At 42.5% G+C, this 72,089-nt stretch overlaps 1 long non-coding RNA gene across 2 annotated transcripts; it reads left to right on the plus strand.

Annotated features, from left to right (window-relative positions):
* The first annotated feature begins 17,854 nt into the window (after positions 1-17,854).
* LOC140471913 (uncharacterized) lies at positions 17,855-47,420 on the plus strand. Of its 2 annotated transcripts, XR_011957266.1 has the most exons (7): positions 17,855-17,941; positions 19,875-19,981; positions 24,656-24,763; positions 28,497-28,539; positions 28,634-28,714; positions 36,350-36,456; positions 46,424-47,420. It is a non-coding gene; the product is annotated as an uncharacterized lncRNA (long non-coding RNA). The 2 variants fall into 2 exon arrangements; XR_011957265.1 differs by lacking the exon at positions 28,497-28,539.
* The last annotated feature ends 24,669 nt before the right edge of the window (positions 47,421-72,089 follow it).

Genomic DNA, 72,089 nt, shown 5'->3' on the forward strand with positions numbered 1-72,089 from the left:
CTGTGAAACTTTGCAGAGGAACATAGAGACAGAGAGTGAGTGGGCAATGGGCTGGCATTTGGAATAGAATGTTCATAAATGTAAAGTCCTACTGTTTGGTTGAAGTAACATTAAAAAAGAGATTATGAATTGAATTTTTAAAAGTTGCATCATTTGCTCTGCAGAGGTACCTGAGGAGCTTTCTGCATGAGGGTTGGTCACCAGGTACAACAATCAATTCAGAAAGCAAATGTAATTTTGTCCTTCGTTGCTGACGGGATTGTGTTTAAAAGCAAAGGTTATGTTCGAGCAGTATTGGGTGCTGGTGAGGCCACACCTGGAGTACTACATGCAGATTCTGCTGTCTTACTTGAGAAAGGATGTACAGGCACTAGAGGGGGTGCAGAGGAGGTGAACTAGGTTGATTCTGGAGTTGAGGGGGTTGGCTTAACAGAGACTGAGTAGATTGGGATTATATCCATTGGAATTCAGAAGAATGGAAACCTATAAAATAATGAGTGGAATGGATAAAATAGAAGTAAAGAGGATGTTTCCACTAGGGAAAAACAATGACTGCAGATGCTGGAAACCAGACTCTGGATTAGTGGTGCTGGAAGAGCACAGCAGTTCAGGCAGCATCTGAGGAGCAGTAAAATCGACATTTCGGGCAAAAGCCCTTCATCAGGAATACAGGCAGAGAGCCTGAAGCATGGATAGCTAAGTGAGAGGAGGATGGGGGTGGGGAGAAAGTAGCATAGAGTACAATAGGTGTGTGGGGAGGGGATGACGGTGATAGGTCGGGGGGAAGGGTGGAGTGGATAGGTGGAAAAGAAGATAGGCAGGTAGGACAGGTCATGGGGACAGTGCTGAGCTGGAAGATTGGAACTGGGGTGAGGTGGAGGAAGGGGAAATGAGGAAACTGTTGAAGTCCACATTGATGCCCTGGGGTTGAGGTGTTCTGAGGCAGAAGATGAGGTATTCTTCCTCCAGGCTTCAGGTGGTGAGGGGGCGGCGGTGAAGGAGACCCAGGACCTCCATGTCCTTGGCAGAGTGGGAGAAATAGTTGAAATGTTGGGCCACAGGGCGGTGTGATGGATTGGTGCGGGTGTCTAGACACCCACAATGTTGGCAGGGCCCATAGCCTTTACACTACTTGTCCATTTCTTGATCTGATTTGAAATGAGTTTTCAACCAATTCGATTCACATTTGTGATGTCAGGGACCAATGGAGAAGGCTCATCCACTTGGTACTGCTGGCTGAAGATTGCTGTAAATGCTGTTGTTTTGTCTGTTGCATGAATGTGTGAGGCCCCTCCATCAGTAAGGGTGGGGATATCTGTGATGCTGCCTCCAGTGAGTTGTTTAATTGTCCATCAATATTCATGACGAGGTGTGGCAGAGCTCAGATCTGATCTATTGATTGTTGGATCACGTAGTTCTATTTGGTGTTGCTTGCGCTGTGTGGCATGCACATTGGTTAGCTTCACCAGGTTGGCACCTCATTTTTAGGTATGCCTGGTACTGCTCCTGGCATGCCCTCCTGTATTCTCCATTAAGCCAGGGTTGATCCCCAGCTTGATGTTAATGGTGGAGTGGGGGATATTCCAGGCTATGAGATTTCAGATTGGGCTGGAGTACAGTTCTGCTGCTGTTGTTGGCCCACAGTGAGGCGGAAGTTGCAGGGTCAAGAGGGCTGATTGTGTGGTTGTATTTTCCAGTGCATTGGTAGATGTAATGTGGTCCATCCAGTTTCATTCCTTTGTTGAGACTGTGCAGTGATTAATACAATGAGTGATTTGATGGGCCAGTGTCAGGAATGCAACTTTTAAAAACGGGTTGGTGATTGACACATGAAAGAAGTGAAACGATCATGGGATTCGAACAGATGAAAGACTCAACAGACAATCAAGGTATTTTTCAATGGATAACTTCAGCTACATCACACTGTAAATTTTTTGCTACAAATTCTGTGCCTTTGAATTGTGCACTGCACAATCACCTGATGAAGGAGCGGCCCTTGGAAAGCTAGTGTGCTTCCAATTAAACCTATTGGACTATAACCTAGTGTTGTGTGACTCTTAACTTAGAATATTACAGCACTACTAACAGGACTGCATGTAAACAAGCTCAGTACAGTTGATCAATACATTCGGAAGGATTTTCTCCAAGTTTGATGATACCATATTAGTCAAAATCGTCAACTTCAACCTGCAATGTTGCTCTTAACAAAAACTTCAGGCTGACACAAATCTCCCCACCCCACTGCAATGTGGTAACTGGGCCCGGCCCAGGAATTGGAACTGGGACATTTGTGGACTGTGATCTCAAAGGAAGGGAGCAAACACAATTCTGACAGATTCGTCCTCAAAGATGAGTAGCACGTTTGAGACACAGCAGGTGGTATTCCTTCTTGCATTTCACTTAATTGCATTTCTTAATTACAGTCATGTTTTGCAAAGTATAAAGAACTATGTGTTGTTTTTTCGTGGTTGGAGGTTTATCCTCGTTGATCACAGTTGCTGCCTCTCACTCCCCAAGTCAAATCATAGGATCAATAACAAAACAATAAACTGCAGGTGCTGGAGATCTGAACCCCAGACATAAAGTGCTGGAGAAACTCAGCAGTTCTGAGGGTATCTGTGAAGAGAAAAAAATGTTACATTTGAAGTTAACTGACTCTTTGTCTGAACGGAACTTACAAGGTTTTTCCCCTCAGAGATGCTGTTGGACCTGCAGTTCTCCAGCACTGTGCTTTCTATATTGAACTTTATTTACAAAACAGATCGGAAAATACTAATCTGCAAAAGTGAAAGGTTCATTGTAAGCATGAGCGTAGTTTCCACACTTGCATTACACAAACACGCCTCAGTTTAAAAACAAGATTTAACTCAAAGGAACATTCCATCTCAGAATTAGCCAAGTTACACCAGTAATAAAGCACATCCACCCAATGAGGCACTTCAGTACAACATCCTGCAGTGTGACACACAGCCACCTTTACCAAAGTATGATCACATGTCACAAAATTGAAGGCCAAGAGCATGTCTCTTTAAAGGGGCTGAAATCAAACTCTCAATTTTTGGAAGGCTTTTTGATCAAACCTGATTGAACACTTAAATCTCAGAGCATAATCTTTGCTTTGTTAAACAAAGTGTGTGGGAAACATCCCACATCTTGCTAAAGGTTCTGTTCAGTCTGGGACATAGAGCCAAAGGTCAAACAAACATCACACTTTCCATTCACTTCTACAAAGGTCTGACATCACATTTCTTCAGGATTTAAAGTATTTTATAAATTGTTTGTAAAATCAATTGTCACATTATAGAACTGGACAATAAATACCATTGTATGCAATAAGAGTGAAGCCTGTGACAGCAGCTTTAGCCTTGGAGGGCAGTGTATTCACTTTCTAAGTTCTGGGAGCACTTTGGGAGACTGCTCCCAGATGGTGATAGTGAGCATATCTGGAATGCACTGTTTAGATTTGGGAATCCTTGGGAGACAATCTGTGGTTTAAATAATACTTGGCTTGCGTTGGTGTACAGTAAGCAATTCATAAAGTTATTTATGTATTATTTTTGACTACCTGAATGGTAATCAAATCTACCAGGTTGCCTTCAATAGTGAAAATGCATCTATTGTAAATATTTGGAACATTCCAGAACTGCCCAGTGCTTCGCAAATTCAGGGAGGACAAAAAAATCACGTTGAGTAATTTGAAATTAAGAATCCAAGAGGACGTGAATACTTCAGTGATTAATTCAAATAGTTAAATGGAGTGCTCACATTTAAAATACCTCTTATCCATTGGAATGGATGGACCGACAAAACTGGGACCAAATTTCTAGCTGGGGACTATGAAAGGTGCTTTGATAATGTCACCTACATTTACCAACAATAATTTGGCAAGCTCGGAAATTTAAAAAAAAAACAATACTAGCTTCATTGCTGCTCCGATCAGGTCCCAAGCTCTGTGAAAAAATAACAATGTTCAGGTTTATTGCATACGCTCAGAAACATATGTTTCTTCTACAGATCCTGCAAGTTTCCCCAACGAGTACAGTCCATCCAAATGATGTTGCTAACTTTGGCCAACTCATTTATTTCCTCGCCTCTAGAGCCTGAAGAGTGACCAGAAGCAATTACTCCACATATGTGGGAACATTACCGATGAGGATTTTTTCCTTCAGAATTGACTTTCATATATTCAGTGCCCAGAACAGATAAAAAGCTTGTTATCTTTTATAGATCAATGAATCAGTGGGAGTAAAATGCTAACCTTTTCTTGCTTAACAATCAAGCTGCCTAAATTTTAAAAATGAACACTTCTTAACAGTTCTCTAGATCCTAACGAAATATTTTGTGCAAAACAAATCACATGATACATAGTTATTCAGATAACAAAACAAGTTTGTTCATTGCAGAACCCAGAGGAAAAGGTCATGAAACAATGTGAGTTTGATGTACCTCAATCATCATTTCACGCGCATTCTCTGCATGAATACTCCTTTTCCTCCTCGAAGTATTCAACTTCTTGAATAATTGAGAGAATGAAGTCACAGTTGTACAACGCTCAATCAAACCCTTCAGTCCAACTTGCCCATGCTGACCAGATATCCTAAATTAATCTAATCCCATTTTCCAGCATTTGTTCCATATCCTTCTAAACCCTTTCTACTAATTATCAGTTTATTTTACTTTATCAGTACTTGAAACACTGACATTTTTTCTCCCAACATTGGTAAAGGGAATCCTAAATTCATCCATCCAAGTTAATTTTGTGAACTTTCACAAAGAAACAAGTGAGAACAATAAATGGCTGAGTGCAAAACAAAATACTGCAGCTCCGCGATATCTGGAAACACTGTAAAGCTCAGGCAGTATTAATCTTTCTGGTCAATGACCTTGTTCTCTCTAAATATAACATACAGGCAAAGCAGAAGGAAAGTAGAATTTGGAATGATTTGGAGATGTCAGTGTTGGATTGGGGTGTACAAAGTTACAAATCTCACAACACCAGGTTATAGTCTAACAAGTTTAATTGGAAGCACACTAGCTATCAGAGCGTCACTCCTTCATCAGGTGGTAGTGGAGGGCTCAATCCTAACACACAGAATTTATAGTAAAAATTTACAGTGTGACGTAACTGAAATTATACATTGAAAAATTGATTGTCTGTTAAGCCTTTCATCTGTTAGAATATCACGATAGTTTCACTTCTTTCATGTGGAAATCACAAAACCATTTTTAAAAAAGTTGCATTCTCAGGTTAGCTGTTAACAATGGTGAGAGGTAGACAATATGTTGAAGGTGTTACACTCCTGTGTTCTCTGTCTATGCCATGATGTTTAGATTGATTCTAATCTAAAAAGTGAGATAACAGAGTGTTACATGAATTCTTGCAGTTTTTGAGTAAAGTACAATGTAACCCTGCAAGGACAAATACATCCCACAAAATATGTGTGCATGTGGGTCTATGTCTGTCTCTCTGTGTGTGTCTGTCTGGGTTGGGGGTTTTGTGTGTGTGTAGTGAGTGTAGAGTGTCTTAAGTCTGTGAGGGGGTGCATGTGTGAGTATGGGAGTGTGTGTGTGTGTCTGTGGATATGTGTGTCCGTATGCATGTGTCGATAGGAGTGCTGTGTGAGGGCGTGAGGGCGTGAAGGCGTATCTGTGTGTGTATAGTACAATGGTGATCACCTACAATGTGACATGAACCCAAGGTCCTGGTTGAGGCCCTCCCTACGGGTACCGAACTTAGCTTTCAGCCTCTGCTCGGCCATTTTTCCTCTGCTGACTGTCCTGAAGTCCGCCTTGGAGGATGGTCACCCGAAGGTCCGAGGTCGAATGTCCTGGACCACTGAAGTGTTCCCCAACTGGGAGGGAACACTCTTGTCTGTTGATTGTTGTGCGGTGCCCATTCATCCGTTGTCGTAGCCTTTGCTCAGTTTCCCCAATGTACCATGCCTCCGGGCATCCTTTCCTGCACCGTATCAGATAGACAACGTTGGCTGAGTCACATGAGTACCTGCCATGTAGAGCAAAACATCACCTGTTCACAACGCAATGCCATCCAGGCTCTCAAAACCAATCACAACATTGTCCATCAAACCAGCAGATAAAGGAGGAGCCATTGTCATTCAGAATAGAACAGATTACTGCAAAGAAGTGTACCGACAACTGCACAACCAGGAACACGACAGGCAACTACCAGGTGATCCGACCAAAGAACAGGTTTGAGATTGGGGTTAGTGTATTTCAATGGACAGGGAGCTAGTTGACAGACAGGAAACAAACGGGTAATTTTCTGAGTGGCAGCCAGTAATCAGTGAGGTACTACAGAGATCAATGGTTCAAACCCAGTTATTTACAATATATATCGATGATTTAGATGGGGGATCTATTACTATTTCTATTTGTGGATGACACAAAGCTGGGTGGAAGAGTGACCTGTGAGGAGGATGGACTGTGAGGACGATACAAAGATGCTTCATTGTGATTTGGATAAGTTGAGTGTTTTTTTTTTGTTGCATAAACAGAAAGGGAAATTAACTGAATATAATGGGAAAAGGGGAGGTGCAACTAAAGGTGTCTTTGTCCACCAGTCACTGAGAGTGAGCATGCAGGTGCAGCAGGCAGTGAAGGCAAATGGTATGTTGGCCTTCATGGTGGGGTAGGCCAGAACCAGTGGGCATGGTCTAAAGGATATAAGATTAGGCTATTCAGAAGGGAGAGAAGGAGACATTTCTTCATCCAGATAGTGGGGAACTCACAAAATAGTCTGCCACAGAATGTATTTCAGTACAAAACATTGAAGATTTTTAATGGTTAGATATAGTTCTTAGGGCTAAAGAGATCAAATGGTATGCGGTGAAAGTGGGAACAAGGTCTGCATTTGGATGATCAGCCATGATCATATTGAGTGACAGAGCAGGCTCAAGCGGCTTACTACAACACTTGTTTTTTATGTTTCAAACAGGAAAAAAGTCAAATATTTCTAAAACATGTCAATTTCTTATCTGGATCACAAAAGAAAATCTTCATTTTTTTTAACAGCCTCTTAAAAGATTTATATAAACACAATCATCACAAAGTTCCACTGGTATTTAATTCACCCTGGGAGAGGGTGCTAGTTTCTATTAGTTTTCCAATATTACAACATTCACACAACAAACATAATTCATACTTTAAATTCTGCATGATTTTTCAATACTTCCAGTAATTCTGGGTGAATTTTATTCAGAAATGTAGTACAGCCTACCATATAATCAAGGCTATTATATCGAAACTTTCACATCACACTGTATAAGACAAAGAGGTCTTCAATTCAACTGGATTATCATGAAATACCATGACATTGCTTCAAAATGACAAAGCTGTTTCCCCTCTCATGATTGATTAATGAGTAAATTTTCAGTTAAATGTAGCATTCTCGCAAGAATACTATTAAAACAGGTTAGGTTCATAGCACAGTGTCTGCGGATTGTATACACAGTTGCACTGTAACCACAGGATATATTTACATTAATTGCTTTTATTGAAGATGGTTTCATGGAATAAGAGGGTTGCCAATGAAATCAGCATTTGTTGCTCATTCCCAATTGCCCTTAAATGGTGGTATGCTGCCCTCTTGAAGGTACACCCACAGTGTAGTCAGGATGTGGTACAGGTTTGATGATATGATTCCAATTCAAAACATTAAACAGCTTGCAGGGAAACTGGGTGGTGGTAGTATTAGTAAGGGAGCAGTAGCTACCATTGTCTTAAGATGGCACAGATCATGGGTTTAAAAGGTGCTGTCAAAACAGCCTTGGTTAGTTGCTGTAGTGCATCTTATGTATTGTACACACTGCTGCAAATGTGTGCCATTGAGAAAGAAGTCAATGGGTGGGGTGTCAACCAAGTGGGCTGCTTTGCTCAGGACAATGTCAAGCTTTTTCCTTGCTGTTGGAGCAGTATTCATCCAAGCACATAGAGACTGTTCCATCACACTCCCAAAAAGTGCCTCTCAGGCTTTGGACAGTTATTCATTGCAGAATGTCCAGCCGCTGAGCTGCTCATACAGGCAGAGTATTTGTGTCGCTCATCCAGTTGCAATCCCAGTTAAGTTATCCTTCCATCAATGCCATGTCTTTTTCTCTGCACAGGAAGAAAATGGTAGATTAACAACCCAGTTACAGATAGAAATACCAACATTCAACTTGCAAAAATACTACTCCCAAAGCAAAAAAGAGGGAGATGGAATTGTCTTTTCTGTGGGAATCTACGAAGGAGCTGCAGAAAAGCATTAAAGGAAAAAACCTCATTTTGAATGCAGTTTAAAAGAAAAGATAAAAATGGGGAAATTAAATAGCTCTGAAGCAAGATGAAATTCAAATTAGAAATCAACACAGATTTCCTGCCATTGCTAAAATCATCCAAAATGCTTGTGAACTTGTACAGTATGCCACTAAATGCAGCACTAAGCCCTGAATTATATTTGATATCGGTAATTTCAATTCTAAATAAAAATCTAAAATCTGAAAGGACTATTAAACTGACACATTTTAAACAAAAATTCCAAGTATTCCATACAACAATTTATATCCAACCTCCCGACACCTTCTGGCTCAACACAACTCCTTCTGCTAAGATTCGTTAACTTCAAATAGCAACAGAGCTCAGTAACGCCAACACCAGCTCCATTTCTCTTTCTGACTTGGATAGGAGGAGAATCTCAAGCACTACCTTCCGAATGGTCCAACCACATCTTACACATCCCTCTGAAACAGGGTGAGCATGTCAGCAGCATTGGGATACAGAATAAAGAAATATTCCTCGATGATACACTCACAAGCAAAGTTAAATTCTGTTTGTCTGTTGACAAATCTTTTGGAATGAGGCAAAGAAAATAAAAGAGGGTGAATTAAATCAATATTCCAAATTCACCCCACTGTGATTTACTATCCTACTTCACACCCAACCTCACAAACACACTAATCAGTCATGTGAATAAGGACAGAGTACTTCATCTCCAACCAGCATGTTTGGCAAAGAGGGAAACGTTTAGTCTTTCATCTGTATTACTGAACTTTCCTTAAATGCCCCAGGGATTCTGATCTTTGCTGATCTGACTGCAGAGACTTGACAAGGCAGATGGAAGACTGCAGCTCACTGAGCAACCAGAGAATTGCCATCTTTCACTCTTTCAATGTTGGAACTGTGACATTCAGTTCACATAGTAAGGTTTGCATAAACATGACTCTCATTTTACAAAACTAAAACAGGGCCTGAAAGGAGTGGGAGGTCATGGAATTAAAGGATACCACAATACTTCCAAGTCTAAAAGGATTGAAAACAATGAAGAATTTGATATAAACTCCAACACAACTCAATGTCAATTATTTAAAAGATGTAGCAGGTCAGAGTTTTTCAAACCTGTTCCCACCGTGACACCATTTTATGGCTTGTAAATTGTTAAAACTCAGAGTGTCTGGGTGGTGAAGGGTTTGACCATTGCTACCTTGGAGCTCATGACACCAAAACTTCATGTTGTGACCTCAAGTAGGGACTCACCCCACATTTTGTAAAGACCTGTGGAAAATCATAACTGAAACCTTCTGATCCACTTGACACAATGTATTTCCCCACCCCTTCATGTCATAAATTAATCTCTAATTTAAGGGAAGGTTTTATAGCAATACACCTATTGTGTTTTCAGTTTATGTTAACCAATTTGATTTAGGGCTTCGGATTTTTATCTTTCCACGTTAAGTACAGATCTTCAAATATCACTTGACTATCATAAATTCCCAGTTATCAGGTGAGGAATTATAGGTCTGGTCTCAACCCTCCATTACACTCTTTCGCAGTGGGGTGTGAAACAATCAATTCAAAATCCATCACGGAATATTTTGGAAATTGATATTTAGGATTTCTAGTCTAGATTTTATAGTATCATCTGTTAACATTTATTGTGCCAGATACAAGTTGAAAACAGATGTTTTAGGGTTAAATAAGGCAGGTTCCAGACATATGCATGTTATTTCAGCAAGGGGGCAAGACTGCAGAAATATCACAATGGTCCACTCGTTATCTGAAGGTACTTTATTTGAATTAGTAACACTGAATTTTGCAAATTATTAGTTAATTATATACTGTCTTAAATGCAACTAATTCCAGTTATGGGATTACCAGATGAGAAAAACTGCTATGGATCTGCTGGCCTTGTCCTTTGAGATCTAAGTGGTTGTAGGTTTATAAGTTGCTGCCTCAGGATTTTTGGTGAATCTCTGCAATGCATCTTTAGATCGTACATACTGCTGTTACTGAGCATTAGCGGTGGAGGGAGTGAGTGCATGTGGATGTCGTGCCAATCAAACAGCTAGCATGCTCTGAATGGTGTCAAGCTTCTTGTGTTGTTGGAACCCCACCATTCCTGCCAAGCGGCGAGCATGCATTCGCCATTTTGGCGTGTGTCTTGGAGATGGTGAACAGACTTTGGAGGTGAGTTGCTCACCACAGTATTCCCAGTCTCTGACCTGCTCTTGTAGCCACTCTGTGTTGGTGTGGTATGTCCTGTTGAGTTTCTGGTCAATGGTAACCCTCAGGGTTTTAATAAAGGGAAATTCAGTGATGGAAATTTATGTCAAGGGATGGTTATTAGGTTGTCTCTTATCGCAGATGGTCTTTAACTGGGGTTATACAAATATTTCTTGCCACAACCCTGTATATTAATCAGCCCTTGCTGCATTTAAACATAGTTTGCTTCAGTATCTGAAGAGTTACAAACAGTGCTGAACATTGGGGATGTTCAGCAGTGAGTGCACATTCTGACTTTATAATGGAGGGAAGGTCATTGATGAAATGGCTGAAGATTAGTGGAACCAGGACAGTACCCTGAGGAACTCCTGCAGCTGAAATGACTGACCTACTACAACCCCACCCAGCTTCCTACTTCCCAGGTATGACACCAGAGGAGAATTTGCCCCCAATAACCAATGATTCCAATTTTGCTCAGCCTCCTTGGTGCCACAAATGCGGCTCTGAAGACAAGACCTGTCACCTCACCTCCCCTCTGGAATTCAGCTCTTTTGTCCACGTTTGAACCAAGGCTGTAATGAGCTCAAGAGCTGAGTGGCCCTGGCAGAGCCCAAACTCTGCATCACTGAGCAGGTTATTGCTGAGCAGATGCTGCTTGTTAGCATTGTTGATGACCCCCTTCCATCACTTTACTGGTGAGAGATGGTAATAGGGCAGGAAATAGCCAGGTTGGATTGGTTCTGCTTTGTGTACACGACATATCTGAGCAATTTTCTATATTGTCGGGTTGATGCAAGAATATTGTCAGGCCCATAATCTTTGCAGAATCCAGTGCTTCTAACCGTTCCTTGGTATTGTGTGGAATGAATCAAATTAATTAAAGACTGGTATTTACAATGTTGGGGACCACTGGAGAATGCCAAAATGGATCATCCACGCCTGACTGAAGATTTCTGCAATTGGTTCAGCCTGAATTGTTACACTAATGTGTTGGGCTCTTCCATTACTGATGATAGGGATACACGAGAGTGTTCTCCTGCAGCAAGCTTTTTTTAAAATAAAAGATTTTCCACTATCATTTACGACTGGATGTGACAGGACTACAGAATGTAGATCTAATTTACTGGTTGTGGGATCGCTTAGCTCTGCCTATCACTTGCTGTTTATGTTGTTTGGTCCGCAAGTAGTCCCGTTTGATAGCTTCACCAGGTTGGCACTTCACTTTTAGGTCCGCCTGATGCTGCTTCAGGGATGCCCTCCTGCACTCTCCATTGAACCCGGGCTGGTCTCCTGGTTTGATGCTAATGGTTGAGTGTGTGATATGACAAACCATGAGACTACAGATTGAGGAGTACAATTCTGCTGATGATGATGGCCCACAGTGCCTCATTGATGCCTGGTCTCAAGTTCTTAAATTGGCTCAAACATTTGTCCCATTTAGCACTGTGACCTTTAAGTGCTATTTTTCCTGTAAGAACTGTTCACCTTAAGGGCTGTTATCATTGGTGGAGTAGCCCAAATTTCTCAATTAACAAAATCAATTCCACAATTATTTTTGAAACTGACAGTTAACTCGTAGCATTTTGCTGTGAATGCAAGTGTCGAGAGTATAATGCTGGAGAAGCACAGTAGGTCAGGCAGCATCTGAGAAGCAGGAGAATTGATGTTTTGTGCCTAAGCCCTTCATCAGCAATGAGGCTTGCGGTTCGAGGGGCTGAGCGATAAATGGGAGGGGTTGAGGTTGGAGTACAGTAGCTGGGAAAGCGATAGGTGGAGGAAAGTTGGAGAGAAGGTGATAAGTCAGTGGGGGAGTTATGGACAGGTCTGGAGGGCAGTGCCAAGTTGGAGGCTTGGGACTGGGATAATGTGGGGTAAGGGGAAATGAGGAAGCTGTTGAAATCCACATTTATCCCGTGTGGTTTCAGGGTCCCAAGGCAGAATATGAGGCATTCCTCCTCCAGGCGTCGGTTGGCAATGGTTTGGAGGTGGATGAGGCGCAGGACCTGCATGTCTTTGATGAATTAGATGGGGGTGTTGAAGTGTTCAGTGGGGTTGGCTGCGGGTGTCCCAGAGACCTTCTCTGAAATGATTCGCAAGAAGGTGTCCCGTCTATCCGATGTTGAGGAGACCACACCGGATGCAAAGGATGCAATAGATGACATTGATAGAGGTGCAGGTAAATTTCTGATGGATGTGGAAGGATCCATTGGGGCCTTGGACGGAGGTGCGGGGAATGGTGTGGACACAAGTTTTGCACTTCCTGTTGTAGCAACTCGGCACCTCCCTCAGGACCCGTCCCTCACTCCCCCACTCTGACTGATCACCTTCTCCCTTACTTTCATAAACCTATTGCTTTCCCAGCTACCATTCCCCAAACTTCACCCCTTCCCATTTATCTCTCAGCCTCGACCCACAAACCTCATTCCTGATGAAGGGCTAATGCCCGAAACGTCAATTCTCCTGCTCTTCAGATGCTGCCTGACCTGTTGTGTTTTCCAGCACTACATTCTTGACTCTGATCTCCAGCATGTGCAGTCCTTATTTTCTCCTCCCTGCAAGCCTAATTTATCCACACTTTTCATGATCAGACATTTTCCTTCCCTGTCGCTGGGTTTCATAACAAAAGTCACCAAAAGGAAATACACCAAACAATAAAGAGTATAAAATTTCTAATCATTTGTAACTGAGTAAAAGTAAAGTCACCATAGCCCTAGAAGGCAGTAGGGCTGCTCTGTGATGACAGAAAAAGTGGTGGTTTAACCTGAGGGTCACCGCACCTCAGGTGAGGGACAAATTTGAAAAGTTGGAGCCTCAGCCGATGCAGGAATTGAGCCTGCGCTGTTGGCATCACAGGATTGCTAACCAGCAATCCAGCCAACTGAGCTAAACAACCTTTATTGCAGCATGTGCAACAACATGGGAGATTAAAAGGGTTTCACCAAGCAAGGGTATGGAGCATCAACCAACAATGAAAGAAAATGATGATTCTCAAAAAACAGATGGCCAGTTAGACTCAGATGTACAAATTGGAGACAGGCCCTTTGGTCCAATTTATCCATGCTGACCAGATATCCTAAATTAATCTAGTCTCATTTGCCAGCATTTGGCCCATATCCCTTTAAACCCTTCCTTGTTTTAGGCTGAGTAGCTCGTGGGTTAATTTGCCCAATTATCTTACTCATCCAGAAGATACTGCTACCATCCTAAAGATGGGAAATAAGCAAGGTATTAATGGGAGCAAAGATGTTATAACAGTCTCTCTGACAGGGACAAATTATCTTCCATCTTTTTTTGTTCATCCTTCGATAGTTTGAAATTTTTAAACCTTCTGGTCTACCATCATCTTTGCAGTTTTGTGCATCTTTTCTTTCAATTTGATGTCCCTCATAATTCCCTCAGCTATGCACTGCTGTTCATCATGCATTTCTTTTACAAGTCAATAGATATTGTTGAGAATTATAAAATAACTGAATATATTCTTCTGCTTTAACATTCTAACTAGAGTCCCTTTCCAGTTTAGCTAACTGCTACTTCATACCCTTGTGACTGCCTTTAAATTTGGATACTAGTTGAAGAAGCAAATTCCTCACCCTAAAACTAAATTCTATCAAGCTGCATTGAATCTTACCAAAAGTGTCGCTTATTTTGAGCTCATTAATCAATCACATTATCAGATGATCCCTGATTGGTTCCAGAGCATCTGTTCTGAGAAATTGTACAGAGCAGTCAACCTCAAATTGCTTCAGAAGGTAACATAAGCTGAGTGTACAATACTATTTTAACGAACAGAGAACCCTCTGCATACCAGGATTCTGTTAGATCCCCAAAATTACTCAGAGCATTGAATCCCTACGTTGTGGAAACAGGCCCTTCAGCCCAACAAATCCACACCAACCCTCCGAAGAGTATTCCAATCAAACCTATTCCTCAATGTTTACCCCTGATTAATGCACGGAAGCTGTGCATCGCTGGACACTATGGGCAAATTAGCATGACCAATTCATTGAACCTGCACTTCTTTGGATTGTGGGAGGAAACCACTTAGATCACATTTTGCTTTTGAAATCAACCCATCACAACTGTACCTCCTTTTTAAAATAGCTACTTGGCTAGGCCCCTGCACTCACAGTAATGCAAATAATTTCTTTTTGCAAGTATTCAAATTAATTTTGGAAATTAACAGTGAATCAGCTGCCACCTCCTTTCCAGATGATCTCAGCTCTTCCTTGAAACAGCAAAACCCAATCAGAACATTGAAGCATCCAATGTTTTAAAAAAATCACATGCTCGGTCACTGTAATATGATGGGTTTTTTAAACATAACGCTGAGCAAAAGTTAATTTAGGGCAAAATGGAGAACTCGAAGAGAAAGGTGAACCACCCGTGGGTAATAAAGGCAGTCAAGGGCAGTACCCACAAGGAAAAAATGACATAGCAGCAGATGAGTAAAAAGGAAGAAAACTGACCATGTAATTAAATTGACAAGAAACAAAAATGAATGGCAAGAGTTGTCCAGGTATATTAAAAATGGAGTATCTAAAGTCAGCATCGATCCCTTGGAGGTTCTGACTCTGGAATTGATAATGGGTGCAGGGAAACAGCAGATAATTTAAACCGATATTTTACATTGATCTTCATGAAGGAGGATACCGTTATCATCCTAAAGGTAGCAAATAAGCAAGTTACTCATGGGAAGTAAAATGTTATAACAGTCTTTGTCACAAGGGACAAAGTATTGACCAACTAATAGGACTAAAGGTAGACAGGACCTAATGGCCTGGATCAAACATTTTTAAGGCAACTGGCTGCAGAGACATTTAAGGCATCGATTGGAATATTCCAGAATCAAGGGATACAGGGAACATCCAGTGGATTGATGAGCCTGTTCAAGAAGGAAAGGGAGACAGAAATCAGGAAACTATAGACTAGATTGGATTATTTACAGCGTGGAAACAGGCCCAATAAGTCCCTACCGACCCGCCGAAGCACAACCCACCCAGACCCATTCCCCTACATTCACCCCTTCACCTAACACTACGGGCAATTTAGCATGGCCAATTCACCTAACCTGCATATTTTTGGATTGTGGGAGGAAACCGGAGCACCCGGAGGAAACCCACGCAGTCACAGGGAGAATGTACAAATTCTACACAGAGAGCAGCCTGAGGCAGGAATTGAAGCTGGGTCTCTAGTGCTGTGAGGCAGCAGTGCCAACCACTGTGCCACCGCGCCACCCAGTTAGTTAGTTTAATATCTGTTTTGGTAATATGACAGAGTTGAATATAATAGTAAGAAATAGCAGGACATTTTGAAAAGTTTGTCCTGAAACATGGTAGACTGGGTTTTGTGAAAGAGAAACGGTATTTGACAAATTTGTGACAGTTCATTGAGGAGATAACAAACAGGGCTGAGAAAGGGCAAGCCAATGATGTTCTGCATTTGGATTAAAAAAATGTAATTGATAAGGTGCTACATAAAAGTTAATTGCACAATATAGGAGCTCACCGTATCGGGGTAATGTATTTCTTAAATGAATCCAGAGACTGGGCCTCCACTACCCTCTGGGGCAGAGCATTCCACACAGCCACCACTCTCGAGGAGAAACTTCTTCACCCAATCTCTGTCCTAAATGGTCTACCCCGTACTTTTAAGCTGTGAACTCTGGTTCGGCACTCACCCATCAGTGGAAAGATATTTCCTGCTGCCAGAATGTCCAATCCTTTCATACTCTTATATGTCTCAATCAGATCCCCTCTCAGTCTTCTAAACTCAAAGGTATACAAGCCCAGTCGCTTCAGTCTTTCAGTGTAAGGTAATCCCGCCATTCCAGGAACTGACCTTGTGAACCTGCACTGCACTCCCTCAATAGCCAGAATGTCTTTCCTCAAATTTGGAGACCAGAGCTGCACACAGTACTCCAGGTGTGGTCTCACCAGGGTCCTGTACAGCTGCAGAAGCACCTCTTTGCTTCTATACTCAATTCCTCTTGTTATAAAGGCCAGCATGCTATTAGGTTCTTCACTACCTGCTGTATCTGCATGCTTGCCTTCATTGACTGGTGTACAAGAACACCCAGATCTCTCTGTACTGCCCCTTTACCTAAATTGATTCTATTTATCTTCCTTCCTGTTCTTGCCACCAAAGTGGATAACCATACATTTATCCACATTAAATTGCATCTGCTATGCAGCTGCCCACTCACCTAACTTGTCCAGGTCACCCTGTAATCTCCTAACATCCTCATCACATTTCACCCTGCCACCCAGCTTTGTATCATCAGCAAATTTGCTAAAGTTGAGGGCTATGCGAATCAAGCATAAAAGAGGTGTTGAGGCCTGGGTTGGCCCAGCCATGATCTGACAGAATGGGGGGAACAAGCTGAAGGGGATGAATGCTGTACTCATGCTCCGATTCCTTGAGCCTCCATTTCATGCATTTTTGTCTCCAAAGATGAGCATGATACAATGTGCTAAAGATCTCAGATGTTGTGAAAATGGTGTGTTTATGTACTGATTCAGATGGTATTGATTCATCAATCACAGCTATGCAGTCATGAGAAGGAAGGGAATTCCCTCCATGAATACAGGAAATCTACTGCAGAGCTCACACAAAGGGAATTCTTCCCTTTAGAGCAGAAACGTGTGTTGCTGGAAAAGCGCAGCAGGTCAAGCAGCATCCAATGAACAGGAGAATCGACGTTTTGGGCATAAGCCCTTCTTCAGGAATGAGGCTGGTGTGCCAAGCAGGCTAAGATAAAAGGGTAGGGAGGAGATAATTGGGGGTAGGGCATTGGGAGTGCGATAGGTGGAAGGAGGTCAAGGTGAGTGTGATAGGCCGGAGAGGGGGTGGGCACAGAGAGGTCGGCAAGAAGATTGCAGGTCAAGAAGGCAGTGCTGAGTCTGAGGATTGGGACTGAGATAAGGTGGGAGGAGGGGAAATGGTTGGGACTGAGATAAGGTGGGGGGAGGGGAAATGGATGGGACTGAGATAAGGTGGTGGGGGGAGGGGAAATGGATGGGACTGAGATAAGGTGGTGGGGGGAGGGGAAATGCCCGAAACGTCGATTCTCCTGTTCCTTGGATGCTGCCTGACCTGCTGCGCTTTTCCAGCAACACATTTTTCAGCTCTGATCTCCAGCATCTGCAGTCCTCACTTTCTCCAATTCTTCCCCTCAGTAAACTCTCCCATCACATTACCCAACGTATCAGCTCAAGCAGGATGCACTGCGCATGATCTCGCCAACAAAGGGACCCCGGGTGATTGATGTCAGCACCGGACCAATGAAAGGACGGTGGGCGGAGCATGAGGACCTGGCGTGGCGGGTACTCCAACCAATCAAAGTGAATGATGGGCGGAACTCGACTAAATCACGTGATCACCCTTTCGCGTTTGGCGCAGAGTCGATGTAATGAATGCTCGGGAAGTTATGGAGCGAAAGGATACGGTAAGGAAAGAAATAAACAGGGAAACGGGAGAAAAATTGTGTTCCGATGAAAGGAGAGGTTTTATAAACAAATTGTGCACGTCGGAAAACACAAATTTGAACGTCCCAGTCCCGCGTTTGCAGTAAACGGAGAATTGCCTCAGCGCGGCTCCAGGGCTGAGTGAGCGCCGCCATCTTTATTCGGGGCAACCAATCACTGGACACGTGCGGAGCCGCCATCTTTGTAGGGGGCAAGGTGCAGCGTTTCTCTGGTAAAAGTCATAGGGCAGGATTTACACAGAGCATATTCAAACCTCGAGAGATAGGTGTTTATTTCTGGATTTGGTTCGTCATTCATTTAAATGATTTGGATGTCAACATAGGAACTATAGTAAATAAGTTTACAGGCCATACAAAATTGGAGGTATTGTGAACAGGGAAGAAGGTTACCTCAGAGTGCAATGGGATATTGATCAGATGGGGTTTAATTTAGATAAATGTGAGGTGCTGCATTTTGGAAAAGCGATTCAGGGCAGGACTTATACACTGAATGGCAAGGCCCTGGAGAGTCTTGCGGAACAAAGAGACCTTGGAGTGCAGGTTCATAGTGTTAAAAACAAAATCAATAGTTTAGACGAGACCACCAAAACTGGAAGCGAGACAATTTATTCTACGATCTTACAAGAATCGGACTCCAATTGTACAGAACAATTGAAGTGAGGAAAAATTCAAATTACTATACTAGTTGTACCTTTGAATTGCGTGAGGTCATCTCTCCCGACTATGACTGGCTCCTATACTAAACGATCTTTCTTATTGATTTCTATTAATGCCCAGCTATGCTCCACCCTTATTGCCCCCTTCTCTCCAAGTTGGCAACTTTCTCCTCTAAGTGCTGACACAAGGCTAAACCTATATCTTGATGTTCCTTCTCACTTGTCCATTGACCATAGGTACATCATGATCTGGATCAACATTTTGTATCAACTCTGCTGGTACATTCCATCCCTGCATATTTCATTGACTTGTATAGCTCAAGCATTTTGGTTATCTCAGCGTTTTGCTGAAAACACAAGTTTTAAACAAAACTTATTTGAACTTTATTTTAAACATTGAACTTATTTGAAACTTATAATAATTACACACTAAAATTAGTATTTAATTAACCATGGTGAGGCATAAAAGGCTGGGGCTGTTTTTCCTGGACTACCATAGGCTGAGCGGTAATGTTATGGAGGTTTATACAATCATGAGGGGCATGGATAGGGTAAATGAACAAGGTGTTTTTTCCTGGGGTAGTGGTGTCCAAAAGTAGAAGGCATTGCTTTAGGGTGAATGGGGAAAAATTTCAAAGGGGCCTTAAGGCCAACTCTTTAATGTAGTGGGTGGAATGAGCTGCCAGAGGAAGTGGTGGAGGCTGGTACAATTAAAACATGTTAAAGGCCTCTAAATAGATACATGATATGATTAGGAAGCGTTTACAGGGATATGGGCCAAGTAGTTGCAAATGGGAATAGATTAGGTTAGGATATCTGGTTGGCATGGATATGTTAGACCGAAGGGTCTGTGTCGGTGCTATACATCTCTCTGACTGTGGGATCATAACAGCTAATATTGCTCTGATTCACCTCTGGGCTCCCTCATGGCCACTTTGTCAAAATCTAGCTTCCTCAGTCTTGAACAGTAGGTGTATTTTTGGTCTGTTTAGTATTTTACTATTACTTTAACAGAGATTCTTGTAAGTTAATTTTTCACTGCTTCCCAGCCCCTGACCATGTGCTGCTCTATTATCAGATTATTTTTTTCTAGAAAATCTTTAACAGTCAAGAATTCTTTTTTCCAATAAGCAAGTGTATTTTCCTTCTGTTTCTGACTATCAAATTCTGCACCATTTTCATTCCCTGTAATCCGTTTTGCACTCCCTGAAACATCAACTGTGTTCCTCCTTCCACAGATACCAGTGATTAATGCCAAAGCCCTGTTGCCTGTGGAGAGGGTGATGTTTGACTTTCTTGTACAGCTGCAGTTTGTGTGGTGAAGGTGCTTTCACAATGTGGTTGGGTAAGAGACATTACAGATTATTCATTCAGCAACTGTGATGATTTGAAGATAATGTCTAAATCAAGAACATGCTTATAATTTCACAAAGATATATTTTGGGAACTTTAGACATGAGGCCAGAGAAGGTTGATATTAGGTCAGGTGACCAAAAGCACTGCCAAATAAGCAGGTTTTGAGGAAAGTCTGAAAGCAGATCTGTGAGGTTTTGACTGTGAATTTCAGACCTTGTTGCTTTAGCAACTGTAGAAACAGCCACACAGGTGAAATAATGATTTAACAAATCGTTAGGAGTCTTGAACAGAATGGGTTGTCGAGGTCTCAAAGGGTGTGTGATGCAGCGAGCTAGGGATTAAATCAAGGGTGAGAATTTTAAATTGGAGGATGTGGGCCGGGTGCTGGCAGGTGAGACTAGATTGGGTTGGGATAGCTGGTTGGCATGGACGGGTTGGATTGAAGGGTCTGTTTCCATGCTGTACATCTCTATGGCTCTATGTTGTTGATTATGAATAGGAGCCTATTGATGGATCAAACAGTTTGGTACGAGGGAGTACTTGGGCAGCAGAGATTTAATTTTTCTTGAGATTACAGGGAGGTTGAATGTGGGAAACTGGCCCTGAGTGTGTTTGGATAATGAAGTCTGGAGATAACACAAGGTGGATGAGAGTATATGAGCTGAGATTAGTGTGGAATCAGCTAGAAATATTGGTCTTGGAGTGGGACTGGACTGTCACACTCTCCTCACCTCTGGGATTCAGCTGGATGTCAGGTTGTGAATCAGGGCAGTATCACAATTGGGAGCTGAGTGGCCCTGGTGGAGTCTAAAATGAGTGTCACTCAGCTGCTGCTTGGTAGCCCTGTCGATGACATCTTCCATCACTTTACTGCTGATCGAATGTGGACTGATAGATGGAAATTGCCTGGGTTGGATTGCCCTGTGTTTTTGTGTTGAACATCCCTGGGCAATGTTCCACATTGTCGGTCGATGCCAGTGCAGGAGCGGTACGTGACTTGGTGGGTGGCAAGTTCTGGAGCACAAGCCATCAGTATTATTGCCAGAATATTGGCAGGGCCCGTAGCCTTTGCACTACTTAACCATTTCTTGATGTTATTCAAACTGAATCGAACTGGCTTGAAACTCACATCTGTGATGTTAGAAACCACTGGAGAAGGCTAAGGTGGATCATCCACTTGACACGTTTGGCTGCAGATTGCTGCAAATGCTGTCACCTTATCTGGTGCATGGGTGTGTGAGACCCCTCCATCAGTAAGGGTGGGGATATCTGTGAGACTTCCTCCAGTGAGTTGTTTAATTGTCCATCACCGTTCACAACTGGGTGTGGCAGAACTGCAGAGCTCCGATCTGATCTATTGAATGTCGGATCACTTAACACTGTTGCTTGCTGCTGATGCTGTTTGAAATGCAGATAATCCTGTTTGGTAGATTCACCAGGTTGGCACTTCATTTTTAGGTATGCCTGGTGCTGCTCTTGGCATGACCTCCTTTACTGTACATTGTGATGGGTGAGTGTGGGATGTACAAATCCATGAGATTACAGATTGTGCTGGAGTACAGTTCTGCTGCTGTTGATGTCCCATAGTGCCTCAGAGATACCCAGTTTGAGATCCTACATCTCTTCAAAGTCTGTCCCATTTAGAGTGGTGATAGTGCCACTGAACACAATGGAGGTTTTTCTCAACTTTAAGCCAAGACTTTGTCTCCAAAAGGAATGTGTGATGGTCCCTCGTACTGATACTGTCATGGCCAGATGGATCTGCCACTGGTCAATTCATAACAATGAGATCAAGTATGTTTTTCCCTCTTGTTGGTTCCCTCACCACCCGCTGCAGACTCAGTTGAGCAGCTATATCCTTTAGGACCTGACCAGCTCAGTCATTAATGCTGTTGCAGAGCTAGTCTCGATTGTGGATCTAGAAATCCTGTACCCAGAGTACTTTTGACGCCATTTTACTTCCTCAGTGCTTCCTCCAAATGTTCAATATGAAGGAGAACTGATTCATCAGCCGAGGGAGGATAGTACGTGGTAATCAGCAGGAGCCATGAGACTTCCTGGTGTCCAGAGTCAATGCTGAGTACTCCCAGGGGAAATCCTCCCTGTCTGTACACCACTGTGCCACCACCTCTGCCTGGTCTGTCCTGCCGGTGGGACAGGACATATCCAGAGATTTCAGGAGAAAGTGAAGACTGCAGATGCTGGAGATCAGAGTCAAGAGTGTGGTGCTGGAAAAGGACAGCAGGTCAGGCTGATGAAGGGCTTAGGCTCGAAACGTCGATTCTCCTGCTCCTTGGATGCTGCCTGACTGTTGTGCTTTTCCTGCACCACACTCTCTATCTAGGGATGGTGATGATGGTGTCTGGTCATTGTCTGTAAGGGTTGATTTCATGAGTATGACTATGTCAGGCTGTTCGTTGATTGATCTGTGAGACAGCTCTGCACATTCTGGCACCAAAATCCAGATGTTAGTCTGGAGGACGTTGCACCATCGAGAGGGCTGATTCTATGGTTGAATTTCCTAATGCCTTGTTAGATGCCGAATGGTCTATCCAGTTTCATTCCTTTGTTGAAACTCTGCAGTGATTATTTCAGTGAGGAGATTGCTGGGCCACCGTCAGGTTGGCAGGGTTTTTTCCGCCATTGACAATGGTTTCATGGAGATCAGGAGATTCCTAATTCCAGTTTTTTTCCTGGAATTCAGATTTCACTATCTGCCAAGATGGGATTCGAACCAGGACTTCAGTCATTTGTTTTAATATTCTGGATAAAAGTTAAATACATCAGGTTTGTTCATTCGTTTTAAATATCACTTAACCAGGTTTTGTTTCTTTGTGAAACACTGTCCATCATCCTGTCTCCTCCATCCTTCTCTCCAACAACAAGAGTTTGGAGCACATGGACTTTCTCTGTCACTAAGACTGAGATAATCCGATCTGCTGCTTCCCTCCCTCCCACTAGCCCACGGAGCCAAACTGCCTCACGTGGTGTTCCTGGTTTTTGTCCGAAACTGACATCTTTCTCCAATCTCATGTCAAGCCTTATCAGAGCTCACCTTGACCCTTTACCCTAATCTCACTCAACTATAGACTTTCCAACTCTCTTTCCTCCTCCTCATCAGTCCCCCTCACCGATTCACAGATATTGTTCCTTGTTCTGTCTTTTCTCGTTATGTCCTTCTCTTCCAAAATCCTGCTCCATCTCCGCTCTCCCTTTCCTTTCTGAATTTCTTGCATTTGGTGTCCTTGGCCCCTCCTGTAGCTCACGTACAATGCCAGGAGGTGACATTATGCAAAAGCACCATGTTGGGTTTCACACGTACACTGAAGATGCCCAACCCTTCCTCCCCATCATCCCTCTCCATTACTCCACTGTTACTCAGTTATCAAACTGCTTACCACACTCCCACTACTCGATTAGCTGCAGTTTCCTCCAATGAAACATTGTAATGGTTAAACCCATTGCCTTATAAATTCCTTTCCCTTACTTCTGAGCCCCTCCCTCTCACTGGGAACTGTCTAAGGCAGAACTACACTCTTCAGAGTATTGCTGTCATATCTGACCCCAAGCTGACCTTCTGATCAGACACCTACACAATCACAAACACCAGGAATTCCAATCTCTTAAACGTTGCTTGTCTCCTCCTCACCCCAGCTCCATTGCTACTGAAACCCCTTACCCGTGTCGGTGTCGCCTTAAACTTGATGAATCTGAAACGGAACCCTTGATTCCGTGACTGACACAGAATCTGGTTTCGGACTCCCCCATGATGGGAAACACCCTCTCACTATTTATCCTGTCAAACCCCTTAAGAATCTGGTGGTGCGGTTTGATTGTAGATGGTGGAAATGGGAGAGGATGATGTGTTGTATCTGGGTGGAAGGTAAGGACTTGGGGAGGGTTCTATCCTTGTTGCAGTTTCACACTGTCAGGATTCTAATTTTCCCAGCTCCCATCAGTTCTGAGGAAGGGCCACTGGATAGATTTCTGTTCCCAGATGCTGCCAGACCTGCTGAGCTTTCCCAGCACCTTCTGCTTGTTGTTCCTGATTGACCCCATCCATACACCTTCTGGGTTTGATTCAGACAGGGGGAGGATCCCACCACTGACCTCACAATGGGGTCCAGCTGATTGATGGCAGCTTCAGACCAATAGGAAAAGGTGGTGGGACTGGTGGACCAAGTGGAACCAGCTGGTCATCCAAACAATAGGAGTGAGTGAGGGGCGTGGCCAGTGGGATGACACGTCACCATAACTCTGCTGATGCAGTGCCACGTGAGTTGGCCGTTGGTGAATGTGGGAGATGCAAACAGGGAAGGGGAGAGTGGCCTCGGGGACAGGGAGATAATGAGTCACTTTAGACTGGGAAGTTTTAATTACCCTCTGTGCGGGTCATTAGTCTGAATTAGAAACTCTTAGTCCCGCGTTTGTAGCAGATGGGAAAATGGCTGCGGCCCTCAGCCGGTGATAGGACCTGGGATATGGTCGCCATCTTTATTAGGGGCAAGGTACAGATGAGGTGCATGTGCATGTCCCCTTCCTAGGATGGGGGGTGCGATTTGAAGAGAGGCATTTACACATCAAGCACATACCAAGAGAAAAGTATGTCTTTATATTCTTTATGCACTGACTGTGAGTTTTGTTTTGTGAATTCATTTCATAGGATATTAAATCAGAATAATTGAGGCTGGGATCTCAAAAGCAAGTTTTTCCAGTCAATGGAGTCATCAGGATCTGAATATCATTGGCATTTAACTGTGGAAGGAGAAAGGTTTGTCTGTTCTGTTTGTGAGAAAATATCTCCAATATTTTTGTTAAGCAGAAAGATGTACAAATACGTGGTTGGATCACCCTTTGGGTATGTGCTGCCTTCTGGGCCATGCAGCTGAGGAAGGAGATATTGGCCTGAGAGGGAACACAGATTTATCCAAACTACACCTCATCTCTGTAAGAACTGTCAGATTTCGATCCAATCACCCACTTCATGATGTTAACCTATAAACTCTTTATTTTCAATTACCTGCAAACTTCTCATTAAAATTCCTTTTGGACTCAAATTCCAGCACCTTTCCAGGTGGAATGTTCCAGATTCTACCAACTGTCTGTTCATTCAGAAACTGCTGAGGTCCATGTTGACTCTGGGGTTACAAAGGGCTGAATTGAAAGATGATTTGCTGTCCCTGAGCTCCCATTGAGATGCATTAGAGCAGTACAGGAGACTGAGGGCAGTGTAGGTGTGAGCAGACAATGAAAATGACAGGGCTGTACTGTGAGGGCTGCTTGGCTCAATGAGAGTGTTCTGGAGTTGGGTGTAAACAGAGCGAGGGGAGACAGGGAGAAGGTGAAGCTGAAACTCCGTTTTAGTTCAGGCCTTTCAGAAACTCACATGATCCCAATGGGAACAGCCAGTTTTTATGTGGTACCTGCGGAGTATTTCTTAACAGTTTTTAAAGTATAACATAACAGGTTAAGTAAAGATTGGTGCTTTTGATTTTAATAGAAATGTTTGTGTGAAGGAAGGTTGCTAGTTCATTTAAATTCTCTGAATGGGAGTAACTAAATGAATAAAGAGAGACATTGAGATCGGAGCCCTCAGACCCGTAGTGTGCTACTCTTGCACAATGTGGGAAATAAGGGAAGCTTCAAGTATCCCTGACGGCTATGTATGCAGGAAGTGGACCCACCTGCAGCTACTGGGAAACTGCTTTTCAGACCTGGAGCTGTGAGTGGAGCATCTGCAATACTGAGAATGTTACGGTCAGCATGTTTAGTGAGTTAGTCACACTGCAGGTGAGGGTTACACAGGCAGAAAGGGAATGGGTGACCATCAGATCAAGAAAATAGACAGGAAGGGAGTGCAGGAGTCCCCAGTGGTTATCCCCTTCTCAAACAGGTACAGATATACCACTTGGGATTCTGTTGGGAGGTTATGGGTGGGGTAGCCTCTTGGGAAATCAGCAACAGTCAGGTTCATAACACCACAGAAAGGTCTACTGCACAGAGTGGGAGGAAAGAGAGTGGCAGGGCTAAAGTGACAGGGGATTCAATAGTCGGTGCACAACAGGCACTTCTATGGCCACAGACATGAATCCAGGATGGTATGTTACCTCCCTGGTGCCAGGATCCGCGATAGCTTGGATAGGCTATCGGACATTGTGGAGCTGGAGGGTAAACAGCCCATGGTGGTGGAATCTTCTCACTGTGAAGACCATGGATCATTTACATTCTCCACTGCTTCCCACTCCTATCTGCTTCGAAAAGAGAGAATCACAGAAAAACACGGAATAAAATGGGGTCAGAGTCTCTGGTATAAAACTGTTTAACACAGTGTCCTCATCTTATCCATACTGGTCATCAAGCACACATACCCAGTGTGATCATCTAATACCTTTTGATATTAGAATAGATGATACATGATTAGTTAATGTTTTGATGAGGAAAATGAGCAAGAGAGGTTTTGTAGTAATTTCTGGAGCTCAGGGTGCATGAATCTGAATTAAAAATGGGCTATCCTCAAGGCTGGAATTAGAGAAAGGCACTTAGCACAGAGATTTGTGGGGCTCGAGGAACTTACAAATACAAGGAGGATTGTGAGAATGGATGATGTTACAGAGACAGATGTTTTGTGATACCAGAGATAGTGAGGGTTCTGAGGCTGGAGAGGAATTAGAGAGATAAGGAAGAGTTGTGAAGCTGATGAAGTGACAGTGATAGAGAGAGTTGTGAGCATGGAGCAATTTACAGAGACACTGAGAGTTAGAGTCTTAAAGTTATTCAGCATGGAAACAGACCCTGTGGTCTAACCAATCCATGTCGACTATAATTCCAAACGAAACTAACTGCACCTGCCTCCAAATATTTCCTATTTATGAACTTTAGCCGATGTCTTTTAAAGATTGTAATTGTATTCACAGCTCCCATTTCCCCTTGTCGTTCATTCCACAAATGTAAAAATATTCTAATATCTATTAGGATATCTATAAAACATCCTAAAATCTATTTAAAACCTTTCTCATCTCTCTTCAAAATGTGTGCACCCGAGTCTTCAATCCCCCTGCGACCCCCCGGGCATTCATCTTATCTACACACTCCGTGATTTTATAAACCTCTAATAAGTTCACCCCTCAACCTCCTATACTCCAGTGACAGAAATCTCAGCCTATCCAGCCACTCCTTCAACACTACCCCTCCATTCATGGCAACATCCTGGGAAATATCTTCTGAACCTTCTCTAATAACATCCTTCCTATAACGGGGAACCAGAACTGGACGCAGTATTGCAGAAAAGGCCTCATCAGCATCCTGTACAGCCTCAATATTACGTCCCAACTCCTCTACCTAAAGGTCTGAGCAATGAAGGTAGGTGTGCTAAACACCTTCTGAACCACCCTGTCTACATATGACACAAGACCTGAACCCTTCGGTCTGTTTGTTCTATGTCACGACTCAAGGCCTTACTTTTAATTAGTGAAATTAATTAATGAGGCTAAAGGGGATGTCTGTTTTATCAAAATGTAATAGCTTACATTTATTCAAATTAAACACCATCCGCCCCCTCTTCAGCCCATTCACCCAATTGATCAAGATCCCTTTGTAATCATAAATAACCTTTGTTACTGTCCACTTTAACAGTTTTGATGGCACCCACAAACAAACCATACTTTGTATATTCTTACCCAAAACATCTACACTCATGGCAAACAAAAATGGACCCAGCACCGATTCCTGTAGAACACTACTGGTTACAGGCCTCCAGTCTGAAAAGCAACCCTCCACTATTACACTCTGTTTCCTACCGTTAAGCTAGTTTTGTATCCACTTGGCAAGCTCTTCCTGAATCCCATGTGATCAAACTTTACAAATTAGTCTCCCGTGCAAAACCTTGTGAAAGGCTTTACTAAAGTCCAAATAAACAATATCTAACGCTCTGCCCTCGTCGATCTTCTTGGTTACTACCTTAAAAAGCTCAATCAAGTCTGTGAGACGCCCTCTTGTGTAACCATGTTGACTGTCCCGAATCATTCCTTAACTCTCCAAATACATGTAAACCCTATCCTTCTGAATGACCTCCAACAGGTCACCCACCACTGAAGTCAGACTACGAGGTCTACAGTTCCTAGGCTTCTCCTTCTGTCCCTTCACAAACAAAGGTACAACATTAGCCACTCTCCAGTCATCAGGTAGCTCACCCGTAGTTATCGATTATACAAATATTTCTCCATGGTGCCCACAATTTCCTCCCACCCAAACTGTTCCCATCCTATCACTTCAGTCACTTGCCCTGTCTGATCAGCCAAGAAAAGGGTCAGGTGTTGCTTGCTTTCTGATAGGAACATTTACATATTGATAAAGAACATTTTCTTGGACTCGTTTAACAAATTCTTTCCCAACCAAACCTTTCACACTATGGTTGTCCCAGTCAATGTTTGCAAAATTGAATCGTCTACTATAACCACCTTATTATTCTGACTTTATATCTGAGATCTCTCTGTATGTTCCTTTAGTTCACTCTGATTATTGCGGCGTCTATAGTGCCATCCGACTAAGGTGATCATTTTTTAAATTTTGAAAACACAATTTTATTTTTAAAAAGCTCTCCTCCTCAATTTAAAAATAAATCTCTTTTTGTTTATTCACTCAGTTGATGTGGGTGTTTACCCTGAGGGCAGTTGAGAGTTAACTACATTGCTGTGGGTCTGGAGTCACTTGTCGGCCAGACCAGGTGAGGATGACCGTTTCTTTCCCTAAAGGACATTAATGAATCAGATGGGGGTTTTCTAACAATCGACAATAGTTTCATGGTCATCATTAGTCTTTTCATTCTCAATTGTATTGAATTCCGATGCCACCATCAGCCATGTTGGGATTCTAACCCTAATCCTCGGAACATTACATATATTACTCGTCTAGCAAGAATACCATCTGGCCATTACCTCCTTTTTTAGCAGAGTTTTTTAAAAAAAGTTCCCTCATTCTACATGTGCAATTTGTGATAAAATACTCAAATGTCCATGTGTCGGCCTCTCCAAAAGGTCACTCAACAGAAATCTGTTTGGGGTGAAAATATTTCACTCTTTTTTTGGGGTTTTTTTATTATTTTTCATTTTTGAGGTAAAAGAAACAAAAATGAATCCAAATAAAAATCTTACATCACGGACATGTAATTTCTGAAGCTGGAGGGGGATTACAGAGACAGGGAGGGTGGTGAGGCTGGAGGGGGATTACAGAGACAGGGAGGGCGGTGAGGCTGGAGGGGGATTACAGAGACAGGGAGGGTGGTGAGGCTGGAGGGGGATTACCGAGACAGGGAGGGTGGTGAGGCTGGAGGGGGATTACCGAGACAGGGAGGGTGGTGAGGCTGGAGGGGGATTACAGAGACAGGGAGGGTGGTGAGGCTGGAGGGGGATTACAGAGACAGGGAGGGTGGTGAGGCTGGAGGGGGATTACAGAGACAGGGAGGGAGGTGAGGCTGGAGGGGGATTACAGAGACAGGGAGGGTGGTGAGGCTGGAGGGGGATTACAGAGACACGGAGGGTGGTGGGGCTAGAGGGTGATTACAGAGACAGGGAAGGTGGTGGTGGTTGAGGGGGATTACAGAGACAGGGAGGGTGGTGGGGCTGGAGGGGGATTACAGAGACAGGGAGGGTGGTGGGGCTAGAGGGTGATTACAGAGACAGGGAGGGTGGTGGGGCTGGAGGGGGATTACAGAGACAGGGAGGGTGGTGGGGCTAGAGGGGGATTACAGAGACAGGGAGGGTGGTGGGGCTAGAGGGGGATTACAGAGACAGGGAGGGTGGTGAGGCTGGAGGGGGATTACCGAGACAGGGAGGGTGGTGAGGCTGGAGGGGGATTACCGAGACAGGGAGTGTGGTGAGGCTGGAGGGGGATTACAGAGACAGGGAGGGTGGTGGGGCTAGAGGGTGATTACAGAGACAGGGAGGGTGGTGAGGCTGGAGGGGGATTACCGAGACAGGGAGGGTGGTGAGGCTGGAGGGGGATTACAGAGACAGGGAGGGTGGTGGGGCTAGAGGGTGATTACAGAGACAGGGAGGGTAGTGAGGCTGGAGGGGTGATTACAGAGACAGGGAGGGTGGTGAGGCTGGAGGGGGATTACAGAGACAGGGAAGGTGGTGAGGCTGGAGGGGGATTACAGAGACAGGGAGGGTAGTGAGGCTGGAGGGTGATTACAGAGACAGGGAGGGTGGTGAGGCTGGAGGGGGATTACAGAGACAGGGAGGGTTGTGGGGTCGGAGGGGGATTACAGAGACAGGGAGGGTGGTGAGGCTGGAGGGGGATTACAGAGACAGGGAGGGTGGTGAGGCCGGACGGGGATTACAGAGACAGGGAGGGTTGTGAGGCTGGAGGGGGATTACAGAGACAGGGAGGGTGGTGGGGCTGGAGGGTGATTGTTGACCAAACATCACTGTGGTGTACATGGACTGCAGCATTTCAGGAAGACAGTCTACCACCACTTTCTCCAACACAAAGGTGGCCAATCAATACTGGTCTGGGCAGCAAAGGCAACCCCCAGTGAATAAAACCAAGCAGTGACCTCTCTGAGCTGACTGGCTGTGAAGTTATAAACATCTCTGGAAATGGAGTGGACAGAGAAGAGAAACAGTGACATTTCACAGCTGCCCTCCGAGAGTCCTCACCCTTGGAAGTACTCCGAGCCGGGGATCAGCTCCGTGGGTTTCAGTCTCTTCAAATATCAATCTTAGTCTGTTCTACTTTATTAAATCTACAATAGTGAGTAAAGTGAGGGTTTCTTTTTAATGTCTTACAGTCTCTTGAATAAATGTTTGAAATATAAATCATAAGCATTGTTATTCTCGGGCAGTATTTTTCCAGCAGTAAGACGGTGCCTTTTTCTTGGTCTGTAGATTCTTAAGGTGGAGAGATGGCCTGTTGTAGAGTGGCGTGCTGTTCCTGTCAGATGTGGGAGATTAGGGAGAGTCTCCATGATCCTGATGATTATGTCTGCAGGAAGTGTGATTGTAAATCCTATTGGATCGCATGGATTGGTGGAGGAGTGATTAAAGGCAGTGAGGAATTGACAGGAGCCTGGGGGTGTGATTAAGGGGCAGTCTCAGGATTGCAGGATACTGCAGATACAGTCAGGTAGATGGGTTACCTCCAGGAAAGCTAGGAGGGGTAGGCAGGTAGTACAGCAGTCTTCTATGGCTATCCCCCCCTCTCAAACAAGTATACTGTTTGGGAAAATGTAGTTGGTAATAGACTTTCAGGGGAATGTAACACTGACAGTCAAGTTACTGTGACTGAGACTGGCTCTACTGTAATGTGAGGTATATCCAGTTCCACACTATCAATGGTGATAGGGGACTCTCTAGTCAGGGGCACAGTCTGCCGTTTCTGCAGCTGACAGTGAGACATCAGAATGGGGTGGTGCCTGGTTCAAGAATGACTCCGAGATGGTTCAGAATCTTCTCAAAGGGGAGGAATCTGCCGTGATGGGATTCAAACCCAGATCCCCAGATCGTTATCTGGGTCTCTGGATTAACGGTCTAGCGATAATTCCACTCCATCATCAGGACATGAGGCAGGGTGAGTGACTGAGGTATCAGTGGGGCAGCACATCAGCACCAAAGATCCCACAGTATTGTGGCTCAGTGGTTAGCGCTGCTTCCTCAGCACCAGGGACATGGGTTTGATTCCAGCCTCAGGTGACTGTCTGTGTTCAAGTTGGCACATTCTCCCCAGTATCTGTGAGGGTTTCCTTCGGGTGTTCCAGTTTGCTCCCACAGTCCAAAGATGTGTAGGTTAGTCAGATGAACCATGTTAAATTTCCCAGAGTGTCTAGATGCAGTATATGAGGTTTTGGGATGTGCAGGCAAATCTCTGCCTGATATGAAAAGATCCTTTTGTGGTCTTGGACAGAGGTCAGAGGGAGGTGTGGCCGCACGTTTTACATTCCCGTGGCGGCAAGGGAGGGTCAAGGGTGTGGAGCGTGGGTTGGTGGGAGGGTGTGGACCGAACAAGGAAGGTGCAGAGGAAATGGTCTCTGCGGAATGCAGATAGGGGTGGAGAGGGAAATATGTCTCTGGTGGTGGGGTCTGACTTTAGGTAGCAGAAATAACAGAGGTTAATGCGCTGTATCTGGAGATTAGTGGGGTGGAAGGTGAAGACCGCAGGTCTATATTCTTTATTGTGGCTGGAGGGGTGGGGCAAAAGGCGGAGGTGCGTGAAGTGGAGGGTATGTGTTGGAGGGCATTGTTGATCAAGTCAGAGGAAAATTATGGTCCTTGAAGTAGGCCGTTCTGGGATGTGCTGGAGTAGGATCCAAAGAGATTAAACAAATATATCACTGACAAAAGATTAACTGGACCAGAGAATAGGACCCCTTAAAGGTCAACAAGGCTGTCTATGGAACCACAGGGGGTGTGAAAGATATGCAAATATTTCACGTCATTTTTACTGGAGAAGTATATGGAAGCTCGAGAGTTTGGAGAACTAAACAGTGATAACTTGAAAAGTGTCCATGTTACAGAGGAGGTGGTACTGGATGTCTTAAATCGCATCAAGGTGGATAAAGCCCTGGAACCTGATCAGGTGTATCCTGGAACTTTCTGGAAATCTAGGGAAGTGATTGTTGGGCCTCTCCTGAGGTACTTGTATCGTTGATAGTGACAGATGAGGTGCCATTATTTTAAAAAAAGTGTTAAGGAGAGGCGATGGAACAAGAAATCAGTGAATTTGAAGTCAAGATGTTGGAAGGGATTCTGAGGGACAGGATATCCATCTATTTGGAAAGGTAAGGAATAACAGGGAGAGTCAATGTGGCTTTGTACATGCACAATTGTGTTTCACTAACTTGAGTGAGTGTTTTGAAGTGACAAAGAAAATTGATTAAGCCAGGCGGTGAATGTTGTTTATATGGACATTCAACAAGGTTCCACAAAGCAGACTGGTTCGCAGGGTTAGATAACATGGAATGCAGGGAGAGCAAGCCATTACAAAACTGCCTTGAAGGTAGGAGACAGAGAATGATGATGGAGGGTTGCTTTGCGGACTGGAGGCCTGTGAGCAGCAGTGTGCTGCAAGGATGGATATTGGGCCCTTAAATAAATGACTTGGATGTGAATATATGAGGTATAGTCAGTAGGTTTACAGAAGACACCAAAATTGGATGTGTAGAATGAAGACGGTTAGTTCAGAATACAACAGGATCTTGATCAGATGGGCCAGTGGAGCAAGGAATGGCAGACGGAGTTCAATTTAGATAAATGTGAGCTGTTGTATTTTGGAAAGGCAAATCAGGGCAGGACTTATACACTTAATGGTAAAGTCCTGGGGAACATTGCTGAACAAAGAGACCTTGGAGTGCAGGTTCATAGTTCCTTGAAAGTAGAGTCACAGGTAGGCAGGGGAGTGAATGCAGCATTTGGTACGCTCCCCGTTATTGGTCAATGCATTGAATGCAGCTGTTGTGATGTCATATTGTGGGTGGACAGGGCACTGATTACAGCTCTTCTGGAATTCTGTTTACAGTTCCAATCTCCCTGTGCTTGGAATAATGTTGAGAAACTTGAAAGGGTTCAGAAAACATTTGCAAAGATTTTGCCAGGGTTGGACGGTTTGAGCTGAATAGGCTGGGACTATTTTCCCTGGAGAGTTGGAGGCTGAGAGGTGATCTCATAAAATCATGAAGGGCATGGATAAGGTGAGCAGTCAGGGACTTTTTCCCAAGTTCGGTGGGTCCAGAACTAAAGGGTAAAGGCTTAAGGTGAGAGGGAAAAGATTTAAAAGGGATCTAAGGGGCATCTTTATCATGTTGAGGGCATTGCAAGTATGGAATGAACTGCAGAGGAAGGGGTGGAGTCTAGTACCTTTGCAGCATTTAAAAGGCATTTGATTGGGTACATGAAGAGAAATGTTTTTAGAGTGATAAGGGTGAACCGCTGGCAAATGGGACTCCATTAATGCTCTCCGTTATTGGTCAATGCATTGAATACAGAACCTTGGATGTCATATTGTGGCTGGACAGGACATTGATTAAGCCACTTCTGGAATTCTGTTTTCAGTTTGAATTACTCTGTTCTGGGACGGATGTTGTGAAACTTGAAAAGGTTTGGACAAGATTTACAAAAACGTTGCCAGGATTGGAGAATTTGGGCTACAGGGAGAGCCTGAATAGGCTGGGGCTATTTTCTCTGGTGAGTCAAAGACTGAGAGGTGACTTCATGGAGATTTATAAAATCACGAGGGGTGTGAATAAAGTGAGCAGCCGGAGTCCTATTTCCTCAGGTGAGGTGGGTCCAAAACTAGAGCACCTGGGTTTAAGTTGAGAGGGAAACAATTTAAAAGGGATCTATATGGCAACGTTTTCAAGCTGAGTGTATGGGAGGGGCTACCAGATGAAGTAGTGGAGGCTGATAAAATCACAACATTTAAAAGGCTTCCAATTGGGTACATGGTTTTGATGGATACAGGCCAATAGATGGTGAATGGGAATCCATTAGTTTAGGATTCCTCGTTGGCACGGACGAATTGGACGGAAGGTCTGTTTCTTTGATCTTAATAAATTAAGATGCATTCCTCTCTTTTGTGGAGAACGAGCTGAAGCACAGATAATTATCCTTGGAGCTGAGAAGGTGAAGCAGTGATTTCGACCTGGTGCAGATTTGGTTCCAAGGTCTTGAATTTGCAGAGAGAGAGAGGAATTGTTCACACTGTCACAATTTTTAGTAACTTTCAAGTAATTGGCAAATAATATAAGGTGAAAATGTGAACACTATTTTATTCAGTAAGTTCTGAGCATCTGGAACAGTCTGAATGACACAGATTCAGCAGGTATTCTGAAACAGACTTGGAATTTTACTTTTTAAGGAAAGATTTGGGGGGCTATGGGCAAATGGGAGGGGACTTGGGACAGATTTGCAGCATCTCCAGAAGGAGAGAGTAACAGCCCCAATGGGCTGAATAGCCCCCAGGCCCTGTGCTCTGTGATACTGCCCCATTCACTGTGAATGATGAAGCTCATCCCAGGGCAGAGAGAGGGATTAGCCCTCCACTCTCATCACAATGGGGCCCGGCTGATTGACGGCAGCTCCAGACCAATGGGAGGAGAATCTGTGTAGTCCTGCAGCCAATGGGATTGAATGAGGGGTGTGGCCAGCAAGACAACACCTGTCCATGAGTTGTGCAGGTGCCGTGTCACTGGGTGGGGTTGGGAGAGACAGCAGAGACTGGGACAGAGGCTGTGGGACCTGAATTACAAACTCCCGGTAAATTAAAACCAAAAGAACTGCAGAAGATGTAAATCAGAAACAACAACCAGGAGGTTCTGGAAAAGCTCGGCAGGTCTGGCAGTATCTGTGAAGAGAAATCAGAGTTAAAGTTTCAGACTCAGTGTCCCTTCCACAGAAGAGATATTACTGAGAAAAAAAAGTCAGTTTATGTGCAGAAGTTAGTGTGGGGGGAAGATAAAAGGAGTAAAGGATAGGTGGGGATAGAGTGAGAAGAGTGGTTGGATAAAGGAGTGGATAACGATCTGGCTGGGGGAGGGTGATTAGCTGTTAATGGAGACTGTTAGTGGCTAACCATAGGTAGTGTGTAATGGCAGGCTGTGAGAACGAGGCCTGGTGTGTGGGGTAGGGGGCTTCGACATGAGGTTGTTAACTTATGGTTAGCCACTAACTGTCTCCATTGTAAGCTGTTGCCCACCAATATCACTCCACGATTGGAGCTGCCGAGGACACAAACCTTTGGAATATCTTCCCTAAACCCCTCTCTCCGCCTGAAAGATGTATCTAAAAATCGTTCTCTTTAATCAACGTTTCCATCATTCGTGAAGCATTTTAGGAGATTTGTCAATGTGAAAGGCTCGATACAATGCAGGTAGTTGTTGTTATTGTCTGACATCAGGTGAAACAGGAATGAGCCCTCTCTCTCTCTCTCTCTCTCTCTGAGACCTGATGAACAGCAAAAGCAGGAAGCACTGAGCATGCTCCAACCCACAATGAGCCTCGGATTATTGATGTCAGCGCAGGACCAATAAGAGTGGGGGAAAGGGGGCGAGAGGTGCTAGTTGGTCCTTCAACCAATCGGAGTGAATGAGGGGCGGGGCAATACTCAATCATGTCATAAACTTCACTGGCAGCACAGTTTTGTTGTGACCAAGGCATTGGAAATGTGTGAAGGTGAAGGGCAGGGGAAAGGAAAGACATATTGACCAGGAAGAGGAGGAAATTTTCACGGTATGGAATGAGAGGTTTTACAGAACTTAGTGCACTTTGTAAAACACAAATTTGAAAATCCCAAATTCTGCACCATTTTCCCTCCCTCTAATGCATTTTGCGCTCCCTGAAATATCAACTGTGTGTTTCTCTCTCCACAGATACCAGTGATCAATGCCAAAGCCCCATTGCCTGTGGAGAAGGTGATGTTTGACTTCCTTGTACAGCTGCAATTCCTGTGGTGAAGGTGCTCCCACAATGTGTTTGGGTAAGAGATGTTACAGATTATTCACTCAGTAACATTGAAGAGTTGACATTGTGTGTGCAAATCAACAACAGTTTGTTTTTTTTATCATGTTTATAATTCCACAGAAATACTATTGAGAACTTCTGACATAAGGCCACAGATGGGGATATTAGGTCAGGTGATCAAAAGAATTGCCAAATAAGCAGGTTTTCAGGAATACCTTAAAGGAGGAAAGTAGGTCTGAGGGGGTAAGGGTGGGAATTCCAGACCGTGTTGCCTTGGCAACAGTAGAAACAGCCAGACAGATGAAGCAATGAATAAACACATCGTTGAGAGTCTGAAAGAAAATAAGATGTTGAGGTGTCACAGGTTGTGTGGTGCAGGGAGACAGGGATGTTCACAGCCAGGAATTACATCAAGGGTGAGAATTTTAAATTGTTGCTTGTTAATAGGAGCCTTTTGATGGATCAACAAGTTTTGGTACAAGTGAGCACTATGGGCAGTAGGGTTTTAGATACTCTTGAGATTACATGTAAGTTCAATGTGGGAGGCTGGCCAGGAGTGTGTTTGGGTAATGAAGTCTGGAGATAACACAGGGATGGACAAGTGTTTCAGTAAATGAGCTGAGACTCGGGTGGAGTTGGGTGATGTCACTGATGTAGGAATAGTGCTTTTGGAGTTGGGCTGCTCCTCCTCCTCATCACCCCCCCTCCCCAATTCACAGATATTGTTCCTTGTTCTACCTGTCTGTCTTTCCTGGTTATGTCCTTCTCTCCCATTCTGCTCCAAACCAATATTTGACCCCACAGTTGTTGTAAAAACCTACACCATCCCGACACTCCCTTTCCTTTCTGAATTCCCTGTATTTGGTGTCCCTTAAGGATCTCTCCTTGGTCCCTCCTGTTTCTCACCTACATACTGCCAGGAGGTGACATTGTCCAAAAGCACCGTGTTAGGTTTCACATGTACACTGACGATGCCCAGCTCTCCCTCCCCATCATCCCCCTCCATTACTCAGTTATCAAACTGCTCATCACACTCCCACCAAGCGATTGGCTGCAATTTCCTGCAACGGAACGTTGCAATGGTTAAACCCATTGCCTTCAGTTGCTATTACAAATTACTTTCCCTTACTGCTGAGCCCCTCCCTCTCCCTGGGAACTACCTGAGGCAGGAGCCACACTCTTGACAATATTGCTCTCATATCTGACCCCAAGGTGACCTTCTGATCAAACATCTACACAATCACAAACACCAGGAATTCCAATCTCTTAAATGTTGCTTGTCTCCACCTCACCCCAGCTCCATTGCTACTGAAACCCCTGACCCGTGTCGGTGTTGCCTCAAACTTGACGAATCCAAATCTGAACCCGTGATTCCGCGACTATCCCAGAATCTGGTTCCAGACTCCCTCATGTTGGGAAACATCCTCTCCGTATTTACCCTGTCAAACTCCTTAAGAATCCTACACGTTACAATGAGACCACCTCTCATTCTTCCCAAATCCAGTGAGTAGAGTCCCAACTTCTTCAGCCTTTTCTTTAAAGATAAGCCCTGCAAACCAGGGTTCATCCCAGTCAATCTTCTGTGAAATGCCTCTGATGGAATGATGTATTTCCTTAAATAAAGGTACCAAAACTTCTGTCATTACTCCAGATGTGGTCTCACTCGCACTTTATAAAGTTCCTCTCAGGTATATACTCCAAACAACTCCCTTTAAACTTGCACAGATGTTGTTGGAAATGCTCAGCAGGTCATGCAGCATCTGTGAAGAAAAATCAGTTCAAGTTTCGGTCTGGTCACCCTTCCTCAGATACGTTAACTCTAATTTCTTTTCACAGATGCTGCTCGACCTGCTGAGCTTTTCCAGAAACCTCTGTTTCTCTTCCTGGTTTATAGCATCTTCAGTTGGTTCAGTTTTCATATCCTTTAAACTTGCCATCTCTTCTCTAGAATTTGTCATTTCCACCTTGGAAAAAAGATTCACATTTGTTTGGTCTCCCGTACCCTGGGAAAAAAGAAACGATGGCTAGTCACACTATCATTGCTCCTCATAATTCTATAAAGTTCGATAAAGCCACCTAAAGTGTCCAGTGCTGCAGGGAAATAGCCTCAGCCTATTCAGCCTCTCCCTTTGGTTCACATATTCCAATACTGGCAGCACCCTGGAAAAACTTTTTTGAACTCTTGCAAGTTTCCCAACATCTTTCCTATAGCAGGGAGACTGGAATGTAAAGCAATCTGGGGATTCCAAAAGTGGCTGAGCCGATAAACTGTACAACCGTACCATGATCTCCCAACTCCTATACTCAATGCACTGCCCAATAACAGCTAGCATACCGCACACCACCTTCACCGACCTGCCTACCTTCAACCACACTTTCAAGGAACTATCAACCCACACTGCATGGTCTGTTTGTCTGTCAACACTTCCCAGGAACTTGTCATTAAGAGGTTGAGTCCTATTCTGGTAACATCTTTCTGAAATCAGGGAGACCACAATTGAATACAGTATTCTAAAACTGTCCTCCCCAATGCCCTACTCAGCCCCAACGTGCCCTCCTAACCCCTATACTCAGTGACAGAATCCCTACAGTGTGGAAGCAGGCCTTTCGGCCCATGAGACCATCCCAACCATCGGAACAGCATTCCACCCTAACTCTGTAACCGACCATTACCCAAAGCTCATCCAGCTAACCTGCATGGCTTTGGATTTGTGGGAGGAAATTAAGAGCACCCAGAGGAAGCCCACGCAGACACACAGGGAGAATGTGCAAGCACCACACAGACAGTGGAATCGAACCAGAGTACGTTTATTGATCAGCACATTTCATTCAATGTTCGTGTCCCAAATGCCACGTTCAGCACCTGATCTCCCTGAAACTCTACTTTCCAAGAACTATGCAGTTGTTCTGAGCCCTTCAGAGGGAAATAAGGTGAGGAGGAGAAAACAGGAACAGGATTGAGTTTTAGATCTATAAAATAACTCTCCATCTTCCCCCTCTGTTCCCCTATCTCCCCCCGCTCTGTCTGCTCCCCCCTGCTCTGTCTGCTCCCCCCATCTCCCCCCGCTCTGTCTGTAGCTCCCCTCTGTTGGCCTGTTTTCTCCCCCCCCCCCCCCCCGTTGGCCTGTCCCCCTCCCTCTGTCGGCCTGTCCCCACCGGCCTGTCTCTTTTTTTCCCCCCCCTCCCCAATCGGCCTGTTCTCCACCCCCCTCTGTTAGCCTGTTCGCCCTCTTTCCCCCCTCTGGTCTGTTCCCCTCGCCCTTTCTGTCAGTCGCAACCCCCCGGTCCCCTCCTCTCTAATCCCACTTTCTGTCCAGACCCGGCTCTCTCTCCCGACCCATCTCTGTGCCACCCCTCTCTATCCCCTGCTCTTTCCCCATCCATTTCGGTCCCACCCCTCTCGATCTGCCTACCCTCCCTCCCAGTCCCCTAGTTCTGTACTCCCCCACTGCAGGACAAATATCTTGTCTATTTACCCTCTCCATGCCCAGCCTGATTTTAAAAATCTCTTTCAGGTCACCATTCAGCCTCTGACGCTCCAGGGAAAACAGCACATCCAACCCTGGCAACATGCTATAATTCTTTTCTGATCTCTTTAAAGTTTAAGAGCATCCATCTGATAGGAAGGAGAACAGAATTTTATGGAATATTGATTCGGCAACTTTTGCAATGTCCTGTACCGCCGCAATATGACCTCCCAACCCCTATACTCAATGCTCTGACCAGTAAAGACAAGCAGACCAACTGCCGCCTTCATGATCCTATCTACTTGCTACTCTACTGTCAAGGAACTATGAACCTGCACTCCAAGGACTCTTTACTTAGCAACATTCCCCAGGAACTTACTATTACTGTATAAGTCCTGCTAAAGTTTGCTTTTCCAAAATGCAACAGCTCGCATTTTTCTAAACTGAACTCCTCAGCCCATTCACCCATCTGATCCAGATCCTCTTGTACTCTGAGGTAATCTTTTTTCACTGTCTACGACACCTCCCATTTTGGTGTCATCTGCAAACTTACTTACAATACCTCTTATGTTCACATCCAAATCATGGATATAAATGGTGAAAAGTAGTGGATCCAGCACCGATCCTTGTGACACTCCACTGGTCACAGGCCTCCAGCCTGAAAAGCCCCCTCTGCCTTCTACCTTCGGGCCAGTTTTGTACTCCATGCGATCTAACCTTGCTGACCAGTCTCCCATGAGGAACCTTGTCGAAAACATTACTGAAGTCTATGTAGATCACGTCCATGCTCTGACCTCAGCAATCCTCTTTGTTACTACTTCAAAAAAACTGATTCAAATTCATGAGATATGATTTCCCATGCACAAAGCTGTTATTAGTATCCAGGATTTAACTCTGTACCTTGGGGTCTGCGTTGCCCAGTTATAGGTGTTAATATTCTGGATGAAGTTCATGTACAACAACATTTTGTCAGTGACTCTGTATTGAGTCTTGTTAATGTCATCAACAGAGGTGAGTTCCTTTTGAAAGGCAGTCTCTGTATCCCTTGCCCACCAGGAAATAGTGTAAGTGTCCTTACCTCTGGACTAGGGGGATCAGGCTCAGAGTTGAGTAACAGCATCTTTGAAGAGGCTGATTAGTAAACCTGCCCAAGCCACCAGGCCATACTGTCTCCCAGCTGTCCCTGCCTGAGCCTCCAAACAGAACCTTCCTGTAGTTTCTCTCCTGTCAGACTCACCCATTGCTCAGTTAGTCCAGGATCCCCTCCTGCTGCTGCACTGTTCCTGTCCCTCACTGACCTGTCCATCCCCCAGTGTTCACCCCATTCATTCATTGTTTACAATCCCATTGTCCCAGTCCTCCAGCCCTGCCCCCTCCACCCTATAGAGATGGCTCAGTGGTTAGCATTGCTGCCTCACAGCACCAGGTACCCAGGTTCGATTCCGGCCACGGGCGACTGTGTGGGGTTTGCGCATTCGCCCCGTGTCTGAGCGGGTTTCCTCCGGTTTCCTCCCACACTCCAAAGGTGTGCAGGGCAGGTGAATTGGCCATTCTAAATTGCCCATAGTATTTGTTACATTAGTTAGGGGGAATGGTTCTGTGTAAGTTACTGTTTGGAGGGTCAGTATGTACTTGTTTGGCCGAAGGGCCTGTTTCCATACTGTAGGGATTCTGATATATTGGGCAGCAGCTGCTGTCAATCACCCAGACTCCTGTATGATCGGGAGCTCGTGCTGCAGGAGGGGAGACAAGTGCACGGGTGCAGTGCTGACCAATTGTGGGAGTATGTGCAGCATAGGTCAGTGCCTGGGAAGGAGGCTGTGGGTGTGAGGGATTAATCTATCATTAGCAGCTTCATCCCTCTGGGAGCAGGACCCAGGGGAATGGCCCTTCTCTTGCTACCCTGACATGTAATCAGACTATCAGTGGTGCAGCGTTTTGCAGAAAGTTATCAGAACTCTTTTGTGAAGATTCAGGGTTGTTATGGAAAGGGACAAGGATGGGCCTGCAATTAGAATTCTAATTTGGCTCATTTTAGTCAGATGGGTCTTGGCCAGAGTGTGCAGGAAGCAGTGTATGCTGGATGGTTCTCATCAGGAGCTAGGAAACTGAATTCGAAGAGAGAGTGTGTGAGAACTGGGTGTGGAGGAAAGGAGTGGGGGGATTGGTTTGGATTTCAGTTCACAGAAGAGAGAAATTGTGAGACTGAGGTTTAAAGCTTTGGGTCAACAAGGAAACTACAGTTTAATACAACAATTGTCTTATGAATTTCCATCCTGTATTAACAGTGGTAACTTGTGTGCTCTGTTGTATGGTACTGAAAGGGTGGATTTGCGGATGAGAAATTCAAATTGAACTTCATGTTCAGATCTGATAGTTACTTGATTCATGCCGATCTGAATATCATTGGCCTTTTCATCTGGAAGGAAAGGTGTACATTCTCTCCGTGGGCGAATATTTCAAATGTCAATGTGACTGCAAAAGTACTGAGACACAGCCAAGTCCATGTCAGCGTGGTGAGTGTGAAGAGAGATTTCATTTGTTTTTGAAATTCTGAAAAATTATGGCACATTTCCCAGGAACAATTAAGCCACAACTTTGCTTTGTAGAAGGACAAGTCTTTAATTAACCATACAACCAGAAAGACACAAGGATACCTGCACCATGGGAAACACTATGAAAATGGGATTGTTGTAAAGGAGTTCATTCCCGATCATGGATTGTAATCCATTGGCATTGTCCCGTCGGTTCCAGCGCCGTGGGGAAACACTGGAAATATGATGAATGTTTCAGTTATTAAACTGTAAAAAGTGCAGAACAATTTACAAGGATGTTGCCAGGGCTCAGGGGTCTGAGTTATAGGGAGAGGTTGGACAAGTGAGGATTTTATGTTTAGAGCAGAGGAAACTGAGGGGGTTCTTTTCTAGAAGGGTATAAGACCATGAGAGGCATGGATAAGGTGAATGCACTCAGTCTTTTTCCCAGGAACTCCAGGATTGAAGGGCATCAGTTTAAGGTTAGAGGAGAAAGAATAAAAGGGAAGCTGAGGGGCAACTGTTTTACACAGAGGGTGGTATGTATATGGAATGAGCTGCCAGGAACACTCAACAGGTAAAAGACATTTGGACAAATACATGGATAGGAAAGGGTCAGAAGCAAATGGGCCAAGTGCAGGGAAATGGGGTTAGCGTGGATGGACATTCTGATTGGCATGGGCCAGTTTGGGCCAAATGGCCTGTCTCTGCTGTCGGATTCTACAACTCCTAAGTGCATTTGCTATTTCTCCCACTAACTCTGTTGGTATCCTGGGATGTATTCCATCAGGGCAATGAGACTTGTCTACCTTTAGCTCCATTAACTTGCCCAGCTCTAACTCTTTCACGATAATGGTTATTACCTGGTCCTCACCTTCCTTAGTTTCCTTATCAATTACTGGCATGTTCTTCGTATCCTCCACTATGAAGACTGACTGCTGTGTGCTCATATTCCTGAACCCTGCTGGACAGGAATAACTGGGCACAGAACTCTGAGAGGTCTTCTTTGAGTCTTTATTGATGAGATGTGGTAGTTACATGGATAGTGTACATGCAGAACACCTCCAGGCAGCATCAGGTAACTCCCCGCCTGTCTGATGTGCCGCTCCCATTCTTATACCTTAGTGGTTTGGGACTTTGAATAGAGACTGTCTCTCAGTATTATCTCCATGGTGACGGCAGTTAGAAAGTCTAGATCAGTTCAGCACTTTGTGGTTAAACCACACACCCCTCCCCCACGCCCCTGTGGCTCCCTCAAGTACCTGACAGGCCCTTCAGTTTCAGTGGGGCTGTCTATCGGGATTCTGATGTGGAGGAGCCAGAGTTGGGGTGGGGTGGACAAAGTTAAAAACCACACATCACCAGGTTATAGTACAACAGGTTTATTTGGAAGTACAAGCTTTTGGGGTGTGCTATGATTTTGAACTTGATCGGGATTATCTCTATGGTAACAGTTAAGCGCTTCAACAATTACAGAGGCCATAAGTTCCCCACACAATAGGTTCCCCTCTAGCAGTGTAAACTGTTATTCTGTCCCTGGGGATAGCTACTCATCACTTTTCTCCCCCAATCCCATCTCGCTTTCTGTTGATCTTTAAAGTTTTTCTAATCTCCTTGTTTCTCCTTGGTCTTTGCCAATTTGTATGTTTTCTATTTCAGTTTGATAGACTCCCTTATTTCTTGAGCCACCCACGGCAGATTATTCCTTTTCCTACAGTCCTTCCTTTTCACTGATATATACTTTTGCTGAGCACTTCGAAAAATTTCTTTGATATTCCCACACTGTCCGTCAACTTTCCCACCATAAAGTCTTTGTTTCCAGTCTACATTAGCCAACTCCTGCCTCATCCTATTGTAGTCTCCTTTTGTTTAAGCATAGGATCTTGGGATTGGATCTAATCTTCCAGCTTTCCATCTGTTCTAAATTCAACCAGACTTCTCAGAATTCTTTGATCAGATTACGAGGTGAGACCATGTTTCCTGGGTGTTTTGGTTTTCATTGTCAGAGAACTTGGCTTTGTAATAAAGTACAGGATAGATATTCACAACAGAATATTCTGGACGGTGTGAATGTACTACACAGTCTAAAACCATAAATCACTGTCTCCCCTCAGTTTAAAATTGCAAAATCATTATCTTCTACACGCTTCCTCGCTGTCTAAGTTTGGAACGCTAATCCACCTGACTATCTGTCATTTTCCGAAAATCTCCTTTGGTGAAGGTGGTAATTTTTGGATTCAGTTTTTCAGTTATTACCGTAAGAAGATAAGCACTGGGCACAGGAGAGGCAATGCAACCCTTCGAACCAGCTCCACCATTTAATACGGTGATGATTGAGCTCACCTTGGTCTCAGCTGGATTTTCCCGCCTGCTCTCTCTCACCCTTCATCTCATTGCAAATTCAACAGCAGTGGTTAGCACTGCTGCCTCACAAAGCCAGAGACCCGGGTTCAATTCCCGACTCAGGCTACTGACTGTGTGGAGTTTGCACATTCTCCCCGTGTCTGCGTGGGTGTCCTCCGGTTTCCTCCCACAGTCCAAAGATGTGCAGGTCAGGTAAATTGGCCATGCTAAATTGCCCGTAGTGTTAGGTAAAAGGGGTAAATGTAGGGGAATGGGTGGGTTGCGCTTCGGCGGGTCGGTGTGGACTTGTTGGGCCGAAGGGCCTGTTTCCATACTGTAAGTAATCTAATCTAATCTAATCTGTATCTCTTCATTAAATTGGCTCATTGTCCTGGCATCCACCGCATTTTGAATAGGAAATTCCACAGATTCACAACACATTGAGATAGGTACATTCTTCTTGATGAGAATAGAATAGAGTCCCTATAGTGCAGAAACAGGGTATTCATCCATCGAGTCCACACCAACCCTACAATGAACATCCCATTCAGACCCACCCATTCCCTGTAACATTACATTTCCCATGGCTAATTGTCTCACCAGCACGTGCATGGACGCTATCAACAAATTAGCATGAGCAGTCCATCTAACCTGCACATCTTTGGACTGTGTGAGGAAACTGGAGAACTGCACGAAACCATTCAAACATGGGGAGAATGTGTAAACTCCACACACTCGCCTAAGTTTCCTGACGCTGTGAGGCAGCAGTGATCGCCACTGAGCCACCTCTGCTTAAAACCTGTTGCCACTTATTAACCCCCCTATCCCCCAATTGGCTGAATCTATGTTCCTTACGTCGGAAATCAGGTTGTCTAAGCAGATGTCTCAGGAAATCCCAGTGACAGCCCACATGTCCCGTGTGTCTGAATGGGGATCTGATACAGAACATCCTCCACCCCACACTTTTCATTCACATTCCAGAGTCAGGGCTCCAGTGGCTGCATGAGGACTGCAACTCCCAAATTCCGAGGCAGGGACCATACGTCTGTGGGGAAACCTGGCACTGCACAAGTACAGAATGTGGGTGGGTTTTGGAGCATGTGCTTTGGGGTAACTCGTGGAAAGTATTTCACACTGTGATTGTCTGGAGGAGGAACGTATTTGCTTGTAGTATTGATCTGTTAGAGGGTCAAAGTATCACCACACCCACATGGGACCAAGTTACATTCCCAACTTGTCATAACACTGGAATCGACCAATGAGAAACAAGGAAGAATCTGATCCATTCTCCCAGCCTGAAGGTTCCTCTTCTGTCCAGGATCTGCCACCTCCCTTTCTGTTTCCGTCTGTTTCATTCTGCTGTTACATTATGACATGCAGCAACTGAAGGGAAAGGAAGTGAACCCAGAAAGGGTGCAGACTCTAACCAGGGACGGGAAGTGGTGGCATAGACCTGTTTATCAACAACTCGATGAGAATGGGGAGGGTGTACATTAGGGAGTAGCAGAGTCAGAATGGTGGGAGAGTGTAAGTGGGCTGGAGGGTTACAGCTTTGGGGGAAGAAAGGGGAAAAAGATATTCCAGAGAAACTAGAATTGTCTGTTCTGAATTTCTAATCTGTACATATTCCTTTATACAGGGTGCTAGATGGTGAAGATTTGCAGACTAAACTCTCAACATCATTTGCCGATTGTGATAAAGTTAACCAGAATTTGAAGAACCAAAGATGGAGAATCATTCGGCCAAAATCCTGCAACACTCTCCTCACGGCATTGTCGGTCTATCTGCGTCAAATGGTACAAGACAACAGCTCACTGCCATCTTCTCGAGGGTAACGAGAGATGGGGAATAAATGCTGGCTGAGCCAGTGATGCCCATATCCTGGAAACGGTTTCTATCTCTAGTTGCTGAAACCCATTTGATGTTACTGCAGGATGATGAGGGATGCTGAGTGCATCCTCCAGGAGGCAGCACCATCACATTACCCCTGCAGTAACACAACAACGCCACTGGAACAAAAGGCAGTGAAACCAAAGGAGGACTTAGATATAGTTCTTTTGAGGTAAAGCCATGAAAGGGGATTGGAACACAGCAGGAACAGGAGACTGAGCTGGATGGTCAGCTGTTTTCCCTTGAATGGTGGAGCAGGATTGAACAGCCGAATGGCCTCCTGCTGCTATCTCCCAGGTATGTATATAATCACGGTGCCCGGGTAGGAAGAAGTGGGCAGGGATTCTCCAGGAGATTGCACTTCCACAACAGTTTTCAGTGAGGGGTTAGGTTAGATTACTCAGTGTGGAAACAGGCCCTTTGGCCCAACAAGTCCACACCGCCCCACCGAAGCACACCCCACCCGTACCCCTACATTTACCCCTTACCTAACACTACGGGCAATTTAGCATGGCCAATTCACCTGACCTGCACATCTTTGGACTGTGAGAGGAAACCAGAGCACCCGGAGGAAACCCACGCAGACACTGGGAGAACGTGCAAACTCCACACAGTTAGTCGCCTGCGGCGGGAATTGAACCCGGATCTCTGGCGCTGTGAGGCAGCAGTGCTTGCCACTGTGCCGCCCGTAAATGGCTTGATGGATTTTATTTAACATTTGTCTTTAACAAGGTTTGTGAATTTGGAGGGTTACAGCTGTTTAACATTTAACAAGGTTTGTGAATTTGGTTTTAAAATATTGTAGCTATTTATTCCACAATAAATAAAACTAAAAGAAATGAAACTAACAGTTTTTTAAAATTTCAAATAGACAAAATCCTGTCTATTCCCGGACACCATCACTTTCCAGTTACTCAAAACTCCAGGGAAATATTCCCTCCCTGTCTGAACCTTTGGTTTGATTTAACTGCTTTTCAGTTCTTGTTCTGTGAGGTGTGAAGTGTTCTTTTCCCCCCCATTTCTCCTACCCAGACATGTTATCACACAAGCTGAGCAACCTTCCCACGTTCATCATTTCGCCATTTTAGGTTTTGTTAATATATAATCACCAGCAGTAAACCACCCGTGTAACCAATTGAATATTTACAAACAAAGCCCATTACGGGTAAAGCAAACCATTACAAATGACAGATTGGGAAGGGACCAAATCAAAGTAGAGTTAGGGGTGAGGGGGCAGCAGTGGATATAAAGCACTGTATCCCCTGCGATGCCCACCTCTATCTAAAGGCATTGAGAGCATTGATACATACCACATGCTCCTCTCCAAGGACACCCTGCTTTATCCTCAATCATTGAATAGCATCCCAACTGTGTGGCAGGAGAGCATTGGCCCATCAAACCCCAACAACCATCCAAAGAGCATCCCGCCTGGAGCACTCTTATCCTTGTAACACTGCATTTCCCATGGCTGATCCACTGAGTCTGCACAATTATGGAGACTGTGGACAAGTCCACACTGACCACCGAAGCGCAACCCACCCATACCCCTACATTTACCCCTTGCCTAACACTATGGGCACACACAGAAACACAAAAGGCAGCATGTGTACCTGAGTTGAATGAACCTGGACTTGTGATTGTTGTCACATTTTCCTAACTAGTTAGAATTACAGAATCCCTTAGGCGCACAAAGAGACTATTCGGTCCATCAAGTCTGCAATGACTTGCTGTCCCACCCTACCTCCATCACCCCACATTTAGCATGGCTAACCCACCTAACCTACACACTACAGGCCATGTTAGCACGGCCAATCCATCAAACTGGCACATCTGTGGGAGAGTCACATATTATGTCTAAGTGCTCAGGATTGTGGATGAAGGCTCACAAATACTTGACTCTGACGCAAATCCTCTTTTTTTTCAAAATAAAATCTGGGGGAAACTGCAGCCAGAAAGATTTCCGATTATCTCATGAGGAAGAGAATTCAAAACTCGTGCCCCTGACCCAGGGGGTGCAGTGAAGTCACAGAGGTCTGGGAACCATCAGAAATGTAATAAGTTGTGAGCAAGGTGGGGTGAGACAAGGACAAAAAGACAGTCTGTCACACGGGGGAAGGCAGGAGAGATTAAACAGCAGAAATGGTAGTCCCTCAAGACCATGGGGAATGGAGTTAGGGCTGGGAAAGAAACCAGGAAACAAGGTATGCACCTGTGAACGATATATATTGAAAAAGCAGATTATAACAACATTGAGGGCAGAGTACGCAGTCTGAAATTGTTGCTCTCGTTGGTGAGAACAGAACGTTGTAAAGCCTGGGTCATTCTATCACAGCCAACACATGCAGGATAGGCCAAGTGGCCTCGATCTGTGCTGTAACTTTCTGATAAATTTATTCTGACATTTGGAATTCAGGTCGGGGGGCGATCATAAATTCTGAAATTGGACTTGAGTTTAATATTCTGGAGAAATGTCAAATCAATCACGATGATCCCATTCTGCAGACTTTAGTCCACAGCCCTGCATGTTCCAGCGTCCATGTCCTTTTATTCTAATGTAATGCTGGTTACTGCCTCTGCCACCCCATCAATGAGTTCCTGCTCCCCACCATCTCCGAGTGAAATGAATTCTCCCCTCCCTTACTTTCTGGGAATTAGTTTCAATCTCAATCCTCCAGTTTCTGACCTCTCAGTTAATGAATAGCTCCTTCCTATCCACTCAATCTGGATTCCTCAGCATTTTATCACTTCAATTAAATCTCAGCTCATCCTCGTCGGAAATCATCCCCAGCCTATCCAACCTTTCCTCAGGGCAGAAATTTTCCAATTGTAGAAACATTCTGATCAATCTCCTCTGTACCCTCTCTGGTGTGATCACATTAACCCTGGAATGTGGGGATAAGAAGTGTGTGCAGTACTTTAACCGCAGTCAAACGAGTGTTCCTGACATTTCCCATGTCACCTCCGTGTTCCTGTGGTTGTCACTCAGACAAGAAGTGTCTTGGATTTCCCACATAGAACTGGATGTGCACTCCATGGGGCTGGGATTCCCTACCATGTGTTTATTTGTTAACTAATTCTAAATTAACTTCAGATGAAAACAAGATTATCAGCTACCTACCAATCAACTTCTTCCGTTACACCCAAGTTACCTTACTTTTTAAAAATCTCTTTAAAATTATTATTATCTAAATACAACAGGCTTTAAGTTGCTGATCAAGTATTCAGATGTCTCCACTGTTACAATCACTTGAAGATTATCTTTACCTTCAGCTACATTTGGTGAATTGATTGTAAATATATGAATATCAAACGGACTTGAGTTTTATGATAATTAATCCAGTCTGACATTCTTGTTGGTTAATATCTTGAAGAGAACTGTCCTCAGAACTCCAGCTGTGCTCTGACTTCATTCACAACTGGATGTGGCTGGACTGCAGATCTTAGATCTGTTCTGTTGTTTCCCGGATTGCTTCACTCTGTCTATCACTTGCTGCTTATGCTGTAGGCACACAAGTAGCCCTCTTTGGGAACTTCATCAGGTTAACACCTCATTTTTAGGTATTCATGCTGCTGTCACTGACATGCCCTCCTGAATTCTCTCAGTTGAATGAGGATTGATCCTCTGGTTTGATGGTAAGAGGTAAATTGGGGAATATGCTGGGCCGTGATTCTGTAAGTTTTGTTGGAGTACAATTCTCCTGCTGTTGGTGGAAGGAATGAGCTAAACTCTTACACTGTTGGCCCCATATACTACATGCAGTTTCATGAACACTGATAGGCCAAGACATGAAATACGAGCAACACTGTACAATGATGCAGGATCACAACTGCAGTAAGGGGAGTTTAAGATCCAACTTGACACAGGAGTCGGGAAAGAAGCAGCTGATCAGATTGTCTCATTCATAGTCACAAAGAGACTCTGAGATTATTGTACTGTTGGGGGTGAGGATGGAGGACGTTGGGGAGATGGAGAGCCCTTCAAAAGAAACTAATCTGCCTGAGAGTTGTGAGAAAGAATTGATTGCCATGCATTTAACAGAAAGCTAATTGAAACTGTTTTTATCCCCAAAAGATAACAAGACTGATGGTGCTTCCAATCATCATCAGAAACAAACCCCAGAATACATGGTTCAGAGATGGATGTCAATAGCCAATTAACATCCAACTCCTGCAATCATTGAGCAAACGTATGTGTGATTACCCAGTTCTGATGAACCAGAAAATCCCTGTTCACTCTGTGCGGATGGACAGCGATGTGGGGAGGTATTGGTCTAGCGGTATTGTCGTGAGGATAGTTAATCTAAAACCCCAGATAGTGTTCTGGAGACCTGGGTTCAAAGCCTGCTGCAGCAGATGGGGGGGATTTGAATTCAATTAAAAAAACTCTGGAATTTAAGAATCTAATGATGACCATTAATCGATTGTCAGAAAAACCCATCTGGATCACTAATGCCCTTTCAGGAAGGAAGCTGCCATCCTTCCCTGGTCTGGCCTACATTGTGACCTCAGACCCACAACAATGTGGTCGACTCTTACCTGCCCCCTGGGCAATTAGGGATGGGCAGTAAATGCTGCCGGGCCAGCGACACCCTCATCCTGTGAATGAATAAAGGAACATAAAAGTCTCTACCCAGTGTGAATTAGATTAGATTAGATTAGATTAGATTACTTACAGTGTGGAAACAGGCCCCTCGGCCCAACAAGTCCACACCGCCCCGCCGAAGCGCAACCCACCCATACCCCTACATCTACCACTTACCTAACACTACGCATCTGTACATATTCAACAATGTTAACATTTCCAAAGCTAAGATCTCAATGTGCACAACTTTATGAGCTGCCAAAACCATTGTTCATTACTTGGTGTGAATAAGAGAGAAAAAAATCCTTCAACTGTGGCTAGCAGTAAATTGACTGGTGTCTCAGCAGGATGGATGCCTGAGTTAATCCCTCTTCCCCCCCCCCCCCCCCCCCCACACACACACACACAGAGCAGGTGAACAGCTCCCCAGTCTGACTGGTTTGGCCAGTTTCCAGGTGGGATGGGTAAAGAATTCCCTTCTGTCATTCCCCACGTTTCCAGAGTCGATCCCTCGTGTGGCTATAATGATGTTTTACCATTTCAGATAAGCGAGCAGACTGTTCCACACACCGTTAGCCCCCCCCACCCCCAAGAACCCTGTAGAAAGCAGTAAACATTATCTCTTGCTGTGGAGGGACAGCCTGTATTGGTCTGAGTAGGAACACTGAGCAGATTTACCTCAATGACAACTTAATCGGTGACCAGAGCAAGTTAAGCAAGTCCAAATAAAATGCATTACAGCACAAAAAGAGGCCCATCAAATCCAAGCTGGCTCTCTGTAGCAGAATCCCATATTCTCATTCCCCCTACGTACCCCAAACTCTGCAAGTTTATTTCCCTCAGAACTGATCTAATTGTTTTTATCAATCATTGATCTTCTCTACTTGCACCACCAAACTGGGCAAGAGGTTCTGCATATTTCCAGCCAATACAGTCAGCAGAAACACTTGCTCATCTCCCACTGTCTCAAAACCTTACATCTGGTCTTAATTCTTGTACTATCACCTATCAAATACAGATATTTTTGTCTGCTATACCTAGGTCTGTTATAATCTTATACAGCTCTATCAAAAATATATTTAACTTGTTTATTTCAAAGAAAGTAGCAATCTCTTCAAATCAATCCAGTGACTGCATTTTCTTCATCAGTGAACCACTCCAGTAAGTCTGTACTCCACACCCTGAAGATCACTCATATCCTTCCTTGTTAATGTCTGTTTTGTTCCACAAATCTAGACGACACAAGTTTTCTGTACAACAGCAGTAGCTTTATTATTGGACAGCTGGCAAGAGTTTCAAAGCATCTCTAAAGTAGCCGACTCTCTCCTTGTACAGACTCATGTTCACGAATCTCTGCCTTACCCACAGAGACAGTATATTTAATAAGAATTAGACAAAGGCATATCAGTCACATGGGCGATTGTCATTACATAGTTTAAAGCTGGTAATTATGAATTTACAAAGCTTGATGAATGGCGATGTCCTGTGATAATATGTGATGGATTACAGAGACTGATTATCGTATTGTCCATGATTATGTGTTGATGGGAAGAGATGAAGACAGAAGGGTTCTTCTTTCATTAAATGGGGGATTCACTTACCTATTGCTCATATGGAGGGGAGGTAAGACAATGGGAGCAGGAGGCAGTTTAACAGGGCTGTGTCCAGGGCTCTCAGTCTTGTCTGGAAAGGGCAAATTGCTCTATCTGGGGTTATGGTGGAATCCACATGTGTGGCTCCAAGAGGTTCTATTTCGAAGATACGGTCTGCCTCATCCCTACTGAGGTGTTCTGTCTGTATTGGAAGAGGACAGGCCTTGTATTCTTACAATACGGCAGGAAGACCTTTGGCAGGAGAATGTTTAACCCTTGAGTCGCCAATGCATCCTGAAAGAGAAGCAAAGTATGGAACAGGCCCCTCTGTGGTATTTTAACTTCCTCATCCTGACCAGGAATCTGTTGACCACAATTGGATGCAATGATTGACTGTGACCTAACTAGAACTTTGTCAATGATCAGCATCTTTTCCATGAGAATGTTATCATTCCCTCTGTTAATGAAGCCCAGCATCCTATATGTTTACTCAAAACACTTTATGTTCTCTCTCCTTTAAGGATTTGTACACATTGTCCCACATTCCTGCTGTCCTGCTCTCTGTCTGTGCCATTCAAATATATATTCCCTTTCGACATTGCTTCTCTCAAAATGCATCAACTTACTGTGTGTTCTAAAGAAGAGACATATTACACTCAAAATATTATCTCTCCCTCCACACATTCTCCCCCCTGGAAAACAGAACAGTACAGCACCGGAATAATCGGCCCACCATGTCTGTGTGGATCATGATGCCATTCCAAACTGATTCCATCTGCCTGTATATGATCCATATCCCTGCCAACCCATGCCTGCTTATCTGTCTGTCCAAATGCCTCTTAAACATTGTGATTGTTTCTGCTTTTACCATCTCTCAGGCAAGTACATTCTAGTCACTGACCACCTCCTACATAAGAAACTTGTCTGACACAACTCCCTTTAAACTTGCACAGATGTTGTTGAAAATGCTCAGCAGGTCATGCAACATCTGTGAAGAAAAATCAGTTAATGTTTCGGGTCCAGTACCCCTTCCTCAGAAATGTTAACTAATTTCTCTTCACAGATGCTGCGAGAACTGCTGAGCTTTTTCAGAAACTTCTGTTTTTCTTTCTGGTTTACACTATCTGCTGTTCTTTCGGTTTTCATTTCCTTTAAACCTGCCCCCTCTCCCCTTAAATCTATGGCCTGTGAATTGGTACTTTCCACTTGGAAAACGATTCAGATTATTCACTCTGTGCCTCTCGGATCACTCCACAGCCACTGACTTTCCAAAGACAACATTCCGAGATTTTCCAACCTCTCCCAATCCAGGCAACATCCTGGTAAACCCATTTCCACCCTCTCCAAAGCCTCCACATCCTCCTTATAATGCGGTGCCCAACACAGCACACAATCCACCAAAGGTGGCCTAATGACAGTTTTATATTCAGTCCCCTGACAGAAGAAGGCAAGCCTGCCATCCACCTCCTTCACCACATTCAGGAAACTGTGAACTTGCACCTGAAGATCCCTCTGTATATCAATGCTGCTCAGGGCACTTCCTTTTAGTGTATACATTCCTCTTACAATGAGCTGCCCAAAACGCATCACATCACACTTGTCTGAATTAAAATCTATCTGCAATTTCTCCGCATAATCTTCCAACTGATCTTGTCCTTGATGTTTCCTTTGATAACATTCTTCACGATTCACAACTTCTTCACTTTGTGCCATCTACAAACTTGCTAATTAAATTGTTTACATTTTCAGGCTAATCATTTATATTTATTACAAACAACAGATGTCCCAGCTCTGACCCTTGTGGAACAGAGGCACTGGTCACAGACCTCCAGCCACCAACATACCCCTGCACAACTGTTACTGGGAGAAATATCAAAGAGGAGCCTTGAGTTCTGTGCTGAGCACCACGACCAATGTTTATTCAGAGCTCCTTACTAATGCAGGATGGAAGAGTTCCCTCTCTGGAATTCTGTGGCTCCCCCAGCCATGTCCAGCATTTGGATGTGTTTCTTTCATATGTTCCACTAATATTTCCCCCCCGACCCGATCTCCTGGGTTCGGGATGTCAGCTCGGATGTTTATGAACTCCCTTTCCCAGTCTCTGATTCTCTGTCTGTCTGCAACTTCCCCTCTCAGCTCATGCAGTTGCTTTGTCAGTTCTTTCACAAATTGTTTCACCCTATCCTTGCCATTGTACATCTCCTGCCCTCCCATTACCGTACCCTCTGGCAGCTGCATAGTCCATCCGGTCACGAATTCAAAGGGGGACTGCTCAGTTCCCTTTGGGGTTGACATCCGTTTCATTAGGATGGTGGGGAGTACCCTCACCCATCCCGGCCTGTCTCTGTCAGGGCCTTAGTCAGACTAGCTTTCAGTGTCTGCTTCATTCCTTCTACTGTCCTTGAGCTCTGGGGGTGGTATGTGAGATGGGATTTCTGCTCAGTACCAAACTGGCCACAGAGCGGCTTAACTTCGTTTCCTGGAGCATGTGTCGCTTGGTCAGAATCTGCAGGGGCATGTTTCCACCCACTGAGTAAACCTGTTTATTAAGACCCAGCAGGATTTCCTTCCCTGGGATTGGGATGGGGGTGTGTGTAAAATCCATCTGTAATTGTTCCCATGAGCCCCTGGGTCCCTGCTGCTGCCTCCATTTTATCCTGATTCTCTTCCCTGGCTCACACTGTGTACAGACTACACCCCTTCGACAAAACCTTCTTGTTCCAGAACACTCCTGTAGTTGATCATCTGATATTGCATTTTATCCTGCTCAATTTGGGCCAGCCCATGATATGTTTTTAATCATGTTTGTCTTATACAGTGGCACTGCTGGATCATCCTATGTCCTATTACTGCCCCACCCTTTTCCCATTCCTGTTTCTCCTGCTATGGGACTGTTTCTGGAAATGTCTTTAAACTTTCCTTTCTCGCTTCTGTAGCTACTGCCACTGCATCCTCCTCAAATGTCTGCACTGTTTCAGTAAGTATGCTCACCCATGCTCACCAATTACCCCGTTGGTGTGGGGTTTCTACTTTCCTGTGAGCTCTAATCTTAATTATTGCTGCTTCACTGGGAAAGTTAGCTGCTTCCACTAACTCTCTGACCTGTTCTTCATGTTCAATGTGGTCCCCAGACAGGGTGATATAACTTCACCGAGCCCAGTCATGAACTATACCAAAGGCATGCTGACTGTGTGCATTTTGCCTCCCTCACCCCTGGTTAATGTCCGGGCTTCTGCCAGGGCTCGTGATGGTTCTCTATTTCTGGAGAATTCCCCACAAAATTCCCACAATAATTAGACAATCCTAAAGTTTGCCTGATCCATTTACGGTGTGTGGGTAGATAATTTTATAATCATAGTTTTTGTTCCCGCTGGGACTGTTCCCTCTCCCTTCCTGATTTGATCTCCCCAATATGATCTCCCAGTTCCGTCTCTCCCTACCTTCCCAGTTACACTCTCTGTGCGTTAATTTTCAGCCTGGCCTGGCTAACCTGATCCAATACTCTGTCTAATATCTGGATATGTTCTTCCTCACCGCTTGAGGTGATGTGGTGTTGTGGTTCGATCAGTGTGACGAAATCCATCAAACACACATCGGTGGGATATACTGGAATATTGCAGGATCCCTGAGGTAATAGTATCCTGGTGGACTGTTCTCCTCGGTCAGTAAACACCACTCTCTTCTGCCATTCAATGTCCACAGGTATGGACCCAGACTATTTCCAGCTTCTGTCAATCTGTCACTGTCACAATTACTGCCTCTTCAGCCCCAGCTTTGATGAGATCCCGTTTGTGTGGGGAGTGAGAGGGCCCTCGATCTCTACAGAGTCGATAGACAACATCCCACTTTCCTGTTTGAGTTACGCACACTGCTGAGAGGGTCCGAGCTATAACCCACCAGATTCTCTGACTGTCCCAGTCTCCCTGCAATGTAGCTACTCCGGAGAGGTTGCCTCTCCTTTTCTTTCTGTCCCAGTCCTGGCCGGAGCATCCCCATGTTTAAATTCGGGTGTTGACGTCAATAGTTGCCATTTTAGAATCAATAGGAGCAACTCCCAGAATGGTCCCTTCTTGAGTTTCACACCTCCATATCTGAATATGTTTTGTCATACTCCCGGTCTACATTGGGGCAGTTTGCTTCATCCAGCTTCCCAGGTTCCCTCTCCGACTGCTCTCATTTTAGTAATTGAGGGGGTGAGGGGTAAATCCTTATCGGTAACTGACAAAGATGCTCCGGTGTTAGAATCATGCAAGTGTTGGCCCCTTAACAGCACGTCAATGAATATTCATGGACTATGCATATACCTACATGAACACAAGCCACTCACAATATGAACACCTATCTCCCACTCTGTGCCTACGTTCATTGTCTATGTGCTCTTTCCTGCTTCCCTTGTAACATTGTGGGTCTGATTACCCTCCCTGTACTGCAGCTATTCCCCTGTGTTTCTGTGTTTGCCTCAGCTCTCATGGCCCAATTCAGAATGTGGTTAGAATTATCTCTCACAGAGAGTCCCATATTTTATAATTACAGTTAAATGGGGTCCCATGTCATCTTTTAAATGCATCAAACCAATTTCATCATCACATGTTATGGTTTGGTAATCCCCTGTGGTCCTTCCACACCTCAGGCTTCCTCTCTGTATGATCCTCGATATTACCCTTGGGCCCCTGAGTCACCAAGGTTATTTTAGCCCATTCAGCCTGTCCCCGCCCCAGTGTGTCCCTGTAATATCTGTAAAGGCCACTGATCAGCTGTACTCTTGGGGGGGACCGGCTCACACCCCATCCTCTCATTGCAGGTACAGTTTCTGTTGTACACTTCAGGGCATCTTGGGCCGAGGGAGGGTCCGTACATCATCTTCGGTGAGACTGTGTACCTCTACTAATTCATCCATATTGTCCCAATAAGGCCCATTGTTACCATTTCTCTATCAGGCTGGGTGTTCATTCACCAACATCTGTCATTCAGCGGGTGAACGGTTCAGGTTTGGTTTCCATCAGTTCCCTTTGTTGCTCCCTGCTGTCTGTCTAAGTTGAGCTTGATGCCCAGTGGTGCCATAGACACGGCCTTCTGGGCCTTATAGGGCGGTGGGTCATCCCACCCATTGCCGTCCCTCTGTCCATACGTGGGTGCTTTGTCATCAAACCCGTTCCAGTCAGTGTCACCATCCTCACTGCCTTCTGAGGAGAGCGGGGCACTAGGTACCTCCCCCACTGGAACTACCACCTGGCCCTTTGGCTTTAAGGCCTCACGTCTGAGGGTCACCACCTTCACTTGTTCCTGTTTCCCATAATAATTCAACACATCCTGTCATTCCTGGAATAAAACAGAGCAAAATGTGAATTTGGTTTTACTTGAAATATTAATAATTTGACATTCACTTTACATATCTATAGAGGTGAAAATTCGACTGTGATTATTTAAGTGAATTTAAGGTGATCATACAATGAAGATAACTGATAGTTAATGACAACGAATGAACTGAATAATATGTGATTATTTGTACAAGTTCTTGCAATAAAAATTCAATTTTATTTTAATGCTTGTCACCCATTACACCATGGGCATTGTTATTAGGGAATAAAGTAACGAAGGATATCAGAGAAAATAAATAGACTTTAATTTTAGCTTCACTGGAATAATGAACCAAAACAATATTTGGAAATATGGTTAAACTACATAACAAAGTTTCCAGTGTCATTATTGACATGAAAACTCTTTTAGTTTGCAAGTTGTTTTGCACTAAGAATAATTGAAAATGAATTGTGATTTGGAATACACCATTTAAAATATATTTTGAAGAGAATAATCAGATACATTTTTTGTAGGAAATTAGGAATGGAAATAAATATATATATTCATTGATATTAATAGTTTTAAAATGTTGAGAAGTTGACTGGGATTATTTGATTGAGAGAGGCTGCATGATTATAAAGACCAATTCACCTTTTTCATTGCATTGTTGGTTTCACTAGAATCTGTTGTGGTCTGAGCTCTTGTTGTGTGCAGTGGACTGTCACTAATAGCTTAATTAACCTGCGAGTTCCTGATCAGGTTTCCTTTGTCTGTAAGTCAGTCTGTAAGTGAGCAACACACCTCCTTTTGTGAGGGGAAACAGATTCTCTTCAAAGGAAATAAGTGGCAGATCATTTTGAGAATGGTTTCTTGCACACACCAACAGCAGGAAAGGGTTTTTTCAAAAGAATTCCAATCTCTATCTACAAATCTGATTTGTTAGTTTGTGGAGTTTTCAGCCCCTTTGTGCTGAGCTGTTTTTATACAAGCAGTTGGTTCATTATGTCTTTGCCAAGAATGTTGTTTACTTTTCCCTTTTACTGTGATTCTGCAGGTTAGAATATTCTGTGAGTCAATAATGTTCAGTAACTGAACATTGAATGATTTTGTCTCTAACAGAGCAGTGGCCTTGTTTTCAGCTAATTATTCACTTTCCATTTCCTGGTTGTGTTGAATGTTCCAGAACCAGACTCTGAGCAATGTTTCCATTCACTTGTGTTGGAGTCACTGACAGCCACGTGGTCAGTCAGTTTCAGCAGTCTGAATTCAATAATCTTCTAGAATTATGAGTCTATTAATGAAATTATTCTCGATTGTCACGAAAAACCGTCTCGGTCACTGATGTCCTTTAGGGAATGAAGCTGCTATCCTTACCTGATCTAGTCTACATGTGACCCCTGACCCACAGCAATGTGGTTGACTCTTACCTGCCCTCTGGGTAATAAATGCTGCCCATAGCCAGTGGCACCTACATCCAGGGAATGAATTTTCAACAAAGCTCTTAGTCCTGTGTCATGTGAAAAAGAAGCAGAAGGTGACCATTTGGCCTCTCAAGTCCACTCCATCATTCAATAAGGCCAGGCCTGATCTGTTAGTGATTTATATTCCATCTTCCCCCAACAAGAATCTATCAACCTGTGTCTTAAAAATATTCATTGAGCTCACCTTCTGGGGCAGAGAGTTCCAAAGTTGCACAGCCCTCTGAGAGGAAATAAATCTCCTCATCTCTGTCCTGAAGGGGTGAATCTAATTTTAAAGCAGTTCTCTCGAGTTCATGTATGACCCACAAGAGGAAACATCCTTTCAACATCCTACTTAACAAACCATTCAGGATCTTAGAGACTTCAGTCATGTCACCTCTCACTCTCCCAAACTCCGCCTGAAACAAATCCAGCCTGTCCAACAGATCCACATTTTATTACTGTCATGCCGGGTTGAAATGTTGTGTTGTGTTTATTATGCAGTGAATGTGTTGTTCCACTGTGTGGGCTCTAAGAGTCAACGTAGCCATACTAGCTTTCCTGTCTCACTGTGTTACATATATCTTACATCACTGTGGTGATCCAATCCCTCCCTACCTCATATAACCAAAAAGAATGGCAGAGACAGATCAAGAAAAGTTGTTCAAAAATTTGTTGTTGCCGAAAAGGTACTTGGTCTGTTTGTAGAGATTGCATTGTAATTGAAGTAACCAGTTAATGAAAAGTTACTGACAAAATATTTGAAGCGGAGTTGCTGCTGGTGATGGAAATGCTGCTGGTTGGTATAAGAGAGGGCTGGGGGAATACTGTACTGATGAGAAAGTTGAGCAAGGTAACCTTTTATCATTGACAATAAGAAGAGGCAGAGATTGCAGCTAGGACAGTGTTGGAGCTGTTTTGATCTAACAGACATTAGTTTAATATTTATTTGATGTGATTTGGTTGTCACTGGCTAGGCCCAGCATTTATTGCCCGTCCCTAGTTACCCTTGAGAAATTGGTGCTGAGCTGTCTTCTTGAACCGCTGCAGTCTACCTGCTGTGGGTTGACCCACGATGCCATTGGCGTGGGGATTTCCAGGACATTCACCCACCGACAGTGAAGGAATGGCAACATATTCCCAAGTCAGGGTGGGTTAGTACCTTGGAGGGGAACTTGAAGGTAGTTGTATTTCCATCTAGCTGCTGCCTTTGTCCTTCGAGATGGAAGTGGCCATGGGATCCTTGAGTGTTGTTAGGGATGCACTAATCCAGGCAAGTGGGGAGTATTCCATCACACTCCTGACTTGTGCCTGGTAGCTGTTGGGCAGGCTTTCAGGAGCCAGGAGTTGAATTACTCTTGTAGCCACTGTGTTTGTGTAGTGAGACCAATTCAGTTTCTGATCAATGATTATCCCCAGGATAATGTTGATAGTGGGTGTTCAGTGATGGTAACAGCATTGAATGTCAAGTGATGGTGGTTAGGTCATTTCTTATCCGTGATGGTCACAGCCTGCATTTGTGTGGGATGTATGTTACTTGCCCCTTGTCAGCCCAAACCTGGATATTGTCCAGATCTTGTTGTTCTTGGGGTTGAACTGCTTCAGTACCTGAGGAGTTAATTGGTTATCAACGTTCAATAATTACAAAATTATGCAAATTCCTTTTTCTATCAAATATCATGGACTATATCTTGTGGTCACTCTGATAGTCACTTTCATTATTGCCTCATTTTCTTCCTAATTCAGACACAAATGTTTGAACATCGATCAGGATAAAATTAAATAAATTAAAAACATATGTTTCTACATGTAAACTAATTGAATGAAATACATTACTTCTGTATTGTCTGCATTTTGAGCAAAAGTCATTTCTTTTCAATCATTACCGAATGGCTCATTTATTGTCCTCAATCCATCAATCCAGCTGTTATAATTTAGTCTTCAGTTTACCGATCTTAATGATGTCTAATCAATATCAGAGCAAAGTGCTTTTAAATCGTTGAGTCAACTTATTTGTTCAGATACAACATTTATTATGAATTCATTATCCTTATAATAATTACAGAATAATTTGTTTGTCATTCTAACATGTATAGTCAGATCCATATTTTAATTTAATCCATTGTTTCATTTAATCCATTGTAACAATACTATTGTTTTCAGGTCAAGTATCCCACAATGAAACTAATGGTTTTGCATCCAACATGTTTTGAAAACTGACTTTTTCTCATTTGAATAATCACAGTAATCTCAGCCTTATAAGTTCAGAGAACTGTAATGACTTTTCACTGCAATGATTGATGTTCATGTCTACACATTGCACAGTCACATAGCAACATTAAATATCTCCTTCTTTGAAGTGCACTGATATGTTTTCAAAAATCTATGTGTTGCTAATATGTAATTATTGTTCAGTTCAGTAACGGGTATAAATGTGCAATAATAGCTCAGTACATGAACTGATGTGAATATATTGCAGTGTACAAACTTTCAATCATAGTGAATATCAATTTTTATTTTAACCATGGAAACACAGTTGAATTAAATAATTCAATTATATTTCACTTCATTGTATTTCTAATCACAATTAGAGTGAAATATTTCATGTGACGCAATTATTTAAAATTCATGTCACGTTTTTATGGACACAAAATAGAATTAACAACTGTTTTTGCTTTCCTTTACCCATCACAGTCAAGTTTGAATTGTAGAAAGTTAGACTGATCCAGCACGGAAACAGGCCATTCAGCCCAACTTGACATTCCGGCCAGGTTTCCGAAACTAAACTAGTCCCATTTTCCTGTGTTTGTCCCATATCCCTCTGGATGTTTTCTATCCATGTAACTGTCCGAAAGTCTTTTAGATGTTGTAATTGTACTAGCCGCTGACTTTCCTCTCTCATCTCATCTCCATATGCCAAACACGCGTTTGAAAAGAGTTGCCCCTCAGATCCCTTTTAAAACTTTCCCCCTCACCTTAATAACATTCATACTTTAATCAGTGACCTGAAGCAAATAAATTCCAGATATTGTGATCATTATAGTCAACAACAGATACAAGTTGAGAAAATGTTGGATTGAAAAGTAATTCAATTGACACTTAGATATTTTCTAATCAACTCTGAGTTGCTTTGACACATCTCTGTTTAAGGTAGGAATTGAACGCCTGCCTCCTGGTCTATTAGTACAGACATTATCAGAGCCCTCCATAATGTTCCCATGCAGGATGGGCAGGACTATAATCACATACTTACTGTGGTTAGTCTCAGGGAAATCTGCTCAGATATTTATTGTGATAATTGGACTAGGATTGTATTAGGCAGTTCCAGTGTGTAATGGATAAAAAGAATTAGTAATTTCTAATAATGATAGAACGAAGCGACAATGATCTTAAATAAATATAAGTCTCATGATAATCAAATAATTCAATATGTTTGAAGCAGTTATTCATATACATAAATTAACATTGACCTGCTTTGTAATGCACATGAATTGGAAACAAAGCATTCGCCATTCAACGTGACTACTCAGCGAAAGACAACTTCTCTCAGTTTCACAAAATTGTGATTTCTAAGAATTCAAGATTTATTGTAAAAGAATAGATCAAACATTTGTTAATTCTGGATTGTGTACACAAGAAACACGTGAAATGTAAATAATGTTTAGTGTGAAAAATAGTTAGCTCTTTTGTAATAATCAGAAATATAGAAATGTTAGCATCGAAGTGAAATACAATCAGTACAAGAACGCAAAAAACTGTGGATGCTGGAACTCAGAAACAAAATCAGTAATTGCTGGAAACCAACTCAGCAGGTCTGGCAGAATCTGTGGGAAGCATTCAGTGTTAATACTTTGGGTCCAGTGACCCTTCCTCAGAATGTATTTTTGCTCACAGCCAATTCAATCCAACTAAGCTTCCACACTGAAAATTAATTTGCTAAGATTACGAGATCGTAGAGTGCAATATTGCTTGTCAGTTGATGTATTGAGCCATTGTTCCACATCGACAGCTGGATATATTGCATTTAAACAATGATTACCAGTTACACATTAGCAATAATTAGTTTTAAAATGGCTGAAACCAAATTTAAGGCTGATAAGAAAATCCTTATTGCAATGTAATTGTGCAGTGTATCGGAAAAAACTGAAATATTGAAGTGAAAAATAATTAGCCATCTCTTAATTGATAAGGCTAATTAATAATGCTTCTAATAATATGAAAATTCAAATGAAAGAGAATGAGATAGTTACTGTGAGTGTTGGGTGAGAAAACTTTGGTTGTTTCAGGGGTGTTAACCTGAAAAGAATGTTAATATTTCATTATGATACTGGCACTAAGAAATAATGGATTCAACTAAAATGTGAATCTCATGATGGTGTGAGAATTGAAATGACAATTAAATAATAATTAATGTTAGAACTCAACACTTAAAATGATTCAATAAATTCAAAGCAGTTTGTACTGGATATTCATTAAGATCAGTAAACTGAGAATTAAAATATTGGGTTAATTTGAAAACAAAAATCACAACTTCAGAGATTATTCATCAGAATTGTTTTGTCATTGAAAAAACCTCATTTATTCAAGAATTCTGCATTTCCCTCATTTTCTGTCTTTTTTCCACAGGGATCTGTACTGGAACCCTTCTGGTTACGATACAAATATATAGAAGTGACATGAATTAAAATCTAATTGGGTGAGTTAATAAGCTTGCAGATGATACAAAGTTCAGTGCAGTTGTGAATAATGTAGAAGGTTGTCAAAGAATGCAGCAGGAAAAAGATAAACTGCAGCTATGGCCAGAGAAATTAAAGGGAAAGCTTAATCCATACAAGTGTGAGGTGTCTCACTTTGGGAGCTCAAATATTAAGGAAAAGTAGATAGTTAATGGCAGGACCCTGAACAGTTTTGTTGTTCAAAGGAATGTTGGCGTTCAAGACCATGGCTCCCTGAAAGTGTCCATGCAAGTAGATAGGGTGGTAAGGAAGGCAAATGGCTTGCTTGCCTTTATTGGTCAAGGAACTGATTACAAGAGTCAGGATATCATTTTGCAACTTTGTAAGACTTTGGTTAAGGCATACTTAAAGTATTGTATTCACTTCTATTTGCCACACTACAGGGGAAGGGAATGGAGGCTTTGGAGAGGGTACAGAGGGCTGGCCAGGATGCTGCCTGGAGTTGGAGAGGCTGCTTTTTTGTGGAGTGGCGGTGGCTGGGGGAAGAATTGATTGAAGTCTACACAATCATGAGATACATAGGTAGGGTTGTCAGGAAGTTTCTTCCCAGAGTTGAAACGTCAAGACTATGAGGCATGCATTTAAGGCTAGGAGGGAAGTTCAAGGGGCATGTGAGAGGCAATTATTTTTTACACAGGGAATGGTAGGTGTCTGGAATGAACTTCAAGGGTTGGTGGTGGAGGCAGATACATTAGGGCTATTGAATGTTCATTTAGATAATTTGGGCGGATATGGACCAAGGATAGGCAGAAGGGATGAGTTTCTTTTGCATTATGTTCAGCACAACGTTATGGGCCAAAAGATCATCGATTAAGAGATATCTAATGACATTTCACCAATAATTACTGTTTATTTCGACTCATTGCTCGTTCAAACAGCAATGTGAAGTTTCTCATTAATATTCAGTTCACTGACAGCATATTAATAATTTAGTTATTGCTAATATCTAACCATTGATCAATCCAGAAAGGGATAGAAAAATGGAAATATGGCTCAGTACATCAACTGATGGAAAGATATTGCAGTGTTCACTCTGCCAAGTATTGTGAATATCGATGTATATTTTGATTTGATTTGATTATATTTTTCTTCAAAACAAAGATTTATTGTAATTCTGATGACAGTAAGATTATTTAAATTTGTGACCTTTTTGGAAACAATAAAATAGAATTTACAGGTGTTTGCTCTTTCCTTTATCGATCAGAATACATTTGGAATTGTTGCAAATTATACTTTTGTGGAAGGAAGAGAAGATGTCTGCAGCTGAATAGTCACAGTGAATGACCTTTTCTGCTGATTCCGTCCGACTGCTAAACATTCTCATTATCTATTTCTTTATAAGAAAAACTGCTTTAAACGTATTCAGCAGTTGTATTTTTTATGAATTTACAATAAGCTCATGATATGTCGATTTATCTTTCTTCCAATTATTCTGATATTAATTTGTAAGTAAGAGCATATGTGCTTAGTACCATTATTATAGTGAATTACTATTTCATTCGCAGTCCATTACACAGAAACAGTCTAATTAATTCCCAGCCCAATTATCGGAATGAACACTGGTTAGTTTTCATTTGAGTAATCCCAATTGATTATAATCCCAACCTTCCTTGTTGGGACGATAATGAAAGGCACTTGTGTATCTCCAGTAGTGTCTCTTCTAAGGGACCAGATCACCTGATGCAGAGCCATAGCCTTGAAAGTTAGTGCTTATAAATAAACCTGTTGGACTATAACCTGGTGTCATGTGATTTTTAACTTTGTCCACCCTAGTCAAATACCGAGACCTCCAAATTATTGTTGCACAAAGGAATTCTCGTAATTTTTAAAAGAAAATATGACTTTAATTAAAATCATTAACACATGATTATTAATCCCTTCCTATATTCTTAAAATATAGTTGTAATTGAAAAAAAATGCTCACTGAACACGGCACACACAGCTACACAAATGTCTTCCTGGTCATCTAATTACTGCTCCAGAGTTAAACCTGAGTAAGTATCTTATTGTTTCTGAGAACAAGAACCACAATAAACATTTGGTGAGCTGTTCCATCCAATAAATGCACTTGATTTCTTACATTTCACTTCAGTAATTGCACACAAAATATTTTGCTAAAACCAATAACAATGCTTTATTACAAATGAGCGAGGACACTAACGTCAGCATAGATAGCAGATTTCCAATCCAGTTGAAGTATCGCAAAATAAAATGATGTATTTTGGCTTAGTACAACCTGTAGGTGAAAACACTTTGAGCTTGCACCTTAAAAATCTTTATCTGCTTATTCAGAGAAAATAATGAAAGATGGCACTGTAAATTTATTTTGACTTTCACTCATGAAAATACTCATGTGAATCACTTCTCATTTTCTTCCGAGTTCTGATACAAATGTCGAAATATTTACGATAATAAAACTTTAGAAATAATAAGAGTGTTCTTTGCAAGAACGACATGAAGATGTTCAAGGTCCTCGAATTACTGTTGAGTAGAATACCCTTCATAAGGGTCTTATTGTCTCGCGCCGATGTTTTTTGTGACTGGTGACTGATGCGTTTTCAAATCATGTGAACTGCAGAAGGATGTTTAAAAAATTTTCAATTTGTTATGAGCAAAAAAACTGCTTTGAACGTGCTGATTTACTTTTTTTAATCCAAAGTTATTTATCAATGTACAATCATCACAAAATTATGGAAGTTCCCTGTATCTTACGTTCACTGTCATACGCACTTTCACTATCTACTTATTAACTTCCTACTTCTGACAGGAATGTCGAAACATTGGTCATGATCAAAAGTATATAAATTAAAAGTACGTCTCAAGAAGCAAACCAATGGATGGTAATATGTCATTCTTGTAATTCTGCATGTTTGACCCAAAAACAATTCTGCTGAATAATAACTGAATTGCTCATTTTTGTGAATCCATCAAGCTAGCCATTATATTGTATTCCTCAGTTTACCAATCTTAATGAATATCCAATAATCATCACAGCAAAGTGCTTTTAGAATATTAAATCAATTTATTTTTTCAGATAATAATGTTATTTTTCCAGTCACTGCCATTACGATAATTGCACAATTATTGGAGTTAATATTTCTAACAAATATTGTGAGCATCACATTTTAATTACATCAATTGTTTCTGAGTACGAACCCTAAAATATGAAAATCAATTTACTGTTCTGCTGAACGATCCCATTTGGAACCAATGACTTTCCATTCAATGCCTCATTGTAAATATTTGATGATTGCTCATTTGAATGATCACGGTAATCTCAGCCTGAAGCGTTCAGAAAACTATAATTACTTTTCATTAGAATAATTCCTGGTCGTTTCTCCACATTGTTCAGTGAAATAATCAACTAAGATTTCTCAGTATTCTTAAATTAACTGATAGAATTTTGACAATCCAATTACTGCTATTATCTAATCATTGTTCAATATAGTTCAGGGTATATCTGTGGAATTATGGCTCATGCATGATATAATGTAAAGATTTGCAGTGTGTGTTGTAAATATCAATTTTTATTTTAACCCTAACAAAAGTTGAATTGATTTAATTATATTTCGCTTACATGCTAACATTTACTGTATTTATAAACATGATACAAGTTAATCATTTTTCATGGAACAAAATCATTTAAAATTCTTGTGATGTTTTGAAGTACAACAAAAGGAACTAACATCTCTATTGTTCCATGAAATAGTCACAGTACATTTTGAACTTTGGGAATTTGAACATTTTGGGAAAGAAGGGAAGTTGTCTTCAGATGAATAGTCATATTGTGTGACTAATTCATTTATTTTCCTATTCATTTATGTTGCAAAAGCATTTTAATTTTCTTTTTATTCTGTGAAAACTTGCTTTGAACATATGGAACTATTTTATTGATTTTTGTTCATCAGCGTACAATGATCAAATGATTAGACTTTTTTCCCTATCATGGATCTTCATGAGATTCATATTTAATTAAAGTCATTATTGCTTTGTTACAACTTTACTGTAAATTACTAATTCATTTTGTCAGTTCATTACACACAGGAAATATGTAATTAATTCCCATACAAATTATTACAATAAACATCTGATTCGTTTTCATTTGTGTTGCCACAGTAAGCATGTGACTGTGGTCCTACCCTTCCGGGGTGGTGACATTATGAAAGGTTCGTGTGGAGCTCTGACAGTGTCTCTACGACAAGATCAGGAGGAATGATTTCAATTCCCACCTTCAGCAGAGATGTGTCAGAGCAGCTCCAAATATTCATGAGAAAATACCTGAGCATAGATTGAACTGCTTTCCAAAAAAACATGAAATATACTTCAATCTGCTGTGCATTTCAATCATCACCATATCTATTACTTATTTTCTTCAGGTCACTAATAAAACGTATCATATCTGCTAGTTCAACATTCCTTGAAAAAATAATTGACAATGTTGCAATCTTAAAGTTGGAAGAGTCTAAGAAATGATACTCACTGACTTTTTTTTCTCTGTTTGAAAGAACCTAGTTCAGACATTTCAAGCACATAAATCCTTATTCTCCAGTGTTATAAAGATGAAAAAAAATAATCAGTCAAAATTCCTCTTCAGCAAAATAACCAAATGCAACTTCATATTATTCATTGGTCAGTTGATCACCTACAATTGTAACTAAATATTGCAATTCATCTAAATATTGTTATGTGCTTTGAACAAATTAAATTTCTTATTACTATTCATTCTTGAATTGTCAGGAATTTGTTTTTATTTTCCATCCACCAATTTATAATTCATAAGATTGATACGCTTTCAAAATATCGACGTGTTCATTTGAACATTTAATTTGTCTCTCTCTCTCACTTATCTCACTTCATGCATGATAGCTTCAATGCATTTTGCTAATTAACTCTCCGAAACTTAAAAATGTTGTTGACTTTACTTCTTTTGTATGCAAGGAAACAATGTAGGTACACCCCTTTGTTCTTTAGCTCAAATAACACTAAATTTTAAATTATTGAAAAGACTACACTGGGGAAAAAGAACGATTCTTCATCTCAAATATCACATTAAATGACACTTTTTCAAATCAATACAAAATGATTTGTATTTTAATTTCATTATAAGAAAAAAAAAACCTGCTTTGGAAATGTTAGAATCTGTTTCTTTTACTTCCAGCATTAGTTGTCAATGAACAATAATCACGTAATTATCAGTCATTTTGTGCAAAATAATTTTCTGTACCAAATGTCATTTATTTGACCTTTTGTTCACAATTGTACTCACTTTCCCGGTCTAATTATTTTCTTCCTTATTCTGACATAGATGTCTAAACATTTATCACGATAAAAAAATTTTTTAAAAAAATGACTCAGCAAAAAAACCCAATGTTGAACTGTGTCAATTGTTGCTGAGTATTTTTTATAATTATTAAAGCGACTTTTTATATATTAATTTTCTGTTTATCAATCTTAATTATGACGCAATCGATGTCATAGCAAAGTGCTTTCAAAATATTAAGTTAATTTATCTATCAATATTCTAGAAACAATTAACAATTACAATAATTACACAGCACTTTGTGCTTGTTACAACGTCTAAGTTAACATGTTATTAATATTTTTTAAATTTCTTATTGTGAATGCTACAATATAAAATCCTGTTTGGTCGGGCCAATACACCCAGAAAAGACCAATAACTGCCCTTGCGACATCCTTTGTAAATATCTGACTTTTGCTCATTTGAAAGATCACAGTCATCACAGTCATTGATATTCAGAGAACACCAGTTACTTTACACTGCAATATTTCTCTTCATTTCTGCACATTACTCAGTGGAATAGTAAGATGAGATACCTCATTATTCTTAAATTCATGAATAGTAGTTTTAAAATCAATTTGTTGCTAATATCAAATTATTGTTCAATTTGGCAAAGGATGTAAGTATGGAATTATGGTTCCATGTAATAACTATTGCAAGGACTTAGCAATATAGAATCTCCCAATCATTGTGAATACTGCTTTTCATTTTAAATTGGAAACACTTCTGAAATGATTTGATTGTAATTCACTTCAATGTTAACATTTATTTTGCTTCTAATCACAATAATAGTTGAATATTTTTCTTGTGCACAATTATTTAAATTCCAATGAATTTTTTTGAAGTACACAAAAAAAGGATTGAGATCTTTCTTGTTTCATTAAACAATCACGGGAAATGGTGACTTCTTCGAAACCAGACATTTTCAGAAACAATGAAAGTTGTCTTCAGCTGAATAGTCCCATTGACTGACCAAGTCATCATTTTGTTCCAATTTACGTGTAGAACAAACAAAATTTATGTTGCATTTTATAAAATGAGAAACTATTATGAACATGTAGAATGATGGTATTCATTTTTATTTATCAATTTACAGTAATCACACAATTCTGTCAAGTTGTCATTCCACAAATTATCATAAAATCATATTTAAGTAAGACATCTGTTAACGCCCATCATTATTGTAAATTACTAATTAATTTTAAGTACATTACACACAGGATCCATCCATTTAATTCCAATCCAATTATCACAATAAACATCTGATTATTTTTTCACTTGAGTAACCACAGTGAGCATGTGATTATAGACCTGCCCAGCCTGATTGGGAACATTATGAAGGAATGTTGTACAGCTCTGATCGTGTCTCTGTTACCAGACCAGGAGGTACAGTTTCAATTCCAATCTTGCACAGAGTTGTGCCAGAGCAGCTCTGAATGTTGATTAGAAAATATCTAAGAATCAATTGAATTGCCTTTCAATTTAATATTAGATATGCTTCCATCTGTTGTTCATTCCAATAATCACAGTATTTGCTATTTATTCTTTTCAGGTCACTAATAACAGAATGTATCGAATTCCACTCAATCAATATTCGTTGGAAAATATTTGAGAATACAGATGAAATATACAGATGAAATATACAAAGTAATGATATTAATTTATTTTCTTTTGTTCTGAAGAGCTGGGTTCAAACAGTACATAGAACTTGATGCTCCAGTGCTATAAAAATGAGGAGAAAAAATAAATTTCTTGTTCACTCAAATAAACAAATGCCAAATCCTTTTATTTATCAATTTTTAATTATTGATCTGTTTATGAATTGTGTGAAATTTGTTTTTCGTTTTCCACTCACCTATTTATATTGAATGTGAGATTCAACTGCTGTGAAAATATCCAAGTGCATTCATTTGAAATTTGACTTTGCATATTTATCCCTGTGGGATGTAGGTAAATCAGTGTTACTTCTGCAATCATAATTGTTTATTCAAGGTAAATGAGCTCGCTCTAGTGTATAATTGTTTCAGCCAAGAGCTGAGTTAACAAGAATGAAAACTATGTGAAGGAAATACATAATTGCTTTTGTATTAGCTAAAATGTGCATACAAGAATGAAATGCGCCTGCAAATAATGGTAGATGTTATAGCCAAATAGTTAAGGTGCTGTGAGGGGAGGGGTGTAGGTTAAGCTGGATATGCCTGTACAAATAGTTGCAAGCATCTGTTTCCCGCTTCAGCAGGAACAAAAAAAAACATCAAAAGGTCATAAGGCTCGGTGTAAATAAAGAATAAAAGGAAATTATGCTTTGGTTAGCACGGAAACAGATGGCAGTGAAGAAGGATAAATAACAATAAGATCACAGAGGGAGGTGGTCAAACGGTCTTGTGAGGCCAGAGATAGACATTTTGTTACGGACAAGGCTGGATGAGTTCAGAGATAAACAGCCAG

This window comes from Chiloscyllium punctatum, unplaced genomic scaffold (assembly GCF_047496795.1).
Source record: "Chiloscyllium punctatum isolate Juve2018m unplaced genomic scaffold, sChiPun1.3 scaffold_199, whole genome shotgun sequence".
Lineage (NCBI taxonomy): Eukaryota > Metazoa > Chordata > Chondrichthyes > Orectolobiformes > Hemiscylliidae > Chiloscyllium > Chiloscyllium punctatum.